The sequence below is a fragment of the Artemia franciscana genome, chromosome 21 (genome assembly GCF_032884065.1).
Source record: "Artemia franciscana chromosome 21, ASM3288406v1, whole genome shotgun sequence".
NCBI classification, from domain to species: domain Eukaryota; kingdom Metazoa; phylum Arthropoda; class Branchiopoda; order Anostraca; family Artemiidae; genus Artemia; species Artemia franciscana.
This window is the reverse complement of record NC_088883.1, coordinates 19130909-19202997: the sequence shown is the minus strand read 5'-3', so window position 1 is coordinate 19202997 and position 72089 is coordinate 19130909. Positions and strand designations below refer to the sequence as shown.

The 72089-nt window shown below is 35.6% G+C and overlaps 2 protein-coding genes across 5 annotated transcripts in view; one reads left to right on the top strand and one right to left on the bottom strand.

Annotated features, from left to right (window-relative positions):
- LOC136040599 (uncharacterized) overlaps positions 1–37053 on the bottom strand; it is a 95923-nt gene extending 58870 nt beyond the window's left edge. The window contains exon 1 of one of the 3 annotated variants that reach the window (XM_065724858.1): positions 36953–37053. The gene's annotated coding sequence lies outside the window, so the exon portion shown is untranslated. Of the gene's footprint in view, positions 1–10618; positions 11030–36932 lie in introns of those variants that run through there. The other 2 variants (XM_065724859.1, XM_065724857.1) reach the window with 2 other exon arrangements.
- Positions 37054–41101: 4048 nt separating this feature from the next.
- On the top strand, positions 41102–66263 carry LOC136040597 (probable serine incorporator). Of its 2 annotated transcripts, none has more exons than XM_065724854.1 (4): positions 41102–41214; positions 58865–59023; positions 61970–62134; positions 66052–66263. In XM_065724854.1, exons 2-4 carry the CDS (start codon positions 58988–58990, stop codon positions 66244–66246), a joined length of 396 nt encoding a protein of 131 aa, XP_065580926.1. In that variant the 5' UTR covers positions 41102–41214; positions 58865–58987; the 3' UTR covers positions 66247–66263. The 2 variants fall into 2 exon arrangements, with proteins under 2 accessions (XP_065580926.1, XP_065580927.1); XM_065724855.1 differs by lacking the exon at positions 41102–41214 and adding an exon at positions 42354–42407.
- Positions 66264–72089: the final 5826 nt, after the last annotated feature.

Sequence of the window (72089 nt, the reverse complement as noted above, 5' to 3'; positions counted from 1 at the left end):
TGAAAAATTTTGAGAGACAGGGAGGGAACACTAAATCAAGATTTTCCACCGGACGCAAGAAAGGCCAGAATCCCAACTGGCACAGCACCGAGAAACCAAGGGTTAAATGTTTAAGTGAACAATTAAATATTATCCCAACACTTTATAAACTTGACACTTGCCGATTGTCTTGCAAATTCTAACTCGTGCGTCTACCGAGAAACTTTACCAGTTTCTAAAGTGCTCGAAAAGTGCCTAATTGTCTGTATTTTTAACCGTGGAATAAATCCATCTGACTAAATCTTTATTTACGATTCCCGGCTTTCACAGAAAACTAGGATCGTAATTGTTGTTGTTCTTACTAAATTAGCACAAAAACTCACAAATCAAGTTTAGTCACTTTAATTGAGAAACCTATATCTAGTGTTACTTATTTGTTTTGAACCTAATCACCTTTAACATAAATAAAATAAACAAGGATCGTTAAATAAACTTAGTTTAAATAAACTAGGATCGTAATTGTTCTTGTTGTTACTAAATTAGCTCAACAACTCACAAATCAAGTTTAGTCACTTTAATCGAGAAACCTGTATCAAGTGTTTCTTATTTGTTTTGAACCTATTCAGCTTTAACATAAATAAAATAAACAAGGATCGTTAAATAAACTTAGTTTAAATAAACTAGGATCGTAATTGTTCTTGTTGTTACTAAATTAGCTCAACAACTCACAAATCAAGTTTAGTCACTTTAATCGAGAAACCTGTATCAAGTGTTTCTTATTTGTTTTGAACCTATTCAGCTTTAACATAAATAAAATAAACAAGGATCGTTAAATAAACTTAGTTTAAATAAACTAGGATCGTAATTGTTCTTGTTGTTACTAAATTAGCTCAACAACTCACAATCAAGTTTAGTCACTTTAATCGAGAAACCTATATCAAGTGTTTCTTATTTGTTTTGAACCTAATCAGCTTTAACATAACTAAAATAAACAAGGATCGTTAAATAAACTTAGTTTAAATAAACTAGGATCGTAATTGTTCTTGTTCTTACTAAATTAGCTCAACAACTCACAAATCAAGTTTAGTCACTTTAATTGAGAAACCTATATCTAGTGTTACTTATTTGTTTTGAACCTAATCAGCTTTAACATAACTAAAATAAACAAGGATCGTTAAATAAACTTATTTTAAATAAACTAGGATCGTAATTGTTGTAGTTCTTACTAAATTAGCACAACTCACAAATCAAGTTTAGTCACTTTAATCGCCCGACACGATAAAAGAGTACTTGACCGATTTCTTCGAGTCTTCTTCTCTTGGTGAGACCCTTAAATTGCTTTTTTTAAAGATTTTTCCGAATGAAGTCCCATCGAAGCGCGTAGGAGCCAATGCTGCATTAAACTGTGCTTCGGACATTATTTCTTCGCTTGTAAAGTGCGATTCCCAGAACATAAAGCTTCCGGACTTTGTTATCAAATGTCCCAGCAAAGTGCCAAGGTGAATTCTGGCCTTGAACAGCTGCGTGATATTGCGTCCAAGGTTACAGAGGGACAGTCTAAGCTTGTAGCCCCTACTCAAAATAGGAAAAAACCGTCCTACGCTGTCGTTGTAAGAAACCCACCCCCGGAGCTCAGCGACCCTATCCTTCGCATGAAGAAGCTCGGAACATTGGATGGTCATGACGGAATCATAGGTCTAAAATCTAAGCCACATAGCAAAAGCTGGGTTGTGATGGTACGCGATAAGCGCTCAGCCGACTCGCTTGCTGAAGCTGTTACTAGCTCTATCCCTAACGTTGGAGCCAGAGTGATTGATAAAAAGCCTTTAGCTGTGGTCTGGGATATACCCCATAATTATTCAAGAGCTGATTTGGAGGCCTCAGTGGAAGGACTTATTAGTGCTAGTCAAATCGGCGACTCTCGTACTTTTCGCCTCGAGTTCGTCGATAAAACCGCTCTGAACGCGGTTCTGGAGTCGGGAATCCGTATTGGGTATGAAATTTTTCGCGCTAAGCCCTTTCAATCCAATCCGCGTCGATGCTTTCGCTGTCAAAGTACTGATCACCTGATTGGAGCTTATCCCAGCTCACCAGCACATCCCAAGTGTTCCAGATGTTCTGGCCCTCATGTGAATTCCAAGGAAAACCCTTGCCAAGCCTCACCAAAATGTGCAAATTGCACTATGGAACACGTAAGTTTTAGCCTGAAATGCAAAGTTCTCCGATCGGCTCTAAACAACGCTAATAAATGAATGCTCAAACTCCGTTTAGCTTTGTTTCCCTTAATATTAATGGTACAAAAGACAAGGATCTACTGATAAGTGAGCTACTTGAAAATGATATTGTGTTTCTACAGGAGCACCTTCTCTCTAAAGTGAATGTTGATATCCTAAAGCGTTCTCGCACCCATTATACCTTCTTGAGAGCCGCCCAAAAAAACCGTGGAAGACCATCAGGAGGTCTGGCCATCTATTTCAGACACAAGACTCAGCCGATATTATTGCAAAGCGACGCTAACATCTTAGCGATAAAATGTGGTGATACCGCATTTATAAACATTTATTTCCCCTGTAATAAAAAGACTGTGCAGTCATTGTCTAGTTTTTAACAAGCATGTAATCGCCTACGAACACTACTTAGCGACCTTTCAAAACAAAATACCAAATGGGTTCTCGCCGGCGACATGAACACTGACTTATTATCTAATTCCGACCGATCTGAAATCTTTCTCGATTCACTACCTGGAGGATTCCATCTTGCTGATAAAGATCTCCTATTTACTTATATTCACAATCGTGGTGGTCTTACTTCCAACCTTGATCATGTAATTGTGTCAGATTCAACTCTACTTTCATCAATAGTTCATGTGGAAGACTCTAAAATCGACGACAATCATTTACCAATCACGTGCCAACTATCTTGCTCCATGGCGACCTCTGTGCAACGCAACTCTCCCAAGGGGTTCTCAAAGTTAAATTGGGAAAATACCAATGTTCCACTTTAGGTATTGACATTGTCCCAGTTATTATCATCTATTAAAGTGCCTTTCCACTTATTGCAAACATCTGTATCTACAACTTCAACTCGGATAGATGTCAACTCGTATTATCAGCAAATAGTGTTCTGTCTAAAGTCTGCCACTAAAACAGCTGTACCCTCCGAGTGCGTGCGAACGGGTACTCGCAATCCCTTTTGGAAAGTTGATCCTAAAGTGAAGATAGCTAAACAAAAAGCTAAGTTCTGGCTCCGTATGTGGATAGCCTGTAATCGTCCTTCTTCTGGTTCAGTACATCAAATAAAACAGAAAACCAAACGAGAGTACAAATATTCCCTGCGTAGAGCGAGACTGAATGCCTGGGATGGTCCTTGTGACAAGAAATCCTCGGATCGTGTTATAAACAGTGTTAAGTGTTCACGTCCAATTAATTCGTCTCTTCGGCTATGTGACTTCGTTTCTCATTATAAAAATATTTTGCTTTCGTTTAATATTAATCTCCAAAATCATTTTACAAAGCTTGTCAACTCAATCCTCCCAATTCGTATCAACCAATCTCAAGTGTTGTCGGTGGAATCTGGTGTTATACTCCGAGCTCTTATGCAAGTGAATAAGTCTGAGTCTCTCGATAGTGATGGTCTTTGCTTCAAGTTTTTTGCTTATGATTGTCCTGAACTGCTGAAGCATTTGCAATTATTGTTTCAGGTGTGTTTGGCACAGTCCGTTGTGCCAGATAGTTTTTTGTCCGGCTGTATATCTCCCATAGTCAAGAGGGGTAAGGACCCCAGTGCTTGCTCTAATTATCGTCCTATCACTGTGTCTTGTTTTGTTAGTAAGCTATTTGAATATGTACTGCTACCGGCCATTAACTCCAAGTGCAATTTTACACCCTTCCAGCTTGGTTTTAGAAAAGGTATGTGCTGTTTTCAAGCTCACCATATTGTGGGTCGGCTAATGAAACAAGCTGTTGCTCAAAAAAGTCCCCTGTATTGTTTGACTGTTGACATATCTAGTGCTTTTGATAATGTAATTCATTCAAATGCTTAGTTTTCTCTAGCAGCCTCGGGTGTTAACCTTTCTATTGTTTCCGTGCTTAAGTATTGGTATGCTAATTCTTCAGTTAGGGTGAAGTGGAATGGTACGGTAGGGGAGTATATTCCTGTTAAAAAAGGCGTTAGGCAAGGTGCCGTGTTATCCCCGAGCATTTTTAAATGTGTTTTAGCTTCGTGTCTCCAACGTCTTCAACCGTCAATTTTTTACAATGATAATTTAGGCATTAGTCACGTTGCATATGCTGATGATGTTCTGCTTCTTAGCTGGACAAAAAATAGTCTAATTACCAACTTCTACCGGCTTTCAGCCGCACTATCCACAGTAGGCCTTTCAGTTAATGCCTCCAAATGTGAGTTTTTGTGTTTTGGGAGTCCTCCACCAGCATCACCTCTTTGCTTGGGTTCTTCAACTATACCATGTTCAACAAGTATTAAATGGTTGGGTCTCTCTTTTTCGAAGTTTTTTCGTCTACTTGCTCCGCTATTACGTCCAGCGTGCTGAAAAGTATGCGGGTTGGACACGCGAAAATTTCACCAAATCGTGGTCGGTATAACCGAAATGGACTATGCCGTCTTTATTCTAGTTTTTGTGCCCCTGCTGTTTTTTATCTTTCTGGTTTTGCTTTCCTCCTTCGCAAGAAGGATACAAAGAAAATACGCTCAGGATATTTTAAGTATTGCAAGTATTTGCTGCGTCTGCCTCGGTGGTATCGGAATCATACAGTCGTCTCTAAATTTGACATCGTTGATGCGCCCTCGCGACTGAAACATTTATCTAAAGATATATGTCTTAAAACTCGGCAAATGATCGGTGTTTTTGACCCTCTTTGACCATTTTTTGAATGGAGGTAATTTATTTATGTTGTATGTTGTTATGCTGCTATGTTATTTATGTTGTTATGTTTTTTGTCTTGTTTTTTTCTTTTTGTGTGTGTTTACTCCACAGTTTAATGTACTTTGTGGGTTATAAATAAATTATTATTATTATTATTATTATTATTTGTTTTGAACCTAATCAGCTTTAACATTGTAACACTCTATATACCGACAATAACAAACAATTCACAATAATTACACAAACAAACAGGATAAAGACCTAACCAAAAAGTACGGGAACTTACTAGAGTGGAAGCTTGCTTTAGCGTCGACAAAGAAATAAAATAGAAGAATAACCAACGCCATCCAGCCTTTGGCGTTTCTTGGACTTTTGGTACTACCGCATTACCAGTACACGCTCGACAAGTTTGCTGAATATCTATGAAAACCGGTTTCAAGACCAGAAAGACAAATTACGGGTGACAGAATGCATTGGACTGATATAATTTGGGCTATATATTTGCACTTTAGAGGGAGGGAGGTAAGATTAGGTTACTTTACCCCTCTCATAAATGTGCAAATATATAGCCCAAATCAAATTATTTTATTGACTTAAGTTTTATATTTTCCTCATGTTTTAGTATATTTCATTATGATCAATCAATCAATCATTTTATTAATACTAAAACACTATTACAAACGTAAAAGTTATTCGGCCCAAGAAGCTTTGCTTGTTATGGGCCATACAACACAGTAATAGAACGCCAAAGATTATTATCTTAATAATAGAGCACTATGATTAACCTAACTTTACTTCTCGATGGTTTACTGGACATAACGGAAGTACCAAATTTTTTTTTTTCAACTTTTTAACAGCGTTTTAATCAGAGACTAAGATAAGTCACTTGTTATATACATGTTATATATTATGTTATATTATGTTATATTATGTTATATTCTTATTTCACTGGAAATATGGCAAGAAATACTAAACGCTAGATATAGCCCGTGATTTTTTTTTGTCGACGCTAGCTTTTCCACTGTTACCCATACTCTTTGGACATATCAGTGTCAAACAGAAACACAGATGCTGTTACGCGGTTCGAAAACCCATTACAAATACCAACGCTAGTCATGCTGGTAACTAAGTTAAATTTCAGAAATGTCACGATTTATAATACACCCTCAGGTTAAAATTGACTCAAAAGCCCCGACTCAGCAAAAAAGAATAAAATATTACTATAGACTATTTGCGCAAACAAAAGCTGGGTAAACATTGTTGTATGGTTTTAGTCATCAACGTTCCAGACATACCTCTATCTCATCCAATGTTAGTATTACACAACATACCTGAAAAAACACACAAATAACTAATTAACACGGTTTTATAAATAAGTGAAACAATGACTTTAAATATCTTATCCTTGGTGGTTTTCAACTTGTGCATAAATGATGTGTTCAATTACAGGCCCGTTAATTGGAGGGAGGCGCAATCCCCTTCCATAATTTTACACTTTTCTCTAGTTAACTTGTATTCTACGGCGTTTCTTCTTGATTTTGAGCCCTTAACTTTTACATTTTGAGAGAAAGAGGGGTTTATTAATATAAATAAACAAAACAAAACAAGCAAATGGCCCGAAGCAAAGCTTGTTAGGGCTTACAACCCCAATGCACATACAAATAAAAACAATACGAAAAAGGAGAGGAAAATAAAAAAAGAAAATAGAAGGAAAAGATAAAAAGAAAAAAAAATAGAAGGAAAAGATAAAAAGAAAAAAGAAAACAATTCAATTACCCTGCATTTCGATCAATGTGGGATTACACTTCAAAAAAGACAAAAACAAAAAGAAACTAAAACCACTTGACCAGTATCGCGTAAAACAAAAAAAAACATCTCCACTTAAGGTCCACTCAACTATCAAAACCATTAATATTAAGTCAAAATAGCTTTAATTCCCGCCGAAATTCATGAAAATTATCCATATTTCATAAAGTTGTGGGTAGGCTAAACAATTCCATGCGTGGGGTCCTAGATGTCGTATAGAAAATTCTACGGAAAAATCTACGGAGAATCTACGGAAAAATCTACGGAAAACAGCCAGCGTACGACGAAATATATAGGAAAATGTATATGAATATCATCTCCTAATTCAAACATACTTTTAAAACATATGGGTAAACAATTTTGAAAATATTTATATACAAACAGGCTTCGATAAAAATTGATAAGTCCTGCTAAAGGCAAGATTTTGCAATCTTTTATACCGAGTCTTTAAAACCAACACCGCAAACACTCGAAACGCTTTATTCTGCAATAAATAAAAAACTAGTTTTTTTAACTGAAAGTAAGGAGCGACATTAAAACTTAAAACGAACAGAAATTACTCGGTATATGAAATGGGTTGTCCCCTCCGCAATCCCTCGCTCTTTACGCTAAAGCTTTTAATTGTTTTAAAAAGTAGAATTGTGGCAAAGAGTCAAACTTTAGCGTAAAGAGTCGCTTTTGAGTCGGAGTTTTAGTAAATTTTTGCTAAATGGAGTCGGAGTTATGGAAATACATAAAGGCTGGAGTTATGGAAATACATAAGGGCTGGAGTCCAGGGCTGGAAATACATAATATAGGGCTGGAGTGAAGTCATAGCGGCTGGAGTTACGGAAACACATAAGGTTTGGAGTGAAGTCATAAGGGCTGGAGTTATGGAAATGCATAAGGGCTGGAGTCGAGGACTGGAAATACATAAGATGGAAATACATAAGGGCCATACATATTAGCGTCTTTTCCCTTATGTTATATGCACTTACTAATTATGTAAAATAAAATTTAATTTTACACAAGGAATCTCCTAGCTTCGAAGTTTCTTTGTGATATAAGGAGCTCTGAAGTTTTATAAGAAGCTTAGGCGGGAATTTTGGATTGGTAAATTCAGAAAATTCTGGCAGGACATCACAGCAAAGGGCGTATCCAGGGTTTTTGTTCGGGGCGGGGTATAAAAAACGCATATAAACTTTGTTTATAGGCATTTTTGTTACTTTCTTTTGAGTCGAACAAATATTTGGGAGGGGGATCAAACCTAGTACCCCCCTCCCGGATATGGCCTTAATCTAAGCCTATAGAAATGGTAAAGGAAAAATTTTGCGGTGTTCATTAATAGTTCAATACTAATGAAAGATTTAGGCTACATGAATGCAAAAACAAAATGCGAAATGTTCAGTTAGATGATGATTCATTGAGATAAAGCCCCATCACAGAGCTAAACCAATGGTGGGTTTAAAGGGAGCCCACACATTATTATTAATGTTATACATATTATTAATATACATATTATACATAATGTATACATAATAATATGCCATTTCTAATAATAAAGCAGCTATTTCTAATAATAGAGGTTTTTCTCAGTGGGCGAGGGAGGCTATAGAAATTAAAAAACATATATTTGCTAATCTTTCAATAAATAGAGACACAGGGAATTTAAATATTGACCCAATTTATGATTTTCTTTTGAAAAATGAACCAATAATCAATAAGGGAAATAAAATTTTACACAGTCACCAGGGGACAAGATTACCTACTAGGCCAAAAAGAGTTGCTTCAATACTACCTTACAAGAGGATTATTTCGCAACAGAATAGATAACTAAGTTTTAATTTTCATAATTTTTCCTCAGTTGCTCTTTGATTCTCATTGAAGTAACTCGAATAGCTTCTTTTCCCTACGTGGATAAGTAGCGACAATTGTATTTATTATTATTGGTGGTGGTTTTATTTGTTTTTAGTTTTCTTTTTATCTTGTGCTGAGGACGCCTTGTTTGGATACAGGCGAAATATCCGCGTTGTTTTAGTCTTTCCTCTCTACTGGCCGTCGTCTCGTTTGAGGTTTTTTTTTTGTAGAGTTAGTTTTATCTCTCTTTGTTGTTTATTGTCATATCTGGCCAGTTCGGCTTAAGAACTTTCAGTGGAAAAGAGGGATTTTTCCGCGGAGGTGGAGCCAGATTTCCTGACATTATTTAACAAACGAAGAGAAATAAAATATAAAAAAAACAAGTTTTTTTCGACTGAAAGAGAGGAACAACAGTAAAACTTAAAACAAACAGAAATTATTACATATATGAGGGGGATTACTCCTACTCAACACCTCTCTCTTTACCCGAAAGTTTTAATCTTGTCCCAGTTCTTTAAGAATGACTCGTGAAACACAAGGTTCGTATAATCAGAACAATAAGAAGCTTTTTTAAGAAGTACTAAAAAACTTTATCTTAAAGAGCAAAGTGTTGAGGAGGAGCGACCCCCTCATATACGTAATAATTTCTGTTCGTTCTGAGTTTTACTGTTGCTCCTTACTTTCAGTTGAAAAAACTTGTTTTTATTATTATTTAATAATGGTAAAAATCCTAGACAGCTTGCAAAATAATTTATACATTTAGCTGCAGTGTTGCCAGATATAGCACAAAGTACTATTTAAGCACTATTTTATAATACAAAGCACTGTAGTACATGCTCGGTGTTGCTAAAATAGTGCTAAAATAGCAGGAAAATGCTATTTCAGCGCTATTACAGTAAATTTTTAGAGTTTAGTACCGAAAATCGCTGTGTAGCACGGAATTTGGGGTAATTGGAGCACTTTAGGAACTGACCAGGGTGGCAACCCTGCTTAGTAATAGTAAAACTTAACACTGTGCATACATCCACCTGAAGAGTTAGTAACTAGACTTTTGAAAGAAAAAAACTACGGCAAACAAACGCTTTAATCTGCAATGCACAATTTCCGGATAAGCACATTAGATCGATCACAGAAACAACAAACATGGTTTTAATTTAATTATGAGATAATATCTCATTAGAACTACCACAGTTCTAGAATTTTCAACACACTTTTTTTTTAGTTGGTGGCTTGAGTTATTTTAAAAATTAATCGTTTAACTTACCCAGTAACTCGAATTGCTAATCTTTCAATAAAGAATAGCATTCTACTTCTATTCCTTGTCCACTTGCTACTGTACTAAATTTGGTAAAATTCTAGTTAATTGACTTCTTGGTTTCTCAGAAAGGGTTTAGGTTAGGAAAATGAAACTTTCAGGGATGAATCTACAGACTAAAGTATGTCCCGGGAAGGTATTTTGAAGCAACTATCTCCACTCCTTCTCCCTCTAGAAGGCCCTGACCTTCGATAACCTTTAAAAATATGTGTGTTATAAAAGTGAAATCTTGCAAAAAAGATCTTCTGCTTAATTGAAGTACAACAAAATTGTTTTCAGCTTCATAACTTTGCTCAATTCCATTTTATAAGGTTTTAAAGATATGCAAACACATTTCCTAAATTTTGAAAAAAAACATTGATATGGCTCAAAATTCTACTCAAATAACAGGAATTGCATTTTCAGAACTAAATGCAGAGAAAAACTGAAAATTAAATGAAAATCAACTGAAAATTAAGGTAAAATGTTGTTTTGTCACAATTTCAATAGGTCATGTAGAAATTGTGACAATGTAGGCACATTTCAGGGCCCTCTCGAGGGAGAAGGAGTAGAGGTGGGTACTTTAAAATACCTTCCTGGGACACACTTTAGCCTGTAGACCCATCCCTGAAATTTTCATTTTCTTAACCTAAACCCTTTCCGAGATAGCAACAAGTCAATTAAGTAGAATTTTACCCTAATTTTTTTTTAGCTAAGGAAAATTTGCCTGGAAAGCTATTGTCTACCCTTAGCAGGTTTTTCTGGAAAGGGGTTGTTCACCTTACTATGAAATTACTTTCGAATATTTTGAATGAACTTACCTCTACATATATAAATCAGGCTGTCAACAGAGAGTTCTGGTGCTTCAAGAAGTACACTTTTATGCTTTATTGTCAATGTTTTCAAACATTTAAAAATATATACTGCAAACATTTGGGTATTGAGGGAGGGGGAAGTACCCTATTCCAAGCGTGACCAGGCATGCTCAGAGTTACTTAGGAGATAATCAAAGAAGAAGTTACTTTCAATTTGAACAAATCCATCGGGTTCACTAACACTGGTCATATTCAAACTGGACTTAAACTTGATTAGATACACGAGTTTCAACTATAAAACCCTTTAGGTGAAAATACAGACGTCTACTTAAACATATAAAAAAATCGCCATCGGACCCTTAAGATATTCGCAACGTAACATGTTGGCAATACTACTTCTCTCAGCGGGTTAAGTGACCTTCTCATGTACGACTGGTTTGCAAGTGGAAATATTAACGATGGTATATACACATAGGCTACTATGCTCTACCGAAAATACCTGTCCAGTTATTTTTTAATGACACAAATTCAACTAAATATAATGGCTAACTAAAACGCAATAAAAGGGCCCACGTAAAAAGGCAACACAAATAGTTCAAAACTGTATTTTCATGTATAATTTCATACCGTATATTTGGCAAAGACCCGGTTAATTCGGAAAAATTAAAAAAATAAGGTATTATTAACTTACGAACGGGTGATCGGATGTTAATAAAATCTGACATTTAGATGGATTAAATAAATAAAACTAGTTTTTCTAATAGAAAGTAAGGAGCGACATTAAAACTTCAAACGAACAGAAATTACTCCGTATATGAAATGGGTTGTCCCCTCCGCAACCCCTCGCTCTTTACGCTAAAGCTTTTAATTGCTTTAAAAAGTAGAATTGTGGCAAAGAATCAAACTCTAGCGTAAAGAGCGAAGGATTGCGAAGGGGACAGCCCATTTCATATATGGAGTAATTTCTGTTCGTTTTAAGTTTTAATGTCGCTCCTTACTTTCAGTTAAAAAAACTAAGTTTTTTTTTATTTAATTTCTGAACGTTTTTGAATTAATGCATGTTTGATTTTGGCTCTCCGCACATAAATTATTAAAATGAAATTTGTATATTAATTCTTTTTTTTGGCTAAATGGCTTTCTCTTAGTTTCGATCAGACAATTTTGAGAAACAAGGGGTGGGGAAGGAGGCCTAGTTGCCCTCCAATTTCTCGGTTACTTAAAAGGCAACTAGAACTTTTAATTTTTAACGAACGTTTTTATTAGTAAAAAAATATGCGTAACTTAAGATTTAACTTACGTAACAAACTTTTATGTTCTTATATTTTTATTATGTATACGAGGGGGTTTGTACCCTCGTTAATACCTCGCTCTTTACAATAAATCGTAAGTTTTGTCCCAATTCTTTAAGAATGATCCCTGAATCAAAAAGCCCGTAGAATAAATAGTTGAAATTACTAAAAATACTTTAGCATAAAGAGCGAGGTATTTATCTCTTCACGAGGAGAGACATAGTTATTATGGTTTTCGACTACGTGGAACAAAATGGCTATCTCAAAATTTTGATCCATTGCCTTTGGGAAAAAATTAGCGTGGGAGGGGGCCTAGGTGCCCTCCGATTTTTTTGGTCACTTAAAAGGGGCACTAGAACTTTTCATTTCAGTTAGAATGAGCCCTCTTGTGACACTCTAGGACCACTTGGTCGATCCGATGACCCATGGGGGAAAAAAGCAAAAAAAAAACAAATAAGCACGCACCCGTGACTTGTCTTCTGACAAAAAATACGAAATTCCACATTTTTGTAGATAGGAGCTTGAAATTTTTGCCATAGGGTTCTCTGATACGCTGAATGTGATGGTGTGATTTTCGTTAAGATTCTATGACTTTTAGGGGATGTTTCCCCCTATTTTCCAAAATAAGGCAAACTTTTTCAGGCTCGTAAATTTTGATGACAAAGACCAAATTTAAAGAAACTTATATATTTAGAATTAGCATGAAAATTCGATTCTTTTGATGTATCTTTTAGCATCAAAATTCCATTTTTTAGAGTTCCGTTTACTATTGAGCCGGGTCGCTCCTTACTACAGTTCGTTACCACGAACTGTTTGATATCGTGTCTCAGAGCTCTTATTTTAAATTCCAACCGTATCCGGTGACATTGCGCGGAATTAGAGGGGGGAACCTAAAATCTTGAAAAAGGCTTAGAGTGGAGGGATCGGGATGAAACTCTGTGGAAAAATAAGCACAAAGTCCTAGATACGTAATTGACATAACCGGAACGGATCCGCTCTCTTTGGGGGAGTTGGGGGGGAGAGTTAATTCCGAAAAATTAGAAAAAATGAGGCATTTTTAACTTACGAAGGGGTGATCGGATCTTAATGAATTTCATATTTAGAAGTAGGCCTACCTCGTAACTCAGATTTCTTATTTTAAATACCGACCGGATCAAATGTCATTGGGAGGAGTTGGGGGGGGGGACCGAAAATCTTGGAAAACACTTAAGAGTGGAGAGATCAAGATGAAACTTGGTGGGAAGAATAGGCACAAGTCCAAGATACGTGACTGACATAACCAGACCAAATTCGCTCTCTTTGGTGGAGTTGGAGGGGGGTAACTCGGAAAAATTAGAAAAATGAGGCATTTTAACTTACGAACAGGCAATCAGATCTTAATAAAATTTGATATTCAGAAGGATGTTATGCTTCAGAGCACTTTTAAATTCCGACTAGATCTGATGACAATGGGGGGGGGGGAATTAGAGGGGGAAACCGGAAATCTTGGAAAACAAGAAAATTGAGGTATCTTTATCTTACGAATGGGTGATCGGATCGTAATGAGACTTGATATATAGAAAGACCTTATGTCTCAGATGCTCCATTTTCAACTCGAATCGGATCTGGGGACACAGGAGGTTGGAGGGGGGAAACAGAAATCTTGGAAACCGGAAATCTTGGAAAGCGCTTAGGGTGGATAGATCGGGATGAAACTTGATGGGAAGAATAAGCACAAGATCAAGATACGTGATTGACAATTATTGGAATGGATCCGCTCTCTTTGGGGGAGCTAGGGGGGATTTTCAGTGCTTTGGCGAGTTCGGTGATTCTGGACGTGCTAGGACGATGAAAATCGGTAGGCATGTAAGGGACTTAAAAAAACTGACTTAATAAAAGTCGTTTCCCCAATTCGACCATCTGCGTGGCTGGAGGGAGAGGAAAAATAAAAATGAGTATTTTTAACTTACGAACGGGTGATCGGATCTTAATGAGGTTTGAAATTTAGAAGAACCTCGTGTCATAGGGCTCTTATTTTAAATCCCGACCATATCTGGTGATATTGGGGGGGAGTTGGCGGAAGAAATGGAAAAACTTTGAAAACGCTTAGAATGAAGAGATCGGAATGAAACTTGGTTGGAAGAATAAGCTCAAGTCTTAGATACGTGATTTATATAGCCGGACTGAATCCTCTCTTTTTGGGGGAGTAGGGGGGGAGTTAATTCGGAAAAAATAAGAAAAATTGAAGCTTTTTTAACTTACGTACGGGTGACGGAATCTTAAGAAAATTTTATATTTAGAAGGAACTCATGTCTCAGAGCTATTATCTTAAATCCCGCCCAGATCTGATAATATTGGGGGGGGAGTTGGAGAGGGAGACCGGAAATCTTGGAAAGCGCTTAGGGTGGATAGATCGGGATGAAACTTGGTGGGTAGAATAAGCATATGTTGTAGATACGTGATTGACGTAACCGGACTTGATCCGCTCTCTTTGAGGGAGTTATGGGGAGGTCCAGTGCTTTGGCAAGTTCGGTGCTTCTGGACGTGCTATGACGAATTGGCAGGCGTGTCAGGGACCTGCACAAATTGATTTGATAACAGTTGTTTTCCCCGATTCGACCATCTGGGGGGGGCTGAAGGGAGAGTAAAAATTAGAAAAAACGAAGTATTTTTAACCTACGAGTGGGTGATCGGATCTTAATGGATTCTGATATTTAGTAGGACCTCGTGTCTCAGAGCTCTTATTTTAAATCCCGACCGGTATTAAATCCCTGAATTTCTTTTTGAATCAATCTATTGATTCTTAGTATTTTTCTAGAGCTCATGCCATATGAGATCTTGGCTCTTCCGACCTCATCACAAGTTTCATATGAGCTCTCAGGTTTTTTTCTTTTTTTTCGTCGAGCCTGTATTTTTCTTTATTTCTTCTTCCGATATAGTTTTTAGTATTCCTTATATAATTTTTCAAACATTTTGGTCCTTATCAAGACGCTACTTCAAAGGTAGTATTAGATTCATGTTTCAAGAAGAGGAAAACAATAGACTTACTGAATTAAATAAAAAAAAAAACAAGTTTTTTTTAAAGTAAAAGTAAGGAGAAACATTAAAACTTAAAACGAACAGAAATCACTTCGGATATGAAAGAGGCTGCTCCCTCCTCAACGCCCCACTCTTTACGCTAAAGTTTGACACTTTGTCTCAACTCCACTTTTTGAGGAGGGTTGAGGAGGGAGCAGCCCCTTTCGTATACGAAGTAATTTCTGTTCGTTTTAAGTTTTAATGTCGCTCCTTACTTTCAGCTAAAAAAACTTGTTTTTTTATTTAATTTTTGAGCGTTTTTTAATTAATGCATGTTTTGATTATTTCTCTCCGCAGATGAATAATTAAAACAAAATTTTCATTTTTTTTTTGCAAAATGTCTTTCTCATAGTTTTGATCAAATAATTTAAAAAAAAGGAACGGGGGAGGAGGCCTAGTTGCTCCCTCAATTTTTTGGTTACTTAAAAAGGCAACTAGAACTTTTAATTTTTTACGAACGTTTTTATTATTAAAAGACATATATAACTTACGAATTAGCTTACGCAACGAACTTCTGTATTTTTATGTTTTTATTACGTATATGAAGGGGTTTACTCCCTTGTCAGTACCTCGCTCTTTACACTAAAGCTTAAATTTTGTCCCAATTATTTAAGAATGACCGCTGAATCACAAAGCCCGTAGAATGAATAATTGAAATTACTAAAAATACTATAACGTAAAGAGCGAGATATAGTCAGGGTGTGAACCCCTCATATGCGTAATAATTTCTGTTCGTTTTAAATTTTAATGCTGTTCCTTACTTTTAGTTGAAAAAACTTCTTCATATTTATTTTTTCATTGTTTTCTTTTTAATAATGCTAGAAAATCCTGCGCTCCCTTCATGGAAATTTTCTTCTTCCATATGTACACTTCCCAATAACCATTACAATATATAAGCACTGATCAAAGTTTGTAACTTGTAGCCCCTGCCACGGGGACTGTGGGGGAGTAAATCGTCCCCAAAGACATAGTTATAAGGTTTTTAGGCTATGCTGAATAAAATGGCTATCTCAGAATTTTGATCCGGTCACTTTGGAAAATAATTGGCACGGGAGGGGCGGATGTGCCCTCCAATTTTTTTGGTCACTTCAAAAGGGCACTAGAACTTTTCATTTCCATTGCAATGAGCTCTCTCGCAACATTCTAGGACCACTGGGTCGATACGATCACCCCTAAAAAAAAAAAAAAAAAAAAAAAAAAAAAAAAAAAAAAAAAAAAAAAAAAAAAAAACACGCACCCGTTATCTGCCTTCTGGCAAAAAAATTCAAAATTCCACATTTTTGTAGATAGGAGCTTAAAACTTCTACAGTAGGGTTCTGTGATACGCTGAATGTGATGATGTGATTTTCGTTAAGATTCTATGACTTTTAGGGGGTGTTTCCCCTATTCTCGGAAATAAGGCAGTTTCTCATGCTCGTAACTTTTGATAGGTAAGACTAAACTTGATGTAACTTATATATTTAAAATCAGCATTAAAATGCAATTCTTTTGATGTAGCTAGTGATATCAAAATTCCGTTTTTAGAGTTTTGGTTACTATTGAGCCAGGTCGCACCTTACTACAGTTCGTTACCACGAACTGTTTGATTATTTACCAATATCTGCTAAATTCAATTTGACTTTTATTTACATAATAAACAAACCTATAAACTATTACAGGTATAAATCACTACGCAAGGGAAAAAACGCCGTTCCCGGTTCTAAGTGTTTACCCCATTCCCCATGGAAAATAATGCTTTCTAAATTTGAGAATTTTATTTGAGTTTCATTTTTTTTCTGTAGGGAGAAGGAAAACAATAAGCTTTGTTCTAAAATTCTATTTAAAAAAAAACTTTATTGTAAAACTTGTTGTTTTTAATTTAATTACCTACAGAGAGTATTTGTTAATGGGAATCATACGGAACATGTTTTTTAAAGAAAAGTAAAAAGCCTCATTGAACAAACAAAATTCAACTGAAAGTAAGGAGCAACATCAAACCTTAAAACGAACAGAAATTATTACATAAATGAAAGGTTGTCTCTTCCTCAAGACCTTGCTCTTTACGATAAACTCTTTTTTATAGAACTTTCTTATTAATTTTTGCTCGTTTTGAGGTTGGATCGGTTATTTATCGTAATTTCTGTTCGTTTTGGATTTAATTCATTTACTGGCAATGCTTTGTGGTAGTTCTACGCTTGGAAAAATATTTAAACCAATTTCTACTCATTTTTGACTTAACTAGGCTCAGTACTATTCTTTGAGAAACTTGTTTCGTGAATTTTTTTTTATTAATTTCTGTTTATTTTATATTGACAGAATTTTCCATAGAAAAAATACTTCTTATCTTTTTTTTCTATTAGGCTACATAGCTTTTACTTTTAAGATTATTTGACTTTTTTCTCCTTATTTTTGGTTTAATGAGGCTCTTTACTTTTCTTTTAGAAAAACTTGTTCCATGTGCTCCCAATTAAAAAACACTATCTGTAAGATATTAAATGAAAAAAAAAAAAAAACAATAAGTTTTTCAACAACAGCATCAAACCTCAAAACGAACTGAAATTATTACGTATATGAAAAGGGTTGCCTAATCCTCAAGACTTTGCTCTTACCCTAACTTTGCTCTAAAAAAAACTAAAGTTTTTTTTATTGAATTTTAAAACAAAGCTTATTGTTCTAATTGTTTCAGGAATCGTTCTTGTTCATTTATCGTTCAATTATTGTTCATGTTGTTTCAGGAATCGTTCTTAAAGAATTAGGACAAGAAGTCATAACTATAGCGTAGAGAGAGAGGTCTTTTGGATGGCCAACTCCTTTCATATACGTAATAACTTCTGTTCGTCTTAAGTTTTGATGTTGCTCCTTACTTTCAGTTGATTTTTTTTTAAATTAATTTCTGATCGTTGCTAAATAATCCTGGGAAATACATCCGGCTCTCTCTCTCCGTCAAAAATTCCGGTACTTGTGTATTATGCGCCACTCACTCGAGCCTATGATGCATAAAACTCAAGAACAAACCTTCATCACTATAGAAATAAACTTGGGTAATATATTTGCAAAATAGGGGGGGGGGGGGTAAGTATAGCGGGTATGCATGCAAAATGTGTAAGATGCAATTATTCTACATATTATGAAGTTATACTTGTTTTCTGACTTCAAGCAGTCCAAATACTTTACCCTCCTTATGCGCAAATATATAGTGAAAATCATATATTTCTCATCTGTTCGGTCCCATATCTTTGTCTTGTCTTGAGATAAGCTGAAAGAAACTAACAAAGAAACAGGTCTGTTCGGTCTTACACAGCGTAAACTTGAGTGAGTGGTGTATAATACACAATTCCCAAAATTTGTTCCCCTACGGAAAAAAAACTCAAATAAAATTCTCGAATTTGGAAAGCCTTATTTACCACGGGGGGAGGAGGAGTTTACCGGAAAGATACTTTCCACGGGGGTATTTTCTGAGGAGGGGGGTTAATGCATGTCACCCTATTCCATTACCCTGGCTTGGCACTATGCAATGTTAAACTTTATGCACGATCCATATGTGAACAATGGCCTTTTGAGGGGACATTTTACCGAATAAAATTACTTAATGATCAGGCAAGCACGGTCAGGATTTGTCGGAGGGAGAAGAACGAGGGGCAAAGACACAATAGCTATGGCCGCAGATAATAAGTTTTCCTTGGCTCAGAGACTTATGACTGTATATTTCAAACTTGTTGAGAACAGCAATATTTCTGGCCTATTTCTTGGTCACTTAGCACCCTTTCTCCTTACCCAAAAATAGTTGGCCCCCTTGACAATCACGTATTTGGGGCGCCCTAAGCCCCAATTTAAAGAAATCTGGCCCTATTTCCAGTCTTTTGTTCGAAAAAAAAACATCCTTTTCATTTTTTGTGCTTATGGGTTCCCTTTGTTTTAGGAGTAATTCTTAAAGAATTGGGACAAAGAGTCGAACCTTAACGTAAAGACCGAAGTATTGAGAAGCAGCAGCCCCCCCCCCCTATACGGAATAATTTCAGTTCGTTTTCAGGTTTAATATTGCTCATCACTTTCAGTTCAAAAAAAAATTGTTTTTTATTTCATTTCTGATCGTGTTTCAAATCACACCGGAAATCTCTCCTCCATTGAACAGTTTTCCTGAATCCCACCCACAATGAGAAGTTAATATTTCACGGAAAATCCCCCATGGAGAATCTCTCCGCGAAAAAATCAGCTGGACAATTGCCCCCAGTACACTTCCCCGAAACATCTCCACATGTAAAATAGAGACGCCAAAAAAAGTAAGACAAATAAAAAGAATTTCGCATAGGAATTCTGGCAAATTCTTCCCGTGTAAAATTTCCCCTGCAGACTTGTCCCAAAGAAACCCCCCTCCTCTGATAAATATTTGTATACTTCCCAATAACAAATACTATACGTGAACAATGGGCAAATTTACTAACTTACATCCCTATCCCCAAGGACTGTAGGGGTCATGTCATCCCAAGAGGTATAGTGATTAGAATTTTCAACTATTCTGAATAAAATGGCTTTCTCGAAACTTTGATAGGATGACTTTGGGAAAGAAAGGGGCGTTGGAGGAGGGCTGATTGCCATCCAAAACTTTAGATCACTTAAATTGGGCACTAAAACTATCAATTTCCGTTCGAGTAAGCACTCTTCCGATCTTCTAGGGCCATTGATTAGATACGATCATCTCTGGAGGGAAAAAGATATAAACATACATCTATAACCTATCTACAGTTTGCAGATGGGAGCTTGAAACCTCTAAAGTAGGATTCTCTTATACCTGATGGTGCGATTTTTGTTAAGATTTCTTGATTTTTGGGGATGTTTCCACCTCTTTCTGGAAATCAGGCAAACTTTTCAGGCTCGTAGATTTGATGGGTAACAATAAAGTTTATGAATTTCATATATTTGGAACCAGCAAAAAAGCCATTTTCATATGTATCTATTGTTGTCAGAAGTCCGTTTTTTAGAGTTTTGGTTCTATTGGGCCGAGTCGCTCCTTACTTACAGTTCGATACCACAAACAGTTTGATTAGCAAAACATGTTTTTCAAATATTGTTCGTTTTTAAATAGTATGTGTCAAAAGTCCTTAAAAATCAAACAAAGCATTGGAAGATATGGGGAAACTCACGAAAGCACTGAGATTATTTCAAGACCCCATGTAAACGGCTGGTTAAATTTTAGCTAGATTTAGTTCAATTGTTTCCCATAGTCGTAGTTTTTACTTAAATAAATTTTCAATGTAGTATTAAATGAATAACTTTAGAAGAAACTTTCGCATTTAAAGTTGTGATGAAACTTTTTCAAAATTTTACCCGTCAAACACGTTAAGACAATTAAAAATATTAAAGCATATAATTTAGGATTACTACGACCTAGTATTTAGTTTGGATTTTTTTCACAAGAGACAAAGGAGAGGGAGGGGTGTAGGTAAATATTTCACAGTTCATATCATTAACTTACCAATAAAGTGAACATACCACTTGATGCCTTTTTTGTTTTCTTTACGAATATAATAATCGCTTCTACTGCAAATTCAAATTTAAGTACTTTTTGAGCTCTGAAAAATAATGAATTTTCAATTAAAGTATAAGTTATCGCTCGTTTTTGACAAAATAATACTAAGTTTTCTCAGCGTCGTTTTCAACAAGATAAAACTACATTTTCTCCGTGCCAAAATTATTCATAGTTAGGTTAGATAGGGGTAGGTCAAAAAGTGCTTAAATTTGAGTTTATGATAAAAGCGATTATTATATTCGTAAAGAGCATAAAAAAGGCATCGAGTGGTATGTTTGCTTTATTGGTAAGTCAATTATATGAACTATGAAATATTTACCGGGGTGCAATCAACAGCCAGTTATGTCTGTAAAGAGAATCAGTACTTGAGTATTATTCAGAACACTCAATAAGTGAAGTTAGATTCCCTCGCGAAACAAACTACGATGCAGGTACATTTTAACTAAATATTTTATATATAGAGATAGTTAGGTTAGGTTAAGTTAGGTATTTAATATAATACACCCCACCCCGCCCACTAATTTACAAATATATAGCCCTAACTTTTGATAAAGCTAATGAGATAAAACAAAATATGATGAAATAATACTTAATAAAAAAAAATTTGTAAAATTACAACTTAGAATTATATACCAAGAACGCAGAAATGTCGTTAAGAATCGCGTTAAAAAGGAGGTCTTCCTTCTGCCTTTACTGCCACCCGCCACATGTACTCTACTAAGCATGATTGTAAATGATGGCAGGATGTACCTCGGCGCCGTTTATTACGCCACTTTACTGAACCCCACGCTCTCTCTACTTTTTGGGTAAAGGCACCGGTTTCAAATCTTCATTTCAAAATCCATGTTCAGACAGTATCTTCTATCACTATGCGCAGCAAACTAAATTGAGTTCTGTCTTTGTGGCTATGAAACCTGATTTTTGCATCGTAGTTTGTTTCACGAAAGAACCTAACTTCACTTATTGAGTGTGTTCTGAATAATACACAAGTACCAGAGAATCCTATTCAGGCACTGTATTCAGGAATGAATCCTATATACCAAAGGAAGGGATTTGAAGCGTCTCCATCCTCTCTGACCCCCTCCTAAGGAGACTGATCTTAGATGACCATTTACAATCTTTGGGTAATACACACTATAGGCCTAGAATTGGAGCTGTTGAGTAGGAAAGATGTTATGAAAACAATTCTGACTTCATAATATGCACAATGTTCGTACTTAACACATTTTCAATGCGATTCTATTGCACTTTACCCCCCCCCCTAATGTGCAAATATATAGCAAAAATTACATAATTCCCATGTGTTTTTCTGTTTCTTGATTTCACCAGTGTAATTCAATTTACGGGTATAATGGTTGAAACAAGAGTAACGTATGACAAAATGCATGGGACAAAGTATATTGTTTTAAAAATTTTTCACATTTATACTAAAGTTTAGGGAAAAAACCTTGATAATGCATAAAAACCAAGTGAAATGCAAAAATCTACATTTTCAAAATACAGGGCCAATGAAAGAAAACACTCAAAATAAAAAATTAAGGTAAAATATTTTTTATGAAACTTTTGATGGGTTATCTGTTATCTTTGCCATCTCTCAAGCCGTAGAGATAAGGAAAGGGTAGAGATATTAGCTAGAAATTTAAACCTTTCCAGACTATATTTTAGGCCATGAATTCATTGCTGAAAGTTTCCTTGGTAAACGTATTGACTTACCAATAAAGTGAATATACCACTCGATGCCTTTTTTTATGCTCTTTACGAATATAATAATCACTTCTATCGAAAATTCAAACTTAAGCACTTTTTGACCTAACCTAACCTTATTATAGAAAATTTTGGCACTGAGAAAATTTAGTATTATTTTGTCGAAAACGGCACTGAAAAAAACGTATGGTAAAATTCTAGTTAATTGACTTTTTGCTATCTCAGAAAGGGTTTAGGTTAGGAAAATGAAACTTTCTGGGATGAATCTACAGACTAGAGTATGTCCCAGGAAGGTATTTTGAAGCAAATACCTCCACTCCTTCTCCCTTTTGAGGGCCCTGCTACATGACAGGTCTATACCTATTGAAATTTTGACAAAACAACATTCTACCTTAATTTTCAGTTACTAGTTGCTTTTTCTCTGCCTTTAGTTCTGAAAAGGAAATTCCTGTTATTTGAGTAGAATTTTTAGCCATATCAATGTTTTTTTTTGGTAAAATTCTAGTTAATTGACTTTTTGCTATCTCAGAAAGGGTTTAGGTTAGAAAAATGAAACTTTCAGACTAAAGCATGTCCTGAGAAGGTATTTTGAAGTACACACCTCCACTCCTTCTCCATCTAGAGGGCCCTGACCTTTGATGACCTTTAAAAATATGTGTGTTATAAAAGTGAAACCTTGCAAAATAGATCTTCTGCTTAATTGAAGTACAACAAAATTGTTTTCAGCTTCATAACTTTGCTCAATTCCATTTTATAAAGTTTTAAAGATATGGAAATACATTTCCTAAATTTTGAAAAAAAAGGTAAAATTCTAGTTATTGACTTCTAGAGGGATAAGGAGTGGAGGTAGTTGCTTCAAAATACCTTCCCGGGACATACTTTAGTCTGTATATTCATCCCTGAAAGTTTCATTTTCCTAACATAAACCCTTTCTGAGATAGCAAAAAGTCAATTAACTAGAATTTTACCAAACGTATTATTATTTATTATTTTCTCGAAAACAACGATAACTCGTACTTTAATTGAAAATTCGTCATTTTTAAGAGCCAAAAAAGTGCTTAAATTTGCGATAGAAGGGATTATTATATTCGTAAAGAGCGTAAAATAGGCATCGAGTGGCAAGTTCACTTTATTGGTAAGTCAATAATATGAACTGTAATACTTTTACCGTTTCCTACACATAAATCAACTACTTTCCAAGTCAACAAGAAGCCCCCAACCTAAAATTCTACAAAATACTTTACTAGAATTAAAATAAACTCTTACAAAAATTACCCAATAAAACAATTACGTCATTCCGAAGAGAGCAAAAAAACCTATAGATCATTATCCTTACTACTACTTGTCAAATACCCATAGGGCTACTGGTAGTTCTATTATGAAAAGCACCGAACTTTTGAGTAAAACAGACGCCGGAAATGAAGAGGGGTATTAGCAACATTTGGCTGTACTAGTAGGGGAGGGCTTACCAATATCAACACCGGTTTTTTGTATGTTTTTCGCCTATTCGATTAGGACTGAAGCTTAACTGGCATTTATTGGTAGCCTTTTCAAACATTGGGAAATTCGCAAGTGGCCAAAAAAGTAAGAAAAACGAGGAAAATAAAAAAGAGCGCTATCTCTATGTGAATTTAAGGCTATTTTTAACGTAATATTTCTTTTCTGAACAAAGTACCGAGAGATCACCCTGAAGCTTAACGTGTATTTATTGGTAGCCTATTTGAACATTGGAAAATCCAAAAGTGGCCAAAAAAGTAAGAAAACCGAGGAAAAGAAAAAAAAGTGCTATCTCTATATGAATTTCAGGCTATTTTTAGTGTAATATTCCTTTTCTGAACAAAGTACCGAGAGATCACCCTGAAGCTTAACATGCATTTATTGGTGGCCTATTCAAATATTGGGCAATCCACAAGTGGCCAAAAAAGTAAGAAAAACGAGGAAAATAAAAAAGAGCGCTATCTCTATATGAATTTAAGGCTATTTTTAGCGTAACATTTCTTTTCTGAACAAAGTACCGAGAGGTCACCCTGAAGCTTAACGTGTATTTATTGGTAGCTGGCACGTACGCAGGGGGGGGGCTTCGGGCCCGCCCGTCCCCGAAATTTTGTGAAATGTTTAATTTCCCAATGGTTTTTTGGGATTGCTGGCAAAAGTAGGACATTTATTAAGAATCTAGATAAATGTGTGAAGCATTTTTGGGGGGATTTTACAGCATGCAATTATTCGGTCAAGTCACTGCCCAATTATTAACCCATTTTCTGTCTAAATTTTTACCTTCTTTGAAGTAATTAGCAATTGTACAGTTATTTTTTTTTTAAGAGAGTTTACTTTCCACAGCAAAATCGAATTATCCTTGGTATTAGTGCGTTTATCCCCCCCCCTTTTCAGGATAAAGCACAGCTTTTACTGGATCAATTTTGGAAACTATCATTAGTTTCCATTAAATCTACGTTTTTGCAATTGAAGAACTACCCCCTAAAGCACCCATATTGCACTGTTAACCCTAAAATTTCCCTTTCAGTGGGATATAATAGATTAATCACTGGTTCTAAATCGCTATGAACATAACCTGAGCCTAAAACGTACTTTTGATGCTTCAGTCTTCTTCTCCCCATCCGCTACAATGCTACAGATTAAAGTTAATCTGTATTTTCCGATATACGTACTTTTTGCATTACTGAATATAAAAAGTACTACTTTATATCTGCTGTTTCGAAGGTTTTGCCCCCCCTCCGAAAAAAAATTCCTGCGTACGTGCCTGATTGGTAGCCTATTCAAACATTGGGAAATCCACAAGTGGCCAAAAAAGTAAGAAAACCGAGGAAAAGACAAAAAAAGTGTTATCTCTGTGTGAATTTCAGGCTATTTTTAGTGTAATATTCCTTTTCTGAACAAAGTACCGAGAGATCACCCTGAAGCCTAACATGCACTTATTGGTAGCCTATTTTAAATATTGGGCAATCCACAAGTGGCCAAAAAGTAAGAAAACCGAGGAAAAGAAAAAAGAGCGCTATCTCTATATGAATTTAAGGCTATTTTTAATGTAATATGCCTTTTCTGAACAAAGTACCAAGAGGTCACCCACTTTCCGCCACAAGCTTTAAATTTCGGACCGCTAGCTCCGCCATACATGGCAGAGTCTCCAAAGCTCTTGGCACAGTTTTGCCATACTTGGCACATGTTGCGAACTGTTCGTGATTTCTATAAGTTGGAGACCCTTCACAAAGTACTATAGTAAGAAAAGACTAATAATGTTCGATTTAAAACTAAACACTTTTTTGAAATATGAAAGGTGTTGATTTGATAGCCGTTTCCCACTCACCCATCCCCTAAAACCTAGATAGGCTTTAAGATATTAAAAAAAAATTCATCATATTTGGAACGAATATTAGTCGAAATCAGGGTATATATATCAAAGTTCATATTATTGACTTACCAATAAAGTGAACATACAACTCGATGCCTTTTTTTATACTCTTTACGAATATAATAATCGCTTCTATTGCAAATTCATATCTAAGCACTTTTTTAGCTCTTAAAAACGACGAATTTTCATTTAAAGTATGGGTTATCGGTCGTATTCGACAGAATAATACTACGTTTTCTCAGCGCCAAAATTATTTATAATAAGTTTAGATTAGGTCAACAAAATGCTTAAATTTTAATTTATAATAGAAACGATTACTATATTCGTAAAGAGCATAAAAAGGGATCGAGTGGTATGTTCACTTTATTAGTAAATCAATAATATGAATTGTGATATATTTACCGAAAGTGGAATCAAATTATTATTTTTGCTATGATAGGGTTTAGCTCAGAAAAGGAATCTCGCACCAAGATTATCAAATTTAGAATGAGGGAGATTGGTTGTGAACTAGAGTCAAACAACCCCTATACATAAGGCTGATCTGTACTATTAAGAACGGGAATTCTATCTTTCCATTCACCTCTGGAGATTTTTCTGGGAGTTGTAGTGATTTAAATACAGCCCCACCAGCTAGACGCGCCAAAGAGGTTTTAATAAAAATGAAATTGACTCTTCTTTTGTAAATAATTAGGTACTCTAGGGGGGTAGAATGCATGGCTTAACTCCCTTTCTCGATAATGACGGCTAGGCCATGGCTAGACCCACAGCTTAGATACCAAAATATAGTTATGAAAACTCGATTTATTTTTGGACATAGTGTGCGGTAGCGATACTAGCGGCTGGAGACAGGAAACAGGTATTGATATCTAATTGGTAACAGGAAGCTGGTATTGGTATCTAAGCTGTGTATGCAACAAAACAAAATTGCGTTCCCACCTATGGTGTTGTAATAGGATCTACGCATCGGGGCGCGGGCTTGAAGGAGGTGCCAAGTTCAGAGCTCTGTATCAAAAGCTTCTCATGGGCAAGATAGGAGTTTTCATAACTGTATATTGGTATCTAAGCTGTGGTTAGACCACAAACTGAAGGAATTTAATTAAAGGCTTAAACAGTAGCTTGCGTCACTTAAGAGGGAGAACTGAAAAAAGTATGTCTATACAAGCCTCCCGTCTCTTCTTGACCAATGAAAAAGAGTGGATCTTTTATTACGTTCATTTAATGACAAAAGAAAATCAAATGAATGTAGAGAACGATATTAAAACTTCAAACAAAAAGAATGTTTCCGTACATGAGGGCGACTACCCCTTCTTCAACCACCTACTCTACACTACAGTCGTTCTTAGAGAACGTTCTTACAGAAAGTCAAAATCTAATGTAAAGACAAAGAGGTGAAGGAGGGAGGAGTCACTAGCAAATAAAATGAATGTAGAGAACGACATTAAAACTTAAACAAAAAGATTTTTTCCGTATATGAGGGTGACTCCCCCTTCCTCAACAACCTACTCTTTACACTACAGTTGCATAGTACTTTAAAACTACTTTTTATTCCAATTAAACGGCGCTTGTGTTTGAGCAGTCGTTCTTAGAGAACATTCTAAAAGAAAGTCAAAATTTAATGTAAAGACCAAGAGGTTAAGGAGGGGGCAGTCACTCTAATATATAGAATAATTTCTGTTCTGTTTTAAGGTTGAATGTCCTTCTGCTCTCATTTGAAGAAACTTGTCTTTTATACAATCAGTAAAGTAAATCAGTTAAGTAAATAAGTTTAATTTATTAAAATTGAATTATACCTCCTCGCCATGAGGAGAACTTTCGTCCCTTCAGACCTCATACAGCACGCTTCAAAAGTAAAACGTTTCTCATATTGAAGATAGTGCCTTTTGGTCTCGTACACATGTTGAACTTCATCGTATAGTTTCATCAACTTTGTACCTTTTCTGGGGGAGTTGATTTTCTGTTCCTCAAATTATGAAAATTTTTTATGTGCTCAGCTTTTAATGATTGACTTGAATATTATTGCATTTTGCATATACAGAAACCTCATGAATAATAAATTTTGTAACTGTGAATGGTGTAATCGAAACTTTTTAAGAGTTTCGAATCCTATTGACAAGGGTTGCTCTTTCCTTACAGTTTCTTAATGCGATCTGTTTGACCCCAAGCTCTATTTAATGTGAATAGAGCGTCACAACTCCTTCCTTAATGTCCCATTCTTTACATTCGAGTTTAAGATTCATGAAACAATGGTTCGGGAATTATATTCACCCCCTCACAAAGTGTAACCGTAGAATGTTTATTAGGGGTTTGAAAATAAAACATTATTTGTAGGGTCATCATCTCCTCTGTTTTCCATCCCTGTATATTACCTTTTTGAAACATCAAGTTTTTGGTTAATGCATGACTTTTTAGGAAAGAATATGTCGAAGTACGATATTATTTCCTCCACAACTGGGATGCTCAATACGCTTTTTCGATAATTTTGGCTATCTTAGAATTTACCATCAAAAGAAATTTGCCTCTCTTTGAACAAAACCGTAGTTTGAAGCCACAAAATGGCAGAAAACACCACATTCCCGCGATGTAATCATTTTGGCTACAAAGAGAGCACTAGAACTTTTACTTTCCGTTTGAAATAATCCTCTCCCGATTTTCTAGGACCATTGCTTCAATGCAATCATACAAAAAAAACTAACACAGATGAACACATATCAGTGTGCTTATTCTATTGGACAAAAAAAAATAAAAATAAATAAAAAATAAAAAAAAAAGCAAAATTCCAAATACTTGTAGAATAGGGTCCTCTGACATGTCAAATTTGAAGGTGTGATATTCATTAAGGTTATTTATAGGGTCACCATTTCCTCAGTTTTAAATGTGGATTTTTTCAATAAACCAGTTTTACAGAGATGTCCCCCAATGGACGCCGTATGGTGACAAAACCCCTCCCGGAAGCAAGAAGACGTTAAGCATTGTATATAAAGAGGAAATGATTAACATTTAATGTTGGTAACAACAACGCTCGTGATAGCCCTTACCCCCCCCCCCCAAGCAATTTTCCAGCAAAATTCATGATGCACTGCCCCTACTTTTCTACCTCTGCACCAATAGGAACGAAAGTAATCTTTATGCTAAACACAAACAAAAATACAGTAAAGGGAGGGGTGCTATCACCCACAGCAGCAATATTAAAGGAGTAGACCGAAATATTCTCACTAATCAAGGGAGATTATTGATCAAAGTCTACCAAAAATAAAATAGGAAATATTTTTCTGCGATAAAAAGAAACATATCACTCTGTAGGTAATCTTAACCCAGCATGGTTTAAATCAAGGGAGGTAAATTCCAACCCCCAACCCCTCACTCACTTCTATATTTACCAAAAGGCTCATGAAGCCTTTTACAATTGGAGTATTAAAATGCACTCTTAGAGGTCTGTACCCCCCCCCCCCTACACAATGACCTACCACTCCTCCTCCATAACAGTTGATGCACAATTATACATCACTGTAGCCTATATATAATTCTGAAACATTGTTTTTAGTCAATATATGACTTTTTAGGAACGAATGTGTCACTCTGCGGTACTACTTCCTCTGGAACTGAGAGGCTCAATATTTGCCTGAAGGCTCACAAAGCCTTTTACAATTGGAGCTATATCTATTGTTTTCCTCTATTGCGTCCTATCCTATCTATTGTATCCTCTGAAACTGAGAGGCTCAATATTTACCTGAAGGCTCACGAAGCCTTTTACAATTGGAGCTACATCTATTGTTTTCCTCTATTGTATCCTATCCTATCTATTGTATCCTCTGAAACTGAGAGGCTCAATATTTACCTGAAGGCTCACGAAGCCTTTTACAATTGGAGCTACATCTATTGTTTTCCTCTATTGTATCCTATCCTATCTATTGTATCCTCTGAAACTGAGAGGCTCAATATTTACCTGAAGGCTCACGAAGCCTTTTACAACTGGACCATTAAAATGCACACTTAAAGGTGTCTGCCCCCGCTCCATACAATGTCCACTCTGTATATTATTGGGCAAATGTCCAATTCTTCATGTATATTTAGTTTCTTTTTTACTCCACATTCTAATACTTATTGCACAGTGTTTTTATGGGTTATAATTAAAATATTAGTGTTATTAGGCTATACCCATCTATGTCACATGTATTAAGACAACTTCATGAGACATATACAACTATAACTAAATTTTATCTCTGCTTTCTTCTTAAAACAACATCTTGTTCCCGCAGTTGGCACATTATAAGGTGCATCATGGCATTATGATATGAACTGCTGTACGTTCTTGTTGCTGAGAGGCTCAGTATATGGTTTTTTAATACTTTTAGATCGACTTGCTATCTCAGCATTTTCTGTCAAAAGCAATTTAGCCCTCTTTGAAGCAAAATTGCGTTGTTTTTTTTTGCCACAATAGGCAAAAAACACCCCTTTTCCACGGTACAATCTTTTTAGCTATCTGAAGAGAGGAGTAGAGCTTTTAATTCCCACTCGAATGAGCCCTCTTTCGATTTTATAAGTTCATTGTTTCAACATAATCACCCCTGAGAGAAAATAAACAAAAACAAATAAACACACATCAGTGTACTTGTTCTGTCTTACAGGGAAAGTATAATTTTTCACACTAACAAAAGAGAAAGAAGACTCCGTGATCTGCTAACACGAATTCGTCAATTGAACAATTTAGACAAAATGAACAATTTAGAATTCCTAGACTCTCATATCTTTTTTCCATTTAATGCAGGTTTTCAGCAAAACAGGCCGGTGCTCCTTGGGATCTAAGCACAGGATAGATGTTTACTGATATTTGGGATGCTGTCCCACCCACTTGTTTTTAATGCTAAAGCTCGACTGTTTCTCCCAATTCTCTAAAAACTACTCATAAAACCCAAGGAACGTTTAATTAGAACAGGAAGCATTTTTAAATATTCTAGAAACTTTAGCATAAAGAGCAAGGTAATAATCAACCCCTTCATATATGGACTGAAAAAACTTGTTCTTTTTTATTTAAGTAAAAGAATATGTGCTTAGTAAAGTCTTCTATTCTTAAACATTGCAAATAATACTCTTTTTTTATTGAGCGCCTGTGTGTTTGAGCATTAATTTTTAAAGTCATTTGGGTAAAAAAAAATCCAAATTTTGTAGATAGTAGCTTGAAACCCATACAATAGGACTCTCTGATATTTTGAATTTGATCGTGCAATTTTTATTAAGAATACTTGCCTTTGTGGGGATGTTTCCTCTTTTTCAAAAGAAAGCAAGTTATGATCACATTGTTTTGCAGATACTTCCAGCCACGCACTTGGAACAAGTCTCCAAAAAACAAATAATGACTTATGCCAACTGAATACAAAATTAACTGGATAAACAGGCCAAGACATCAAAAGAGCAACTGACAAATCAATCAGTCAATCACAACAAAAGCACTAAAATATAAACTATCCTGTAAAGCTCTGTGGCCGGGAAAAAAAAACAGGGGAGAACCAAATACATAAAATAAAAAAAAAAAAAAAAAAAATTTTCAACATGATGCATTTCCACCTTTCAGGCACTCAACACAAGAGATAAAAAACATAATTTTTAAAACACTAAAACATTAACAGACTTTAAGAAACCTCCCACCCCCACCCCAAAAAAACAACAATAAAAAACTAAAAGAATAAAGATAATAAAAGAAAAAGACAGAAGACTATCCCATGAATTAAAGATAGTTTTAAGTACAAATTTTGAAACCCAGATGCAAAAAATGCTGAACACAAGTCAAAACACCCTTTCCCACAAAATTTCTAACCCCAGTTAGTCACCCATCCCCAAGAAAAAAATACAAAACATAAATCATCAAGACATTACAAAATTTCTTAAAATTCTTTTGAAACTACCAAACAAGTAACATTCTTGAGCTGACTCAGGTAGACTATTCCAATAACCTACCAACTTTTTTGGGATTAAGCAATTTCAGCATTACCAAGGTTGCATTTTCGATAAGTTTAAACAAATAGCTTCACCACAAGTTAGTAAACTACTAGCATACCAGTACAACCTACATATGTATAGATCATGGAAAAGTATCCCTGTTTTAAATACCCTGACAAAATGACATACCCCATATTTGGTCAATAGATTCTTTGAAACTATTCAACAGTATGTACATTGCAGCCTACCACAGCATCTGACGAGCAAACAAAAATCTGCTAAAATGAAGAAGAAACCAATAGGCCCACACTGTAAGCAGTGTACCTGGCTATAGAAAGCTCATGGCCAATACATTGCTCATAGTCTACAAATTCCTTGCACCATTTTGAATTGTTTGACACTTTAATTTTAACCAATAGGCCCACACTGTAAGCAGTGTACCTGGCTATAGAAAGCTCATGGCCAATACATTACTCATAGTCTACAAATTCCTTGCACCATTTTGGATTGTTTGACACTTTAATTTTAACCAATAGGCCCACACTGTAAGCAGTGTACCTGGCTATAGAAAGCTCATGGCCAATACATTTCTCATAGTCTACAAATTCCTTGCACCATTTTGGATTGTTTGACACTTTAATTTTAACCAATAGGCCCACACTGTAAGCAGTGTGCCTGGCTATAGAAAGCTCATGGCCAATACATTGCTCATAGTCTACAGATTCCTTGCACCATTTTGGATTGTTTGACACTTTAATTTTAACCAATAGGCCCACACTGTAAGCAGTGTGCCTGGCTATAGAAAGCTCATGGCCAATACATTGCTCATAGTCTACAGATTCCTTGCACCATTTTGGATTGTTTGACACTTTAATTGACAGTGTTATTCTGAGAGAGGATTGTATTTTAATTCCTATTAGTATGTTCAAATATTATTCACACAATGGCATGTAAAAATTAAACAGCACTCCCAAATGAGTATCTGCTGGCTGAGACTAAACAAATACTAATAAATTTGTTGAATTTTCTGAACCATGCAAAAGGTATAAGACAATGCTCAAAATGAGCTACTTAATTTATCCCCAATACCTTCTTTTCTGGCAGTATCTTGAACATTATCTCTTCGAATGAAATTCAGATAGATTACTAATAACAAATGACTCAGTATTATAAATATTTAAGGGTTTTCAAGCTCACCCAACTAAGCATATTATTAGGCTAGAAAAACCATGCACTAGCACTACAACCACACCTAGACAAAAATTACATGCTAAGCTGTTCTTAAAGGGAAGATTCTTTAATTTATAGGTTTTATTAAAGCATGATATTAACTTTAGTTAAATAAAAAGGAATTATTCCCTTCCTTTCTAACCAAGTTAAAGAAAGATAAAAACTTGCTAAACTAACAAGTTTTCATCATTTCTTAGCTTGGTTAGACATGGAAGGAATCATTCCTTAGTGAAACAAAGAAATTCTACCAATCCCTTTTTAGTCAATTAAAGTTACTATCATTTCTTCAAAAAATGTAGAAGGTGAAGAATAAAATGGAACAGCCTGTTAGCTGTGGCCTGCTGCATCAATCTCAGTTGACTGCTGACATGAAGGCTTCAGTACCTGTGCCAAATTAACTAAACACTAGGAAAACAATAGGTTCTATCACTGTATTAGCTCTATGACTATCTACCTTGGTTCTACTGACCTAAGAATGACACATGGACAGATAATAGATAGACATATCTATTAACAATCAACCAACATCATTTTTATACAATCCTAACAAGGGGGGGGGGGGTTAATGCCAGGTTTGCTTCTCACTCAATTGGAGTATCTGTCTTGACTTTTTCTACAATTAGCCATGACTTGATGCCCACAACTATTCCAATGACTTTTACTGAGGAACATAAAAGCATTCTGGCTAAGGATAAACTATATTACCTTAAATCACATCTTGGAGTGAAATAAGAACTTTTGATCCTGTTGAATCACTCCTTGTGATGACAGTTGCATATGTGGTTGATTAAATTCTGGTGCATCCCAGTCAAATCTCCATGGTTTGTCACTCCACTCAGCATCTAGACAGCGTTTAAATACATTTGTTGATTCAGCAGAAACAATGTTCTCCTTGAGGTTGTTCCAGAGGCTCACAATCTGGTTTGAGAAGGAGCTGCATCTTGGTCCAGTCTTTGCATGAATTTTGCAGATTTGTTTTGGGTGTCCTCATGTTATGTGGGTTGGGTCAATATTCAGGAGCTCATTTTTTTGATTGGTAAAGAGGAGTTTATGTGCCTGGATCATATCCCCACATTTCCGCCTATTGACTAAAGAAGGGAGGTTGAGTTCCTCCAGCCTTTCATTGTAGGGCTTATTTTCCATATTGGCAATCAGCTTAGTGGCCCTATGTTGTATTTGCTCAAGCACATATGTTTGGAAAAGAATAGTTTTGCCACCTGGTATTAGCACACTTCCAGTAGAATTCAAAAGACAACCTCTTGTTCTAGAGGTACTATCTGTCCAGAACAAGTTAGAGATGATATCCTACCATAGTCCAGCTTGGATATCTCAGTAGGTATTTTGCAAAACAGAAAAAAAAACAGCAGATTTTCAATTTATCAACAGTTTTAAGAATTGCACACATTAAAAATACATCTGGGTCTGCATAGATGCCTCTAGTCTCTTTGTTAGTCAGAAAAAGGACTAATGGTTTCAGAATCATCTACTTATAAGTAAACGTTGGTCTTCATGAATCTACATATTGGTACTAATGTTTGTTCATGATTACTTAAGGTCAGTGTCCTATGAAGACAGTACCTAACCTTCTATAAATATTTTGATTAAAATGTCTTTCAGAAGCAATTGACAGTAGGTTCTCAATCATGGATGTGATTTACATAGTTGCAACACTTGCCTTTGATTGAATGCACCCAAGGTTGAACCTGTCTATGGCTTTGATAGTTTGTTCTAATTTTAAGTCCCCATTTTCCAAATTGGAAAGTATTTGCCAAGTTTAGACTAATGCTTAAATGTGTCTGTGATTAGGCTCTACTGTTTTACTATCAGCACACTTAAAATTGCTAGCAGTCTATATGATAATATTAACCTAATCACATAAGCTTTCAATGGTAAAAGAAATCACTTTTTAAGTGGTATAACAGACATTTATAGAAATATTATAGTGATCTAACTGCTGAGGTGGTGATTAACCCTCTGACTACTGGGCATCCTACCCTGAGGTTATAAACAAAATTTTGTGTATTGTCTTTTTCTTTGATTGGATATAGCAGTTGGTGATGAAAATATAATAACAAAAAGATTATACAAAACCAACCAATCAGCAAATTTTAGTATTTAGCCAAAAGCTTTAAACAGAAATTCAGGAGGTGGGGGTATTCAATTGTTGAAGCAGTGGTTACTGTATCTGAAAGCAGAAATTGAAGGTTACAGTTTGTAAGGAAAAATACACTTCTGAAGGAAATAAACTAAACATGTAGCCTAGAAAGAGTGCTAATAGATTCTTTATTTTAAACTCTTTCCTAATATCATGTGTTTTTTTCAAAACACTTGGCCCCCTACTCCCTATTGGTCCTAAACATAGCCCTAGCAACATCTTTCATTATGAATTGAATCTACTGATACATCATAGGCTTTTGTATAAAAATGGTCTCTCTATTATTGACTTGATGAAATTTAGTTTTCCCGAGTATTAGTAATTGAATTTTGTGTCAATCTTGACACAATAAATAAATAAACTAAACACAAGATTGGCTAAAAAAAAACAATGTCCACAAAGATTGGTATTAGATGAACCAGGGAAAAATTCTTGTTTAGCTGCTTTTCACTATCTTGGAATAGGGTTACATTAGGAAAATAAAACTTTCAGTAGTGAATCCAGGGCCAAAACAATACTCTGAAAAGGTATTTCCAAGCTTCCATGCTAACCCTCTGATGTCTAAGTCTTAAAAATTTGTCTACTTTACAGGTCAATGGGCTACCTATTGAAACTCTCTTTTTCTCTGGTTTTAGTTCTGGAAATGCAATTCTAATTGTTTGAGTAGAATTTTAGGCTATATCAGTGTTTTTTTTTTCTAAAAAAAAAAATTGTTGATTTTTGAAACTTCATAAATTTTTATTGAGCAAAGTTGTGAAGCTCAAAACATTTTTGTTCCGCTTTATTTAAGCAGAAAATCTATTTTGCAAGGTTTCACTTCTAGAACACTAACACTTATAAGGGGCTTCAAAGGTCAAGACCCTTTAGAAGGAGGAGTGGTGGCAGGTACTTAAAAATAACTTCCCTGGACATATTTTTAGTGTGTAGAATCACCCCTAAAAGTTTCAGTTCCCGAACCTAACCCTTCCAAGATAGCAAAAAGTAGATAAGCCAGAATCTACAGCTTCTAGGGCTTGTTTCTACTCAACATTTGGTTCAAAATGCCAATCTAGAGCAAAACTTTGTTATACAGCATAGATCTCTATCTGGCCCATCAGAGGGGGGGGGCTACCATACAACCATAACTATTTTTGGTAAAATTCTAGTTAATTGACTTCTTGCTATCTCAGAAAGGGTTTAGGTTAGGAAAATGAAACTGTCAGGGATGAATCTACAGACTAATTTATGTCCTGGGAATGTATTTTGAAGCAACTACCTCTACTCCTTCTCCCTCTAGAGGGCCCCGTCCTTTGATGACCTTTAAAAATATGTGTGTTATAAAAGTGAAACCTTGCAGAATAGATCTTCTGCTTAATTGAAGAACAACAAATTATTTTCAGCTTCATAATTTTGCTCAATTCCATTTTATAAGGTTTTAAAGATAGCCTATGCAAATACATTTCCTAAATTTTGAAGAAAAAAAACATTGATATGGCTCAAAATTCCAATTCAAATAACAGGAATTACATTTTCAGAACTAAAGGCAGAGAAAAAGTAACTATTAACTGAAAATTAAAGTAAAATGTTGTTTTGTCAAAATTTCAATAGGTACAGACCTGTCATGTAGGCAAATTCCAGGGCCCTCTAAGGCACGGGGGCATTTAGGGCCCTTCTCCTTCTAGAGGGAGAAGGAGTGGAGGTGGGTACTTTAAAATACCTTCCCAGGCAATACTTTAGCCTGTAGACTCATCCCTGAAAGTTTTATTATTCCTAACCCAAACCCTTTCCGGAATAGCAACTAGAAATTTACCCTATTTTTCATTGTTCTAGGGGTATATATACAGGATTATTAATGTAAAGGCAAGTGAAAGCATTATTAATTTTGACAGATTGATGAATAGCCTAGAGGAGCCAGGATAAATGTATGTTTCTAGTTTTCCAGTTATATTTCTGCCCAATAGTAAATCTAAGAAATGACATGGTCATTTTTCAAGCATAATGGAATTACAGACAAAATATGTTGACTAGGCTACCTACAGTTTTCTCCAATGTCGGCTATGCCTACAATAATAGCACATCCAAATTACTGGAGAACTTACTGTTTTATGCAAAAACTTACAACTTATCTCCGTTATTCTGGTTCAGATCATTCTATAGTTTTTAATAATCAATTTGTTTCTCAACCAGTTATTCCCGTTAGAGAAAAATTCAAATAAATTTAATTTGTAATTATTGCGTAAATTTGAATGCCAGTTCAATAAATATATTGGCGAAAAATGTATATCAGCGGTAAATTAGCGAAAAACTCGGGGCCGCCAGAACTTTTTTGGCAATTTTGACACGACTCTTGCGACCATGAAAAATCCAAGTGTTCACAGCATAAGGATCTTTACGCATATCTTTCTTATTGCCACATTTACCTACTGAAATTTTTCTATTTTAAAGTTTATAAAGTGAATCTTGTCTTCTTGCGTTTAAGCTCTGTTTAAGTGTGGAGCAGGAAACCAATTTTCACATTGGCCCAGTATTCATTTCATGGAAATACATTTAGTGAATTAAGGATCTGCAAGACTAGAGATAATGAAATAATAATATCTATTATTTGGTTTTAACTTGTTCCTTCATCTATTGACTGATTCTGCTCAGGCATGTATAAAAGAAAACTTTGAGGGTGAGCCTTGCTAACCAAAGGCAATTGGTTTAACATGCATCGAACAATGTGTAACTTTAATTTGAATAATAGCTTTGACTTAGAGTCTTCAAGTTTGAAAAATAACTGTACTAAATAGTCAACCGACCTGACTTGCAACAAGTCAATAGCCCCTCAGGTCTTTAAAACCAAAAACTTATATCCAAGGCGAATAATAAAGGAAGCTGTTCAGATAAAGACAAATAGATTCAAATATAGGAAATATTGCCGTTAAAACAAACACCTAATGGCAAAATTACACTAACTGGAAAAAAAAATTAATACAAAAGCCAAAATAGATTTTTTTTTTTTTTAAGCTTTTAACAATAACAGTTGCTAACAATATAGATTTCTAACAGACCAGATTGTTTTGAGTGTAAATACAAATACATTATTGCTCCCTTTAATATCTTTTATTTGTGCATTAAGTTTTTATGTTAATTATCTTTAACCCCTTAGTTACGTTACAATCTTAAAATCAATAAATGAAATCAGTAATAAACTTTATCCTTCTTCTAAAATACTCAGGAGCTGAATCATGTGCTTAATTTTTTTTAGAGGTGACCTTGCCATCCAGACACTATAATAGCTACCAAAAATCAATTATTCTCCTAATTTTTGGTTACCATAAATGTTACTCTTCAATATCTGGTGGAAATTGAAAACTGAGTCAGGAGTACAACTTAGGTTCTTAAATTCCTTTCTCTGAAGGAAAAATAAAAATAATTTCACTTGCAGCGGTGGTCAAAATAGCAAAAATCATATCAGAATGTGCAGGGTTCATGGATGTCAATGAGTTTTTAGAAAAACAAAAAAATTTCACTAAATTGAATGAAACATTTACTTTAAAACTAAAGAAAATGACTTTGCAGCCAAATAAAAAGAAAGTGCTTTACAATTATTGGAGTCAGAAAAGAGATACAGAGACAAGTAACATAGACACTCTAACCGAATATTTCAAAATTAGAGTTGACGAAACAAGTCAATCAGAAAGGCTTAAAACAGAGATAGTTACGTTTAATACCTCAACGAGTATTCGTAAATACGCGGACATGATTTGCGAAACTGTATACTTGCAATTGGTTGAAAGCGAATCTGATGAGACTATACAAAGGAATAGCTAGGCCTACATATATTTACACGGGGGTTACAAACAAAAACCAGAATATCTCAGGGAAGCAATTACTGCGGTATATAAAGTAACCCAAATTGATGAAACTATGAAAAAATTGACCAGATATCCATAAATATCAATAGAAACACGGATAATATGAACAGTGGAAACAAGAATAAACGTGTAAGATTTGGGGAGGCAACTCAACAAGCTAGGCCGCGCAAAAATGGCCCAGGCAAATCTTCTAGATAGAATAATAGGGCAAACATCGCTAGTAAAAAAAACATATGAGGACACCCGTAGGCCCAGATGGAAATCACAAATTACCAATCAGGATAGACAATATAGAAAAAAAAAAATCAATTTTGAATGAATACTGTGGCAAGTATTCCTACTGTGGCAAGCCAGGCCACCGTGTGACAAAATGTCACATAAGGATCTAAAATGAAATTTAATACCTAACAGAGCAAACCAGTTTCGACGACACGGTAAAAGCAACTTAAAAAGCCACACCTAGTTTTTTAAACTGAAAGTAAGGAGCGACATTAAAACTTAAAACGAACAGAAATTACTCCGTATATGAAATGGGTTGTTCCCTCCGCAATCCCTCGCTCTATACGCTAAAACTTTTAATTGTTTTAAAAAGCAGAATTATGGCAAAGAGTCAAAATTTAGCGTAAAGAGCGAGGGATTGCGGAGGGGACAACCCATTTCATATACGGAGAAATTTCTGTTCGTTTTAAAGTCGCTCCTTACTTTCAGTTTAAAAAACTAGTTTTTTTATTTAATCAGCGTAAAGGGTAATAAGATTTGAAAGAAGGGTGGGTAGTTCGTTAATATAGAAGTTGAAAAGTGTTGGCCCAAGAATAGTGCCCTGGGGCACTCCACTTAATACAGTTGTGGGAGGAGAGAAATGAGGAGTTCCTTGTCAATCAAAAACTCTGACACTCTGTGATCTTTCAGAAAGGAATCCCATAATCCACTGTACAACACCTTCGTTGACACCTGCAGCCCTCAATTTGATTATGAGGAATTCATGACAAACTTTGTCGAATGCTTTGGACAAATCAAAAAGAATCATGTCGACAGGAAAACCCTTATCGAGCAGTGTAGTCACTAATTCATATCTTTGGATGAGGTTAGTGTCCACAGATCTATCAGATCTGAATCCATGTTGTGATGTGGAAAGAATATTATTGACCTCAAGATGTTCAATTAGAGCTTTATTAATAAATCTCACAAGCACCTTAACAACTGCAGAGGTGATGCTATTAGGACGGTAATTTTCTGCTGAGTCTCTTCGTCCCTTTTTATGGATCGGGGTTATATAAGATGTTTTCCAATCATGCGGTAGGTCCCCATTTTGAAGAGATAGCCGGAGCCGCATACACAGGGGGTAACTGAGACCTCTTCGACACTCCTTAAGAAGACGTGGATGAACACCATTTGTTTCCTTTGACTTATTTACATCAAGCTTCTCAAGGCTATTGACAACCATTACTTCACTTACTGACAGATCAGGCATAGGGAAAAGCACTTCACATGGTGTGAGATCTGGTGAGGAGGTACCTAAATTTTGGGTAAAGGCAGAAGAAAATTGTGCATTTAGAATGTCAGCCTTATCTATTGGAAATGAGTGTAGTACACTGTGGTCAACAAGGTCAGGAATAGTATGATGATTTGGGTTTTTAGAAGAGACATGTCTCCTGAAAGATTTTGGGTTTAACTTGATCTCAGAAGCAAATTTTTCCTCGTTAGCAGATTTCAGTTTTTTTTTAACAGAATCTGTTACACGATCCCGTGCTGCCTTATAAATTGACAGGGTCTCCTGGTTCCTCTTCTTCATATACCGTTTCCAAGCTCTAGATTTCTGGTTAATCAGCTTCTTAACTTCCTTAGTGATGAAGGGAAGTGTTTTGGGCTGTTTCCTAAAAATAACCTTGAAATGTTTCTTTTCAAGAGCAAGAAGATTTTTTTTTTTAATTTAACCGCGACTCATTGATGTCACTTGTGATGAGCATTGGCCAGTTTGCAAATGAAAGTTCTTGCTGTATTGCCTCATAATCAGTGAAAATCTGAAGACGAAATTTAGGTTGAGGACGACTATTTTGGTACAACACAGACAGAACAACTAGGTGGTCACTACTAGCAATTGGCGGTAAATAATCATTACGAATTAGGGAATCAGTATCACGCAATATGACGAGGTCTAACAGCGAGGTATTCTGATCAGCTCTATAGCGTGTAGGCTTATCAATAGTCTGATGAAGAAAATTATTTGATAGGCAAGATAAAAAAGGTGAGTCTCTACTATTAGATGAAAAATGTCCAGTTCCTTCAACCCACTCAATTGCAGTTCAACCCACTCATTGCTAGTAAAACTTTTTGGTGAAATCAAGGATAAATGTACAGATGGCATTCCTAAAAGAAAAAAGACTTTATTCGAAGAAGGTATTGAATCCATACTAGGATTTTGTCAGGACAGGAAGAAAACGGACAGATGATTGAATTTGTTTTTAAAAAATAGCGAAAGGAATCTCGGAATATTATTAACATTAAAATCAGTAATTTGGCTAAGGTTTGGCGTTGTTCTGATTAAATTATCCCTTAGAATAGTTGTGTGTAATTTGTTGTTAGTAAAAACTAAGGTAGGAGGCTAGGACTAGGTAGGACAACAAATCAAGGAATGAGGGATAACCCCAGCCCAAAATATGACATGGCCAAAGGTCAAAAAGGAGTATCAGATGGAAATCAAAACGAACTGTATATACTAGGGCATCTGACTAATGGTGGACATGGGTGATATAGTCCAAAGCAAACTGGAAAGGTCCCCAAAGCAGCAAAAGGATATATGTCAATGAAGCTCAGTGTTCTGCTAAAGGCAAGTAGTATTAAAGAGGCCCACAGTAAGGTGATGAACAGATCAGGACCAAGAGGTTCCATAGTGATTCAAGTAAAAAATGAATTGTATGCACAAAAAATATTGAATCAAAATTTTAAGAGAGTTGTGAATTTAGCAGTATTGAAAGGTCCATTTAAAATTTTTCAGGGATGTCAACTGTGCCCACATCCCCCAGGAAAAGTACTGCAATCTAGCCAATTCATTCATTGTTTATATGTAGTATGTATTGTTGAGAAAGGTAGGTTAGACCTTTACTCTCTAAAAATACAAAAAACATTTATGTGAACACTTCAGAAAATGTTCAACAGAATCAATGTAGGCTATGTGAATATGGACTGTCAAATCAACTGAATTGATTTAGTTTCACACTCTCCTTAATATTATCTGAAAGGCTCACATGAATGGCAAAGAACCAAATAAATTGGTCTGCCAAATTTATCTATTGTTGTTTTTTTTTTCTACCAATGCATTTTGTATAAAAGGATTTGTCATATGAACTTAAAAAGAGCTAATTTGATTGGAAATTGAAAGTTAAAGTGTTTTTTTTTTCAAGAAAAGTGATTGAAAGGTAATCAGACTCCCTCCCACTATGATCAATTCTTCAGCCCTATCCAATCAAAATTTTCAGATAGCCATTTTCTTCAGTAAAGTTGAAATTTCCAGTAGCTATGTTTTCTGTGATGTAAACCCCACCCACCACAACCCTTGGAGTAAGGGCTATAAGTTTTGCTATTAACCCATTGTTTACATGCAACATTTATTATTGAGAAAGATAATTTTATATTATTTTCCCAAAATGTTTAGATTTAGATTTTTAGAGAAAGGAATCTTAGAAAATTATTAACATAATAATCAGTAATTTGGCTAAGGTTTGCTGTTTTTTTGATTAAATTATCTCTTAGAATAGTTGTGTATAATTTGTTGCTAGTAAAAACTAAGATAGTAGGCTAGGACAAGGTAGGACAACATATCAAGGAATGAGGGATAACCCCAGCCCAAAATCTGACATGGCCAAAGGTCAAAAAGGAGTATCAGATAGAAATCAAAACAAACTGTATATACTAGGGCATCTGACTAAAGGTGGAAGTAGGTAATATACTTCAAAGCAAATTGGTAAGGTCCCTGAAGCAGTAAAAGGATATGTGGCAAATAAGTTCAGTATTCTGTTAAAGGCAAATGGTATAAAAGAGGGCTATGGTGAGGTGATGAACAGATCAGGACCAGGAGTTTCCGTAGTGATTCATGTAGAAAATGAATTGTATGCACAAAAGATTCTTGAGGTGAAAGGAATAAAGTACAATGAAGATTTGATTATATTTGAAAAGGGTGACAAAGATACAATGTTTAGAAACAAAATCTAAAAAAGGAATAGATGTAATGTTACAAGCTATGAAGAAAGAAAGCAAGAACTACTTGAAAATGAATATGTATCAGAGATACACCTAAGGAGCAAACCAAGTGAGGAGAGAAACACTTTTGGTGTTGGTACCACAAGTATTGGAGTGTGGGGTATCAGAAAATGTGTATTTCAGTATCTGCCATAACCAGTACAGTGCTTTAGATATCAGAGGTTTGGACATCATGTCTAGAATGTAGAGGAAAAGAGAGATGCATGATTTGTGCAGGAGCTTATAGCAACAAGGACTACAAGCAGTGGAGACTTGAGCACAACAAAATGTGTAAAATGTGGTAAGAACCATACACAAACTCAAAAGAATGCCTAATAAGACAAGAAAGGGCTCTTATACTTAAACAAGAGCTAAGAGTTCATATGTCACTTGTTACAAGGTTGGAAGAGCCAAGAGCTCATGTGGCATGAGCTCTTGCAAAATTTTAATAATCTATAGATTGCTTTAAAAGGAAAATAAGAGGCTTAATGTCACTCAGGATTAAAAATAAGAGCTCTGAGTCATGAGGTCCTTCTAAATGTCAAAATCCATTAAGATCTGATCACCAACTTGTAAGTTAAAAAATACCTGAATTTTCCAAATTTTTCCTCTCCCTTCAGCCCCCCAGATGGTCCAATCAGGGAAAACGACTTTATTAAGTCAATTTGTGCAGGTCCCTGACACACCTACCAATTTTCATCATCCTAGAACATCTAGAAGCACCAAACTTGCAAAAGCACTGAATCCCACCCCTTAACTCCCCCAAAGAGATCAGATCCAGTCCAGTTACATCAATCATGAATCTATAACATTTAGAAGTGTTTTTCAAGATTCTCAGTTCCACTTCCCAGCTCCCCCCAATGTCAACAGATCTGGTTGAGATTTGAAATAAGAGCTCTGAGACATGAATTCCTTCTAAATATCAAATTTCATTGAGATCCAGTCACCTGTTCTTAAGTTAAAAATACCTCAGTTTTTCTAATTTTTCCAAATTAACAACCTGCAGGTACCCCAAAGAGAACATTCCAATTATGTCAATCATGTATCTATAACTTGTACTTATTCTTCCCATCAAGTTTCATCTCAATCTGTCCACTTTAAGCATTGTCCAAGATTTCTGGTTTGAAAGATTTCCAGTTTCCCCCTCCTCCTCCCCTTAATGTCACTGGATCCGGTTGGGATTTAAAATGAGAGTTCTAAAGCACAAGATCCTTCTAAATATCAAATTTCATTAAGATCTGATCACCCATTGGTAGATTACAAATACCTAATTTTTCCAAATTACTCCCCCCTCCCAATTCCACCAAAGAGAGCCAATACCGTCTGGTTATGTCAGTCAGTTATCTTGGACTTGTGCTTATTCTTCACACCAAGTTCCATCCTTGTCTTCTCTCTGCTTTAAGTATTTTCCAAGATTTCCACTCCCCTCCACCAATGACACTGAATCTGGTTGGGATTTAAAATAAGAGATGAGTTACAAGGTCCTTCTAAATATGAAATTTCATAAAGATCTGGATCATTTCTTTGTAAGTTAAAAATATCTCATTTGTCAATGTTTTAGAATTTACCCTTCCCCCTGCCTCAACTCCCCCAAAGAGAGCAGATCCATTCCGATTATGTCAATCACATATCTAGGACTTGTGCTTATTTTTCCCACCAAGTTTCATCCCAACCCCTCCACTCTAAATATTTTCCAAAATTTTAGGTTGCCCCCAAACTCCCCCAAATGTCACCAGATCTGGTTGGGATTTAAAATAAGAGCTCTGAGACACAATTTCCTTCCAAATATCAAATTTTATTAAGATCAGATTACTCCTTTGTAAGTTGAATTACCAAACTAAGTAATGAATTGTAATTTGTAATGAATTGATTACTAAGTAATTTGTAATGAATTGATTACCAAACTAAGTAATATTGTTACAAGCCTAATTATGGTCATTCCAACAACCAGACTAAACAAAAAGAAGTTGAAAGAAATAAAAAAAAGATTCAAGAAATAAAAGAAGAAACTGAAGAGAATAGTGAAGAACATGTCTCAGATGAGGCCATGGAAAATCAAGACTTCAACTCAAAAAGAAAGATAAGTTCAGAGTCCCCACCCACCATGCTTAAAAAAATGAAATCAAAAAGATCATGAGGATTATTCAGAGGAGATTTTAATCTTCATCACACTCTGTGGAATGATAGCCACACTGAAGATGGTAAAGCTAAAGAATTAATAGAGATACTGATCAAACAGATTGTGGCAATGAACTGTAGTAAGGAGTGACCTGGCCCAATAGCAAACAAAACCCTAAAAAACAGAATTTTGATGCTAATGGATAAATTGAAAGAGTCAGATCTTTATAATGATTTTAAATATATAAGTTTAATCAAATTTAGTCTTATCCATCAAAAGTTAAGAGCCTGAGAAAATTTGCCTTATTTTGAAAAATATGGGGAAACACCCCTAAAACTTATAGAATCTTAACAAAAATCACACTATCACATTCAGCATATCAGAGAACCCTACTGCAGAAGTTTCAAGCTCCTATCTACAAAAATGTGGAATTTTGTATTTTTTGCCAGAACACTAATCATGGGTATGCATCTACATGTTTTCTTTTTTTTCCCAAGAGTGATTGTATTGACCCAGTCGTCCTAGAATGTTGCAAGAGGGCTCATTCTAACATAAATTAAAAGTTCTAGTGCTCCTTTTAAGTGACCAAAAATTGGAGGGCAACTAGGCCCCCTCCCATGCTAAATTTTTTTGGCACTTGGTATTAACCAAGTGACATATAGCAATCACAAAATTCTGTTGGTCTTTTGGTCCTGGTTTTGCTACTTTAGGCACTTCGAGTTAAGCTAAAACGATGAAATTTGGCAGGCTTATCAGGGACCAGACCAGATTAAATTAAAAATATTCTTTTTCCCGATTTGACTATCTGGGGGGAGTGGGGGGCCCATTAATTCATAAAAAATTGAAAAATTTAAGTATTTTTAACTTATGAACGGTTTATAAGATCTTAATGAAATTTGATGTTTGGAAGTATATCGTGTCTCAGAGCTGTTATTTTAAATCCTGACCGGATCTGTTGACATTGGGGTGTGGGGAGGGGGGTTGGGGTTGGGAGGGGAAACCTAAAATCTTTGAAAACACTTACAGTGGAGGGATTGGGATGAAACTTGGTGGGAAAAATAACCACAAGTCCTAGATACATGATTGACGTAACCAGAATGGATCCGCTCTCTTTGGGGTATTTGGGGGGGGGGGGGTAATTCTGAAAAATTAGAAAAAAATGAGGAATTTTTAACTTACCAATTGGTGATTGGATCTCAATGAAATTAGATATTAAGAAGGATATCGTGTCTCAGAGCTCTTATTTTAAATCCCGACCGGATCTGGTGACATTGGGGGGGGGGGGAGTTGGGAGGGGTAAACCTAAAACTTGGAAAAGACTTAGAGTGGGGGGATTGGGATGAAACTTGGTGGGAAAAGAAGCACAAGTCCTAGATACATGATTGACATAACTGGAACGGATCTGCTCTCTTTGGGGTAGTTGGGGGGGGGGGGGTTAATTCTGAAAAATTAGAAAAAATGAGGTATTTTCAATTTACAAATGGGTGATCGGATCTCAATGAAATTTGATATTTAGAAGGATATTGTGTCTCCAAGTTCTTATTTTAAGTCCTGACCGGATCTGGTGACATTGGGGGGAATTTGGGGTGGGAGAACCTAAAATGATGGAAAACGCTTAGATTGGAGGGATTGGGATGAAACTTGGTGGGAAGAATAAGCAGAAGTCTTAGATATGTGATTTACATAATTCGAACGGATCTGTTCTTCTGGGGGGGGGGTTAATTCTGAAAATTTTTTAACTTACAACGAAGTGATTGGACCTTCATGAAGCTTCATATTTGGAAGGACCTCGTGACTCAGATCTCTTATTTTAAATCTCAACCGGATCCAGCGTAATTGGGGGTGGGGGGCAATTGGGGGGAACTGGAAATCTTAGAAAATACTTAAAGCGGTGAGATCAGAGTGGAACTGGATGGGAAGAATAAAAACCTGTCTAAGACACATGACTGACATAACCGGACCGAATCTGCTCTCTTTGGTGGAGTTGGGGGGGGGGTAATTTTGAAAATTGAGGTATTTGTAACTTATGAAAGGGGACCAGATCTTAATGAAATCTGATATTTAGAAGGATTTTGCGCTTTAAAGCTCTAATTTTAAATTCTGACCAGATCCTTTGACATTAGGGGGAGTTGGAGGGGAAAACTGGAATTCTTGGAAAACGTGAAAATTGGGGTATTTTTATCTTACGAATAGGTGATCGGATCTTAATGAAATTTGATATTTAGAAGCAATTCATGTCTCAGAGCTCTTTTTTCAAATCCTGACCAGATCTTGAGACATTTGGGGGAGTTGAAGGGGGAAATCTTGGAAAACACTTAGAGTGGTGGAATCGGGATGAAGCTTGGTGGATAGAATAAGCAAATATCCTTGATACGTGATTGACAGAACCCTACTGGATTCGCTCTCTTTGGGGGAGTTGGGGGGGAGGGGCATAGTGATTTGGCGAGTTTGGTGCTTCTGGACGTGCTAAGACAGTGGAAATTGGTAAGCGTGTCAGGGAGCTGCACAAATTGACCTGATAAAGTCGTTTTCCCAGATTCGACCATCTGGGGGGGGGGCTAAAGGGAGAGGAAAAATTAGAAAAAATTAGTTATTTTATAACATACGAGTGGGTGATCGGATCCTAATGAATTTTGATATCTAGAAGGACATCATGACTCAGAGCTCTTATTTTAAATCCTGACCGGTATTAACCCTCTTATTTTCCTTTTAAATCAATCTATTGATTCATAAAATTTTGCTAGAGCTCATACCATATGATCTCTTGGCTCTTAGCTCCTCTTGCCTTGTCACAAGTGCCATATGAGCTCTTAGCTCTTGCTTCCCAAAGTCAACAGACCAAAATTTTAACTTAGCCATTTTGTTCAGCATATTCAAAAAACCTGATAACAAGGCCATTGGGGACAGCTTACCCCCTCAAAGTCCAAGGAGGAGGGGCTGCAATTTACAAAATCTGACCAGTGTTTACATTTAGTAATGGTTATTGGGAAGTGTACAGACGTTTTGAGGGGGAGTTTTTGGGTTATGAGGAGGAGGGTCGAGGGGAGGGTTTTACATGAGAGGATCTTTTCATGAAGGAATTTGTCATGGGAGAAGATAATTTCCATGAAGGGGGTGCAGGATATTCTAGCCCTATTTAAAACAAAAACAAAAATAAAGATAAATATGGAAAAGTTTTTTCAACTGCAAGTAAGGAGCAGCATTAAAACTTAAAACAAACAGAAATTGTTACACATGTGTAGGGTTCATCTCCTCCTAAATACCTTGCTTTTTATGCCAAAGTATTTTTAGTAATTTCAACTATTTATTCTATGACCTTTGTGATTCAGGGGTTATTCTTTGAGAATCTGGAAAAAATATAAGTTTCAGTGTAAAGAGTGAGGTATTAACGAGGGGGAAAACCCCCTCATACTATGTAATAAAAATATACAAATATAGAAGTTTATTACATAAGTAATGTATATTTTCTACTAATTAAAACGTTTGTAAAAAATTAAAAATTCTATTTGCCTTTTTAAGTAACCAAAAGATTGGAGGGCAACTAGGCCTCCTCCCCCAACCTTTCTTTTCTCAAAATCTTGTGATCAAAACTAAGAGAAAGCCATTTAGCCAAAAAAAAAAAAAAAAAAAAAAAAAAAAAAAAAAAAAAAAAAAAAAAAAAAAAAAAAAAATGCAAATTTCATTATAATTATTTTGTAGACAACCAAAATAGAAAATGTATTAATTCAAAAACGTTCAGAAATAAAACGAAAAAAAAAGTTTTTTAACTGAAAGTAAGGAGCAACATCAAAACATAAAACAAGAAATTACACTGTATATTAAAGGGACTTTTCCCTCCTCAATGCCCCTGTCTTTATGCTAAAGTTTTTTACAGTTTTAAAAAGTAAATTTGAGAGAAAGAGTTAAACTTTAGTATAAAGAGTGGGGCGTTGAGGAGGGAAAAGCCCCTTTAATATATGGTGTAATTTCTGTTTGTTTTAAGTTTTAATGTTGCTCCTTACTTTTAGTTAAAAACTTGTTTTTTTTATTTTAACTTTTGATCCAGAAGAGTAGATAGCGCTTGCTGCACCAAAAAACCTTGCAACTAGACTAAATAAGACAAATGGGGAAACAACAACATTAGACTTGACTATTATATCTTCTGAGCTAGCAGGTGACATGACTGTCGATTCAAAAGATGATTTTGACTCTTACCACTTCATCATTTTCACTGACTTGGAGTTTGAACCACAGCCCTCTGCCTCTGAAACAAGAAAAAATGGCCATTCTTTGACAAGAGAATTGCTAAATGGAAAGAAGAAATATCAAAACTTAACTTTTCCAACCTAAAGACACTACCTACTGAAGAGGCTATTAAAGAAGTCTCAGAAAAGATGATAGAAGCTGGGAAAAAAATCTAGCTTTAAAAGGTAGCCAAGGAATGAAAAAGAAGATTTATAATTCTACCGTAGGATGGACAGCCAAATGTGAAGCAATTAAAAAAAGAGACAAGACCTAAGAAATCAACTGAAAAAAGAGGGAAGCTGGGAAATAAGAATATTTCTGTGAGCAGATTAAAAGCTAAGATAAACAAAGTGACAGCCCAGCTCAGACTGACTGTCGAAGAGGAGAGATACAAAGCTTGGACTTGGGTAATTCATGAAAAATTCAGAGGAAACATTCCTGCCAGATGCTTGTGGATGAATTTTAAGAAATACATAAAAAGAAAAACCTATGTATGTGAACCAAAGATTCTAGATTCTAGAAAAAGAGTTACGACAGCATAAAAAAGACATAGACAAGGCATTAATTTCAAATAGTTCCAACAACTCCTTTGATTCTACTTTAGGTTGGCATAAATTTAAAAATCTGTCCCACATGATGCTTTTTGAAAGATCTTCACTCATCAGTAATGATTTGGGGTAAGACAGGTGGTTCGGGAATCAATCGAAATAAGTCTCAAAATAAATACTAATATTTCTTTGAACAGGGACTTAGGGGAATACTCACTAAATTCTTTATACTGAAATTTAATCAAAAATGATCTAACAAAAAAATTTACTAAACCGACTTATAATAGTATTGAACCAGCTACAAAAAGGCCTTTGAGACAGGCTGCTAAAAATGCAAGATTGGCTCTGAGAAACTGCATTTAATCACTTTGTTCTCTTTAGTTTGAATGAATTTATATTCTTACTTTATTCTTTTTGTCAGTCCTGGTTGAACTTCGTTAAAGTAAGGATGCTAGGGCTGGTTTTAAAAAGTTTTTAAAATACATTATTAGTTTTAATTCTCACAATTTAATGTAAGTTCATTTATATATACATATTCTCTCTCTCGTTCTCATATTGTGCTGAAGACGGCCCTTGGACATAGGGCCGAAATATTCACAGAACTGATTTCCACTGTCTTGAAAAGATTTTCCCTATTGTTACTACTTTGTATTTGTTTATTTTTTTTACCGCATTTTTTTTCAAGATTGCTAACACATTCCTTGACTTCATTTATCCTAGTGGTAATGTCTTGCTTCAGCTCTTCTACTGCCTCTTAACTATATCTGCAGTAGCCAAAGCACTAGAGACTTTAGATGTTATCAAGTTTGAAATTTTGGCCAATGGTGGGGAGGGGTCTGCTGGAGTACCAAAGTGCTTACAAATCAAGCAGTACCACTGCATATCTCCAATGGTAGATATTTTTGAGAAAAGTTCATATTTGGAGCTGGGCATTTTTAAGCACTTAATGCATAGCCATTTTTCACAACCATCACAGAAGAATGCCTTTGAATCTGGTTCAAGTTTGTATTTACAGCCAGCACAGAAATCTTGGGACTCTTTCGGGCTGAATAGCTTCTGTTTGCTATCCTGTTTAGGTGGTATCCTTTTTTATGTAGCCATTATCTCACAAAATCTCATGGTAGAGAACCTGTGGGACATGCTGATACTCAAATCACCTATCCTCAGCAGCTTAAGGATTAAAATCCTGCTAGTACCAATATGGCTCTTCTTGTCTGATATCACTCTTCTGCACAGACTATCTCTAAAAACCCACAAAAACTGCTCAGTAAATTTACTCAATGGCTGCTTCTGCTATCCATGCAATTTAAGGATTAAATTTAGTCAGTACCAATACAACCTCTTGATTATTTGATATTGCTAGCTTCTGTAGAGACTATCACTGAAAATATGCGAAAAAAACTAAACAAAATAACACCTGAGCTAACATAATCAATGGTGTAATATATAAACACTTGCTATATAGCAACTATGTAAACACGTTACACAAAATATAAGAAAAGAAAGGGGTTACAATTGTGTTTACAGTCCAGTTACACATCTTCCAACTAGGAGAGTGCAACAATAGATGCAATTTAAACCCACTCAGTAGTCATGACCATAGATAGGCATGATCAAGGGGACAATTCAGTGCTTATTAATTAAAGAAAACACACTCAAGAATTACACTTAGGTTAGATCTCAGAAAACTGGTTTCATAGGCACAAAGACAACTGATGTGTGATAGAATGCACTGGACTTGCATAATTTGTGCTATAAATATGCAAATTGGGGGGTGGGGGTTGTAGGTTAGGGGTGCTGTCAAAATACTTTACCCCAACCCCCCTATATATATATATATATATATATATATATATATATATATATATATATATATATATATATATATATATATATATATATATATACATATATATATATATATATATATATATATATATATATATATATATATATATATATATATATATATATATATATATATATATAATTTTCTGATTCCATATTTAAATCTTTGCTGAAAAGCTTCTTAGAGTGACCTTGTGTTTGTCTTTCTTTAGGTAAATGAGTAAAGAGCTTATTTTCGGATTGGTCAACATAATTAAATGTCATCAGCATTGCAGTGCGCCCAAGTTAGAAGGGTAAAGATGGGAGTCTTAGGGTAGATGGTGTTTCATAATATGGCTTCTTGTCATATCCAGAGATGTATTTGGTGGCCCTCATTTCAGCACCTTCATCCAGCTGTATAGGTTATCACTTTTGTAAAAAGGACCAGCAAGACAGGTTCAAAAGTCAAGAGCTCGTTTTTGCTCACGATTGCCTTATACAGATTCAAGAAGATTCCATGTCATCAGCTAGTTATCAATTACTTGAGATATAGTTTTTAAACAACTTTTGATTCATGTTTTTAAACTATTTCTGAGGTAATAGCCTTATGCATGAACTTTATAACTTTAAACTCATTCACGATTCGGCAAATAGCAGTGACATCAATTGGGGAGGGGGCGGTTTGTCCCCCGGCCCTGTGATACCACAGTGGGTTAATACTCTGGCTCCTGGGCGCAGGGATCGATCCCCGCTATGGCAAGTCTGGGCGACAAGTTTGCTACTTGTAACAGTAAAAAATACCAAGCTACTGAAACATCAGTTCAACGCCCTATGCGCCAGTAACGGCTTTAAAGAGTCGTTATTTTATCTTTTTACCCCCCCTCCCTTTATTTTGAAAACTACTATTTTTAGAGAATATTTTCATGAAAAAATGACTTTTTTTGCTGAGTAATTAATAAAAAGACAAATGACAAACCATAAGGATTTGAAAAGTAGGTTAATCATTCTTTTAAAAAAGTCAAGGTATGAATTTGCTATGGAGACAGTTTGTGCAGGATGTTTGAGGAACTTTAGAAGGTTATCTATAGTGACTACTACTACTACTACTAATAACTCACTGCAGCACCAAGCCGCCTGAGGCCAACAGAGCTACGCACGCTCCTCCTCCAACCTAATCTAATTAAAGCCTCCCTCTTTACACCCTCCCAGGAAGTTCCCATTTCCTTTAAATCTTTATTTATGACATCCTCCCAACGCAGACAAGGACGACCTGCTTTCCGTGTAGCCCCAGACGGTTGGCCAAAAAGGACAATCTTCGGTAATCTGTCATCCTTCATCCGTAGAACGTGGCCTAGCCATCTCAACCTTTCTTTCATTATAGCCCCAGAAAGCAGCATTGAACCCCACTTTTCGTACAACCTACTGTTTGAAATACGGTCAGTCAGCCGGGTACCCAGAACAATCCGTAGGCAATTTCTCTGGAAAACATCTAGTAAATTTTCATCTGCTTTTCGGAGTGCCCATGCTTCAGAGCCATATTTGACCACTGTCATCACTGTAGCTTCCAATATTCTAATCTTGGTTTGTAGGCTTATCTTTCTATTCTTCCAAACTTTTTTTAACTGTGAAAAAACACCCTGAGCTTTAGCTATTCTACTTTTAACATCTTCACTGCTCCCACCATCTTTACTTATAATACAACCAAGGTAGCTGAAGCTCCCAACCTGATCAATCTTTTCGTTACCTAATGTCACTTGTTCATCTTCACTTATTCCTAGCCTTAGTGACTTAGTCTTCTTAACATTAATTTTCAAGCCTATTTTAGCACCCTGAACTCGTAAAACCTCTAAAAATTCATTCAATTTGCTCACACTTTCATCTAATATGCTTAAATCATCAGCATAATCTAAGTCCAGGAGCGTTCTTCCTCCCCATTTGATTCCATGTTCTCCAATTGCCTTTCCTGTGCTCCTTAAGACGAAGTCCATCAAAATGATCCATATAAAGGGGGATAGAACACAACCCTGTTTAGCTCCTGATTTAATACAAAACCAGTTGCTAACCTCATTTCTTACCTTAACCGCAGCAGTATTATTTTTGTACATAGCGCAAATCACTTTAATGTATTTTTCTGGTATACCATATAATGATAAGACCTTTGTTAACGCTGTACTATCAACAGAATCGAAAGCTTGCTTATAATCGATAAAACTAAGGGCCAAAGGTGTTTGACAACGAAGGGACTTCTCAATTATTAACCTAATAGTGAAAACATGGTCGACACATCCTTAAACTTTTCTAAAACCGCATTGTTCTTCCCTTAAAACTTTGTCTACAGCATGTCTCAGTCTAAAAAGTATCATATCACTCAGTAATTTGCTACCTACAGAGACCAGACTAATGCCTCGATAATTACAACACTCACTCTTGTCATCTTTCTTATACAGTGGTTTAATTAAGGTTTTCCTAAAATCATTGGGTACTTTCCCTTTTTCAACAATCATGTTCATAATCTTCAGGAGCTTATTCCTAACCTCAGAGCCACCATATTTAAGAGCCACCACCATTTTTAATCCTTCTAGTACTGTCGCTAATTCTTCCTCACTAAACAAATCTTCCTTCACATCCAAGGTATCACAAACATTTTCATTTTCATCTATATCTTTTCCTGCAACTGTATCTCGGTTTAGCACATTCTCAAAATGTTCCACCCATCTTTCTTTAACTTTTTCCTTATCACTAATTATGGCCCCATTTCTATCTTTAACTGGGACTAGTCCGGATTGGCTACTCCCTTTCAATTTATTAACATGCCAGTATAATATTTTACTATTATGCCGTCTAGCCGTATCTTCCAGATCCTCAGCAATTTTATCCATCGCCTCCATTTCACATCTCCTTAGTTCATATTTTAATGCTTTCTCCACTTTCTTTACATTCCTTTTCATATCTTTTCATACGGCCTATCACTCAGATAATTCTTATACAAACCCCTTCTACTCTCTATTAAACCTAAAGCTTTTTCACTAATATTCCTAGTTGCTGTCTTAGCACTCTTCCCTAGGACACCATCAGCAACTTCACAAATTGTTTTTCTGAAATTATTTCATCCATCTTCCACATTGTCAAATTTTATACCCTCAAGTTTAGTACTCAACTGTTCCTGGAATTTTTTTCTCAAATTTTCATCCTGAAGTCTACCAACATCATAACTTTCCGGGAGGGAGTCACCCTTCCGAAATTTCAGCTTTAAATTAACCTTAGTTACTACTAGATGGTGATCTTTATTTTTAACATCAATAATAGCACTCCTATACACCCTAGAATCTTGTATTGATCCTGCTAGTCTTCTGTTTGCAATAACATAATCAATAAGGTTTGCTGTCTTACCATCACGTGAATACCATGTCAACTTATGGGCCATTTTGTGACCAAACACTGTATTGGTTATAACTAGGTTGTTATACCTACAAAATTGCAAAAGCCTATAGCCATTACTTTTTCTTTTCCTACACCAAATTTACCTAGGCTAGGATACCATCTATCCCTATTTCTACCAACCTGGGCATTAAAATCTCCTAGCAAAAACAACATATTTCTACCTGGTACCCTGTCAATTTGCTCCTGTAACTGTAAGTAAAATTCATCTGAGTCACTAGTATCTCCATCAGTTGGTTCAATGGGGGCATATACTACTATAACTGATACCCTAAACTTTTTAGTCATAAAATTAGCAATTGGTATTCTATTATTAATACCTTCCCAGCCTAAACAAGACTTAGCAGCTTTCTTATTCATCATGAGCCCTACTCCCAGTCTATGTACCCCATCCTTCCTGCCTGAGTAAACAAATTCTATGTCACCTAATTTCATGCTTCCTAGCCCTGGGATATGAGTTTCTGAAACTCCTAATAAATCCAGTTCAAACCGTCTGAATTCGTCAGTTAAAATGTCGATGCGATAGTCATTTTTTAACGTCGTAACATTCCAAGTTCCAATGTTCATGCTCTTTAAATCTTTGGAATTATTTTGGCCTCAAGAAAAGCAGTGATCCCGGATACCAGTGCAGGATGGGGACCAACATATCTTCTCAAGTCTACACCGAAGCGCTTAAGCCGGCTTAGAACCGGACAGCAAGAAGTTCCTGGGACCTCCAGTAGGTTGGAGGCTTTGTGCAATCCTGAGCCCATCTTGGTCACAGCATGGTTTTCAGCACTTGACGATGCTCTTCTGTCAACAAGAGTCGAAATCCTGCACAGACAGTCCCAAGCCTATTACCTCCGACTCATTATATATTCATGCCTACAAATATTATGCTACTACGGGGAGGCAGCCCATAGTAGATAAATTAGCCCGGAAGAGGTTTTTCAGCCCGGAAACGCCCATCAAAACAAACCAAGCCCAGAAAATTATCCAATAATCGGAATTGCTGTGTTGTTTACTAGGCTATAATTTCCTCGAGGGGCGCCACTCCTCAAGTGGGAAAAAATTGACCGCAAGTTTCCCAGTCTTGCAGGTACCCCGAAAGGGTCGAGGCAGCCCTTTACAGAGGCCGTTGTCCATAAATCTGGATCTTACGCCCTGCCGCAGTTGTCCTCCTATAGAGGATCCTTCCACGATGGTGTTCTGCTTCACCTTGCAATTTAACCCATTACTGGGAGAAGTTTTGTAACTCATCTGACGTGTGAACACGGCAGTTGGCCCTGCTGAGTGTATATTTGAGGGGCCTTCTTCCTCCTCCACCTTTAATTATGACCCCGAGGGGAGGGTTTCCCCGTTTCTATTATGGGCCCCACTGGGATAAGGTCCTACTTGGTCTAAGCCTCCTATGGAGCTACTCTACCTATCTGTAGGGCTTTCCATTGGAGAGGAACAGGGGATAATGTCTGATTATCTTTCATAGTATAGTGGTGCTAAGGATTGCTGTGAACAAAATGAATTATGACACATCCTGATATACTAAAAGGGAGGAGCCTGCCCATGCCTGTACGCAATAAAGGTCCTGCCTATTGGTAAAAGTTTGGAACTTGTGTTGTGCTGGCATTGATTCAAAGGGCACATGTCCGAATTTGAATTGCCTATGCAGAGTTGAGAATGTTGTGAGACTTGAAGACTTATTATCAGGAGATCTAATAGCCTATTTTGGCATCTAGCTTGGAGAAGTACTTAGCACCCACATGCTTTTGGACAGCTTCCTCATAAGTTGGCATAGGATGATGAAATCTCTTTGCAGCTTTGTTGAGATTTTTTGGGTTTACATAGATTTTCAAGGTTCTATCCAGTTTATTGAAAACCACAGCTGAGCTACCCTAACCAGTTTGAGGGGTTACCTTCTAAATGACTCCTGGGCTCTCCATGGAATCTAGTTTTTCCTTGAGCTTGAGACTTCAAAGGAATATGTCTCATGGGCTGAACGGACAGTTTGTCACCATCCTTGAGTGTACCTACTCACATCTTATAAGAAGAACCTATGGAAGAGATTCTTTGATTATTTCCTTAGGATTTAAAGAGGGAAGCCATATCACATGTACCTAGTATTTAAAAAGACTTTAACAGTGAGGGCAGAAATGAGCACAGTTAAAAATAAAGGCTATCCAAAGGACCTTCATTTTTGACAGCAGCTAGAGCTGTTACATGCCTCATCAATGTCAACTTGCAATTCGTCAAGTCATGCTTTGTGGTTCCATAGCTATAACTTGACAATTCTTTAATTTCAATGTTTAATTAACAAACACAAAGTATAAACAATAGGGATTTTTTTCTAAGACAGTGGAATTCAATACAGTGGATATTTCGGCCCTATGTCCAAGGATGAAAAGAGAAATCACCAATGCAACAGCACAAACACATAAAAAAAAAGAGACAGAAGGAGAAAAGGAAGACTGTTTTCCTAAATTAGTGATTAATATAGACCAGCACTTGAATGAGGCCTTAACCCTACTCATCCATGCAATCACATAGGTCAAACAGCATAGCCACACAATCAACCATAAAGAATAATCCATGGACAGGCAGTCATGTCGTCAATAAGTATAAGTCGTCATTTACCAAACAATAGAAAAAATAATAGACAAATAATTCAGAGGCAACAACCCAACACAAGGGCTCATTAGGAGAATACACTGACCTATAGGGTTCCGCCACTTTAAATTCTCTACCCAGCCAAGTGTTGTGGCTACCACAGAATATCCATGACATCCCCGTGTCAGGTATCACCCCCAAAATACATACCTATGAAAAAAAACAAAAAAAACAGCAAATCTAAAACAACCGAGTAACACCAAAACAAGCTTATCCTGTTAATATATCCCTCTTTTTAGCAACAATAGGTAAACTAAATATGATAAAATATACCAAATCACAAATATTAACACATTAAAAAAAAAAAAAATTAATGAACTAAACAATTATTCATCTTTATCATGTGGCTATTTTTAAAAAAAACCGCTCTATTAGAAACACAATTCAAAATAAATGGCGCTGCATCATCATTTGTCGAACCTCCGAAATTAGTTGAAAATTTTTTTAAGCATTTCCAGATAATTCTTTTGATATTTATTTAAATGTTCTTTATAATGAAAACTAATTTTTTTAAATTGCCAAGTTAATTTATTTTCAGAAAAACCTCTTGATATCAATTTTTGGCTTATATATATATATATATATATATATATATATATATATATATATATATATATATATATATATATATATATATATATATATATATATATATATATAAACTTTCATTAAATTGTGAGAATTAAGACTAATAATATGTTTAAAAACTTTTTAAAACAACCCTAGCATCCTTACTTCAACAAAGTTCAACCATGACTGATGAATTGCATTTAATCATTTTGTTCTGTTGTGTTTGAATGAATTTATCCTCTCACATCATTTGATTTAGCAGTCCTGATTGAACTTCGTTGAGATAAGGATGCTAGGGCTGTTTTCAAAAGTTTTTGAAAACATTATTAGTTTTAATTCTCATATTTTAATATGAATTAAGTTGCCTGAATTTGAGCTTTTTCTAAGCCAAATTTAGGTTTTCTTCAAAGTTCACCAAACTTATCAAATTTTCCAAAATTTCCCTTTTCTACTACCCTTTCCCTTTTCTACTAGTTACCAAATCTCCCTTTTCTACTGCACACCTCTTATCAAAGTCTATCTGTTTGGATTCTGATTAGGCAAGCATATAATAACATTTTGGTTTTTAGTTTCAGGTCGCTTTTTAGAAAACTGAAGTTGAGGACACAACAATAGAAGCAAAAAAAGGGGGCTAGCAATTGATACTCCAGGAAGCCAAATAAGAAGAAAAGCAACACATATCAATTGGCTAAATGGGGGCTGTACTCGGAATATTTAGTGCAGCACAGGTTAGTTGAGTCTTATTTTGTTTTCTTACATAGCTATTTTCTTTGAGAAAAACTTTTTTTTTCAACTTTAGCATAGAGTAGGCATCTGCAGATAAAACTTGAACTGACTTAATTGTGACTGAATTGAAATTATTGCTCACCAAGGGTTGAAGATTATGTATCGTCACCTTGAAAAATTCACATCCAGAATTGTAAGTATTGGGAGTTTGGATGTTAGAATTTTACGAACAAAATTAAAAAATAAAAACACAAAGAATTTGGCTCAAGCCTTGCCATGGCTGACTTATTAGTCTGACACGACAAAACTTTTTGTCCCTTAGAGCCAGTCTTTATTTGGGATTTTCTGCAAATTAAAGAAATATTTTCAAGAAACAGGTTTTTCAAAAGGAAAGGAAAGTCATCAATGAATAAATGTAAACCAAAAGGAACAGAAATTAAAAATACTGAAAGTTTACAGTTATAAAAGAGAAAATAGGTAAAATATTATTTCTTTTAGTAAAGCACATAATTGTAAAGTGTATACAGTGAAAATTATTCAGAATTTACTAATTCTAAATAATCAATAGAAAGCTTATTTTCAATTGTCAAAAGTAGATATTCTCTTAGAACCACCTATAAAAACTCTGAAACATAAAAATCTGACATCACTAAATCAAAAACTGATGATAAAAAGTATAAGTAAGATAGTGTCGGTAATTGGACAGTAACTAGTTTATTCCTTGCATTTCTTGCCGCGCAAATACAAACATTTTTAGGTTGGTAGGCTTTCTGTCAATTTAGACTAGCACACATTTGAAATTGTAGTTGTTCAATTAGCTTGTGAGAAATAGGGGAATAAATTAACGAATCCTATAGTCGCAGGCTCCTTATTTTATTGAGTAAATATAGATGTTTGATGTACCTCTGGCACATCATGTGACTTTTTTGGCTATTTTTAAATCTAATTATTTCTCTATATGCTTATTTTGAGATTGTGTTTTCAGGCACTGTGTTTGAAGCTTGTTTTGAACAGGGCTGATTCCGTGTTCCGTGTTCAACCTCCGTGTTCAGTCATTCCGTGTTCAATCATTCCGTGTTCAACCTCCGTGTTCAATCATTCCGTGTTCAACCTCCGTGTTCAATCATTCCGTGTTCAACCTCTGTGTTCAATCATTCCGTGTTCAACCTCCGTGTTCAATCATTCCGTGTCCAACCTCCGTGTTCAATCATTCCGTGTTCAACCTCTGTGTTCAATTATTCCGTGTTCAACCTCCGTGTTCAATTATTCCGTGTTCAACCTCCATGCTCAATCATTCCGTGTTCAACCTCCGTGTTCAATCATTCCGTGTTCAACCTCCGTGTTCAATCATTCCGTGTTCAACCTCAGTGTTCAATTATTCCGTGTTCAACCTCTGTGTTCAATCATTCTGTAATCAACCTCCGTGTTCAATCATTCCGTGTTCAACCTCCGTGTTCAATCATTCCGTGTTCAATTATTCCGTGTTCAACCTCCGTGTTCAACCTCCGTGTTCAATCATTCCGTGTTCAACCTCCGTGTTCAATTATTCCGTGTTCAACCTCCGTGTTCAATTATTCTGTGTTCAACCTCCGTGTTCAATTATTCCGTGTTCAACCTCCGTGTTCAATCATTCTGTGTTCAACCTCTGTGTTCAATCATTCCGTGTTCAACCTAGAAAAACTTTAAAGTGTATCTTACGGATTCTAAGGGTGTTGAATACGGGTTCTTAAAAATTGTAATGCATGATTGAACAAGGGTCCTGGGGACACATTCGCTGTGTTGAACATGACACTCTAAATGATAATATGGAATAGCCCGTCTTGAACTCTATGTTGGATGTGGGCGGCCTGAAAACAAGGCTTTGGTTTCAGGATTTAATTTATTTCTTTTTTAAAATAACAGCAATTTTCAAACTTTTGTATTTGGAGTTTTAGCTACAGAAGTTCATGGTCTGTAGAGGATGCATAATTGCATAAAAGTCCAAAAGACTAACATATCATAGAACAAAAAAGAAACGTAGTTAAGCAAGGAAAGAAGGATATATAAGGAAGAAATTTTCCCTTGGCAGAAAAAGGAGAGAAAAATATCTGATATAAGTTCCAAATATACTTTTTTTTAAAGAATGCAACCAATGGGTTAAAAAAAACTAGCAGGATCGTAGCCTCTCTTTAGCTCACTAGAAAAGTTTTAAATATTTTTTTTGCTCAATGAGTTCATTCTGGCTAACATTTGAGACATGCTAATGGGACACAAAAAAATAGAGTACAAATGTTTAGTAAATCACAAGTAGAGAAGTTTTGTTAAGAGCCCAGCTTTGGTGTTGAACTGAAAGCTCATTTGGTATCTAGCAGATACAAAAACCCCACTTTCAATGATTGCAGTGATTCGGACTTGAAACCAAAAGTAATGCAGAAAGAAAAATTACATAGGGACTTGGCCTGAACTTAGCCTTGAGAGAATTTCTTCAAAAAAAAACTTTTGCAGTCTTGTTTATTCACTGTCTCATTGCGAAACATAAGCCACACAAAACACTTATTGTGAAACACAAAACACAACAAACACAACCTATCATGCCCTGTTCTCTCATATAGTATCTCTATCGCAAACATTACTAGTCTTTCTTTAACACAGCTTAGAGACCAATATACAGTTATGAAAACTCGATTTATTTTTGGGACATAGTGCGCGGTAGCGATGCTAGCGGCTGGAGAGAGGAAACTGGCACGTATTCAACAAAACTTCAAGCTTCTCATTGGCAAGATAGGAGTTTTCATAACTTTATTCCCGCCTACTGTGCTGTAGTACGATCTACGCGTCGGAGCGCGGGATTAGAGGAGGCGCCAAGTTCAGAGCTCTGTACCTAAAGCTTCTCATGGGCAAGAAAGGAGTTTTCATAACTGTATTGGTATCTAAGCTGTGTTCTTTAATAAGTTTTGTTTCCATACTAGCTTGCCTGTTGTTGTGGCAGTACTGCTGTGGGATTGTGCTGTTCTGCTTGTCCATCATGCAAAAACTCCACATCAGCAAGAATCATGTACGCCATTATGTTGATGACTGTTACTATTGTGTCATGCATCATGCTAAGTCCAGGTCTTCAGGAATCACTGAAAAAGGTATGGTATTGTTTATTCTTTACAAATTGTCCATTCTTTTAGATAATAGTGATAAAGATTGAATATAGAGAACTTCCAATGAAACATTTAGACCAGCATTTTCCAAAAAAACTTTTTGAAAAGAATTAAAAATTTTACAATGACTGTCCTCAGAAAAATAAACATAATGCAAAAAACAAATCAAGCTTTAAAAATATTGATATTATTTTGTATCTTAAATTTGAAGTGGATTATTAAAAACAGCAGTATTAATTTTTCTTTAATTTTTAAAGACTTATAACAAAGGTAGGGACAGGGAGAGTCCTTACGCTCCTGCCCCCTCTTCCATTATTGATCTACATAGCCAATATCTAAAATACATTCGGTGATGACGCTGGTAAAAAAAACCCACTTTGTCCGCCCAAGAAAAGCTCTATTCTTTGGATTCAATTTTGTATCCCAAATGTGGAAACGCCCTAAGAATTTTTTCATTGCCCCGACATTTTCCGTAATAATAATCCGTAATAATAATTTCCGTAAATGCTTACTTTTATGATTACATTCGGTGATGACGCTGGTAAAAAAAAACCACTTTGTCCGCCCAAGAAAAGCTCTATTCTTTGGATTCAATTTTGTATCCCAAATGTGGAAACGCCCTAAGAATTTTTTCATTGCCCCGACATTTTCCGTAATAATAATCCGTAATAATAATTTCCGTAAATGCTTACTTTTATGATTACATTCGGTGATGACGCTGGTAAAAAAAACCCACCTTGTCCGCCCAAGAAAAGCTCTATTCTTTGGATTCAATTTTGTATCCCAAATGTGGAAACGCCCTAAGAATTTTTTCATTGCCCCGACATTTTCCGTAATAATAATCCGTAATAATAATTTCCGTAAATGCTTACTTTTATGATTACATTCGGTGATGACGCTGGTAAAAAAAAACCCACTTTGTCCGCCCAAGAAAAGCTCTATTCTTTGGATTCAATTTTGTATCCCAAATGTGGAAACGCCCTAAGAATTTTTTCATTGCCCCGACATTTTCCGTAATAATAATCCGTAATAATAATTTCCGTAAATGCTTACTTTTATGATTACATTCGGTGATGACGCTGGTAAAAAAACCCCACTTTGTCCGCCCAAGAAAAGCTCTATTCTTTGGATTCAATTTTGTATCCCAAATGTGGAACCGCCCTAAGAATTTTTTCATTGCCTCGACTTTTTCCGTAATAATGTTTCAGTCTTTTTTTAAGAACTGTAAGTGTTTTGACTTTTTACAAATAAGATTAATTCTTTAAGAATTATATTTCCTTGGAGAATTATATCTTGACTTCAAAACACAACATGATTGTTTTTTTTTAAATTCCTTTTCTATGTTCTATTTTTACTAAGTCAGAGATTCACATTAAAACATTCTAAAATATTGACGCGAAAGTTGTTAATAATTCAGCATGCAAGGTTAAATGATATACTTTCGCAAGGCACTGACATTTTTAAAAGAAAAAAAGTAACAACCCCCCCCCCCCCACTTAAGCAACTACTCTTGGAATCGATCAATTTTTCACTGATTTGTTTTATCTATTTTACAAATTTCTGTTTCAATCATATATTTTAGTTGTCGAGGGAATAAAAGTCTATTTTTGTTTGCTGAGTGTAAGTTATCTAGTTAAACAAAAATTTTTTAATTTGGCAAAAATGTAATAAACATATAAACATTAAAATCAGTCGGCTATTGGCTTTTTAGGGTCCTAAGAAGTTAATGTGAAGAATTAAGAACATGAAGTCATTTGCAAGCAAATTACCATTTTAAAAATTGCATTGCAATTGCAATGTTAGCAGGTTTAGAATAGGAAACAAGTTTTATTTCCTGAACCAAAGCAGGACAAAATTTTGCAGCAGTGTGAAACTGCTGTGGTATTGTTGTTTTTCAGCTTCTTCTGTCTATGAACATGCTGAAACATCACTGGTCGTTCACGCAAAACAATCGCTGAGACCACTATACTGAAAACACAAAACTTTTAAAAAATGAAGCAATTTTTATATGGTAAAAATGTCACAAAATAACCCGTGGAAAATGGCAGACTAATTTATAATGCTTTTGAATAATAGTCTGATGAGTTTTATAATAATGCCGAAATCCTATTTGTCTAGGTGTACAAAGGAGTAACAATCTACCTCTTCAATCAATTTTACAATAGCGCTTTACTGAAACACAACAGATATAGTCAGCTGAATTGTGATTGGTGATGCCAATTTTGGGCCATAATGTAATCAGTTTTTGAATAATAGTCTGATGAGTTTGGTAATAATGCTGAAATCCTATTAGTCTAGGTATACAAAGGAGTAAAAATCTACCTCTTCAATCAATTTTACAATAGCGCTTTACTGAAACGCAACAGATGTAGTCAGCTGAATTCTGATTAGTGATGCCAATTTTGGGCCATAATGTAATCAGTTTTTGAATAATAGTCTGATGAGTTTGGTAATAATGCTGAAATCCTATTTGTCTAGGTGTACAAAGGAGTAACAATCTACCTCTTCAATCAATTTTACAATAGCACTTGACTGAAACGCAGCAGATAGAGTCAGCTGAATTCTGATTAGTGATGCCAATTTAGGCCATAATGTAATCAGTTTTTGGATAATAAGTCTGATGAGTTTTGTAATAATGCCGGAATCCTTTTTGTCTAGGTGTACTAAGGCGTAAAAATCTACCTCTTCAATCAATTTTACAATAGCGCTTTACTGAAGCGCAACAGATATAGTCAGCTGAATTCTGATTAGTGATGCCAATTTAGGCCATAATGTAATCAGTTTTTGGATAATAAGTCTGATGAGTTTTGTCGTAATGCCGAAATCCTATTTTTCTAGGTATACAAAGGAGTAAAAATCTACCTCTTCAATCAATTTTACAATAGCGCTTTACCGAAACGCAACAGATATAGTCAGCTGAATTTTGATTAGTGATGCCAATTTTGGGCCATAATGTAATCGGTTTTTGAATAATAGTCTGATTAGTTTTGTAACAATGCCGAAATCCTATTCGTCTAGGTATGCAAAGGAGTAAAAATCTACCTCTTCAATCAATTTTACAATAGCGCTTTACTGAAGCGCAGCAGATATAGTGAGCTGAATTCTGATTAGTGATGCCAATTTTGGGCCATAATGTAATCAGCTTTTGAATAATAGTCTGATGAGTTTTGTAATGATGCCAAAATCCTATTTTTCTAGGTATGCAAAGGAGTAAAAATCTACCTCTTCAATCAATTTTACAATAGCGCTTTACTGAAGCGCAGCAGATATAGTGAGCTGAATTCTGATTAGTGATGCCAATTTAGGCCATAATGTAATCAGTTTTTGGATAATAAGTCTGATGAGTTTTGTAATAATGCCGGAATCCTTTTTGTCTAGGTGTACTAAGGAGTAAAAATCTACCTCTTCAATCAATTTTACAGTAGCGCTTTACTGAAGCGCAACAGATATAGTCAGCTGAATTCTGATTAGTGATGCCAATTTAGGCCATAATGTAATCAGTTTTTGGATAATAAGTCTGATGAGTTTTGTCGTAATGCCGAAATCCTATTTGTCTACCTCTTCAATCAATTTTACAATAGCGCTTTACCGAAACGCAACAGATATAGTCAGTTGAATTGTGATTAGTGATGCCAATTTTGGGCCATAATGTAATCAGCGTTTGAATAATAGTCTGATGAGTTTTATAATAATGCCGAAATCCTATTTGTCTAGGTGAACAAAGGAGTAAAATTAAGTGAAAATATCATACATCAAGATAGAAACAACTCCAGATGTCGAACTACTCCCGTTACTGCTATATAGTGTAGTTCTTTTTGTATTCAGTATGCAACTGAATTATTTTTACCGTTTATGTTTGTATTTTTATCTGTGTTAAAATATATTTTAATTCTTTTTTTGAGGTACCATTTTGCCAAGGTGGAAGTGGGAACAGTTTGGTTCCTGGGGGAATCACATTGGATTGCGAAGAAGCTGTGGGCTATTTAGCTGTTTACAGGATGTGTTTTGCAGCAACTATCTTTTTTGTTTTTATGGCATTGATGATGCTGGGCGTTAAAAGCTCAAGAGACTTTCGGGCTGGCATTCAAAATGGGTAAGGTTTTTGTCTTAGATTGCTATGATTTTGCATGTAAATTTCTAATTTACGATTTTTTTTATTTATTTATAAAGTTGTTTTTATTATTCATTTTTATCTGTTTTCAGTCGTTCAAAGTATTTTAAATTGCCTCGAAGTATATTTAATTGTTCTAAATACCGTTCAAGACATTAATCTTTTTATATAAGACTAGCTGTTGGGGGTGCTTCGTGCCCCCCAAGTCCCCCCCGCGCGTAAGTCGTTATGCGCCATTGTAGTTGTGTCCCTGTGCCCCACCTGTGAAAATAGATGGATATATATATATATATTTTTAACTACGTAAAACTTGCGAATATACAACATTCTTCGCTGTCCCATTGTCTGTCCATATAAATAGATTGTCAGATTTACCGACTCTTGAACATGCAACATATAATTGTCCATGAGAAAACAATCCGTATTCAGATCTATACCGCATTTTTCTAACGATTGCCATTGAGCTTTGTTGATGGTGATTACTAATCGAACATTCCCTGTGTCCCCGTCGTCATTTATATATCCCCCTGTGCCCCCGGTGTCCCCGTTGTAGTTGTTTCCGTGTGTCCTGGTCGTCATTTGTGTCCCGGTATCCCAGTCTGTAATTTCTGTTTGACTGTCCCGGTCGTCATTTATATTCCCTGTGTCTCGGTCGTCATTTGTGTCCCGGTGTCCCGGTCTGTAGTGTCATCTTATAATTGCATTTACAAAGCCTTATATACTTATAATGACGTCACTTGCAAACCCACAAACAAGCAAACATGCATATATACAGCTTATTTTTATATATATAGATATAGTTTTTTTTTAGTTTTTTCTTTTCTTGGTTTTTTCCTTTTTTAGTTTTTCTTTTTTTTAGTTTCTTCTTTTTATTGATTTGTTTTCTTTTTTAGTTTTTCCTTTTTTTAGTTTTTTCTTTTTTAGTTTTTTCTTTTTTTTTAATTTTTATTTTTTAGTTTTTTTTTGTTTTTTAGTTTTTTCTTTTTTAGTTTTTTTTTTAGTTTTGTAGCTTTTTTAGCTTTTTTTTTTTAGTCTTACCTTTTTTATTTCATTTTTTAGTTTTTTACCTTTTTCTTCTTTTTTAGTTTTCATTTTCTTCTTTATCTTTCAAATATTATATGCAAACCCTCAAACATACAAAAAAACAAACATGCTTTAATTTTGTTTCTTTTTAGTTTTTTCTATTTTTTAGTTTTGTAGTTTTTTTAGCCTTTTTTTCTTTTTAGTGTTTTTCCTTTTTTTATTTTTTTTAGTTTTTTTTTCTTTTTAGGTTTTTCTTTTTTTTAAGACGTCATATGCAAACCCGAAAACATCCAAAAAACAAACATGCTTTAATTTTTTTTTTAAATCTTTTTCAAAGTTTTTCAATTTGTCAATATTCATTCTAAAATTGACACTGAAAAATCTTTACTTGCCAAGCATGCTAAAGCTCAACAATTTATAATAAACCTCAAGAGGTGGGTATCTGTTTTAAGGTTGTCGAATTACTTTAATCTATTGTCAAAATATATTGAAATATTTGTGCAATTCCCAGTATATATATATATATATATATATATATATATATATATATATATATATATATATATATATATATATATATATATATATATATATATATATATATATATATATATACTAGCTGTTGAGGTGGCGCTTCCACCCCAACACCTAGTTGGTGGGGGCGCTTTGCGCCTCCCCCCAAGCCCCCCCCCCCGCGCGCGTAAGTCGTTACGCGCCATATTAGTTACGCGCCATTGTAGCTATGTCCCTGTGTACCACCTATGAATATAGATTGATTTATATATGTGTTTTGAACTACGTAAAACTTGCGAATATACAACATTCTTGGCTTTCCCATTGTCTGTGCATATACAAAGCCTTATGTACTAATAATGACGTCATATGCCAACCCTCTTTTTACAAACAAACAAACATGCATACACACAACTCGTTTTTATATAGATAGATAGATTAGCTGCGTAAAACTTGCGAATATACAACATTCTTCGCTGTCCAATTGTCGCTGCATATAAATAGATTGTCAGGTTTATCAGGTTTACCGACCCTCGAACATGCAACGTACAATTGTCCATGGGAGAAACAATCAGTATTAAGATATATACCGCATTTTTCTAATGATTGACCTTGAGCTTTGTTGATGGTGATTGCAAATGCTAATCGAATTGGGAATTGCAATCTTTTAAATTGAAAAGGCAGATCCGTTGGAATCATGGGAATGCGAGGAATAAGAACAGCCTCACCCTCAAAAGGCCCTGTCAAGATTGTGGCCTCTATTACGTTTTCCATTGTTTTTTTTACGGCAAGTCGCGTGCCATTGCAAAGCTTTGGTGGGTTGATATTTCTTAACAGTATTATTGGTACGCCTATTTTTAGTTGTAGCACATGTGGTGGAAAACCTGAAAGATCCACGGAATTTAAAAATTCAGATGGATAATTAACCGCCTCATTTGGTTCCAAAACTGTGTCGACTGAATTGTAAAGGACTGCCTGGTCTTGAATCTTGGTCAAAACAATATTGTTGATTTCGTGGACGTCTATATTTTTGGGTGCAAGAATCGCTCTTTCACTTAGCCATTTATTATTTTTATAATTGTTTAGAATATTCGGAAATACTTTTTCAATCAATTCATTTTTGGACGTCACTAAATTACAGAATTCAGCAGGTAGTTGTATACGTCCTGAAATTGAGTCTACTGGGAGCTTTCCGTTTCCAATTGCCAGCAATTGATCTGAAAATGTTTGACCAGATTCATCGTTTTGCAATCGGACACGCATATTTGCAGTTAATTTTAATGTTTTTACGTGTGCCCATAAATTAGAATTTTTCAGGCAAGCATTCATTTCGTCTGCAGGGGTTGATCTAGGTATTATAGGTAATGTTTGCCTGAAATCTCCCGCAAGCAATATTAATGTGCTGCCAAAGGGTTTCGAATTCCCTCGCAAATCTTTCAAACATTGATCCAGAGCCTCGAGCGATTTTTTGTGTGCCATTGTGCACTCGTCCCAAATAATAAGTTTGCATTGCTGCAATACTTTACCCATCCCAGATGATTTGGAAATATTGCACGTGGGAGTTTCTTTAGAATGCAAATTCAGAGGCAATTTCAAAGCGGAATGAGCAGTTCTTCCACCAGGCAGCAACGTTGCGGCTATTCCGGACGACGCAATTGCCAACGCTATATCATTTTTTGATCGAATTGATGCCAGAATCAGTTTTATCACAAACGTTTTACCAGTACCTCCTGGCGCATCCAAAAAGAAAATTTCTCCAACGTTGTTATCGACACAATGCATTATCGTATCATAAATGTCTTTTTGTTACGACGTTAACTTGGAAATGTTATTTTGTACATACGACAATAGATCACTCGTACTGTAACTTTGTTCACGATCCAATTCTACACATGTCGAAACAGCAGCGGTACGATTAGGTGAAGGCATATCCAAATCCTGAAGAGGTTTGTTTGCCATACATACGCACAAATCTTCTATAATAACTAAAGTGTAGTTATAAATTTCTGATGCAAAATCAAAAGTCATATCTGACGTCTCTAACCGTTTTCGATGAAATATATCTTCGGACATTTTTTATTTATATTTTTCCCATAACTCTGTAGGAGCTGATGGAGAGCAAGTTGTTAGTATGATGCCAAACAATGCACGAATTTGACTTGGAGTTGACGTTTCGCACGCGTCATTGATGCAGTTATCCCAGTGTTGGTCATTCTCCAATAAATTCAGAGCTTGGCATGCACTACGGTAAGTGTCATGTATAGTACCGTTTACCGTTCTCAAATACTCAAAGGACGTCGGACCGGGTACATTCACCAAAAGCAGGCGTAGAAAGAAGCATTCATGTTGATTGAAGTGAACGGTGTAGAGTCTTCCTATCCTGGTATCTTTGAAGATGGTAGGTTGGCCGGCGACTGACTTACCCTGTTTTCGACGTTCAAATACTTTATTTTTAGTATTCCACGTGTAATACGAAGGCACTTCAGTATACAGCAGTTTTTTTGCAAAAGAATCATTTTTGCATAGCGAAAAGAAAGCAGTTAACTTTGTATCCGGTGGATTCAGGGCTCTTTGTTGCACGTTGGATTCCGAAAAACAAATACGTTGACCATTCTGTAAATGTACCGCTAAGTGAACTACAGCTGGACTACGTTCATGTATCGGAAATGAAAGAATTCGCCAAACAGTTTCATTACTGCTTATGTATCTTCCAGCCTGATATTGTACGATTTCGTCGATATTTTTGATTTCGGACTGAAAGCCAAAAACTGCCATGTCACTGCCTTTGTTGACGTATTTACATATGTATTTGATTGCCTTTACGTAGTTACAGTATTCAACGTTTATGTGTGCATTTAATGTTTTTGATAATAATGGGGAATATGGAACAACCCACTGGTTATCTACTTTGATGGTGGTACCGTTACGCCTCTTTATTATTGCTGTTTTACCGCCATCTTCAGTAGATCTTCTTCTATATTGTGGGTAACCATCATTGCCAGTAATTGTGTTGAATACTAAAAGTCGAGGATATTGCTTCTTGCACCTTCCTTTGGCCATGCGTGGTGAATTTTCGTTCAGTGCACCGCAAGGTCCATGTATCATATTTTTTACAACAATATCATATAACCCCTTATCGACATTTTCATCAGGTATTTCAGCGGAAATCACATCATCAATTTCGTTAGAAGTAATTTTATCATGTAGCCAGATTAGTATATGTGCATGTGGCAAATCTCGTTTTTCCATTCCACTGAGTACATCCAGCATCGCACTGACCCAAACACTTCAAGTTTTACTATGTAGTTTATCAGTAATTTTAACTTTTGCCAGGAGACACGGGCCGTCATGTCTATGAACCGCCGATTGTCCTTGAAGTAAAAGCTGCTGTATCTCGTCCCAAGATTGATTACATGTAAATGTAATAAATAAATCTGGACGACCATAGAGACGAACATACGCAATAGCATCTTGAGCATATTCATGCATATGACGGGGACTGCCAGCATATGACGAAGGTAAAATCGTTAGTCTTCCAACGTTTGTGGTATTACCGTCGTTTACAACTGCATCTCGCAAATGAATGCATTGTTCAGAGCGGATCTTGGTCTGATTCAGACGGATAAATAGCAAATGTTCTGATTCAATTTTTGCATACATATCAACGACATATTGGTGAAACAATTGACGGCATTTTATCTATATATATAAATAAAATATAATTGTCTTCATCCTGCCGAATCATTAGTCTATAGGAATAATAATGCATTGCACTGCTTTTCTTATTCATTTCTTTGTTAGTGGCTGGATTCATCAATTTAATATTAAAGTGATAGCCGTCGGCTCCATCCCAAAAAATGATAGGATATTGTAGGGCATCGTAGCATCGATGAGTTTCAGCAATTCTTTCCAACGGAGCGTTTCGCTTATGAAGAATAATATCTCGAGGTAAAAACTGATCACCGACCACAACGATTGCCACTTCGTCGATAGTTGGAGCATTGTAACTACGCACATGTTGGCCAGGAGGCGTTTTGTCAGCGGAAATAATAATTTTATGCGTATCAGTAGGCATCAAATCGATGGCTGTTTTGAACAGACGCACTAAATTATTATTTTCGTGGAAAAGATGTTGCAATTGGGAAACGATTATCCTTTCAACGTTGGGAGAAATTTCGCAATGTGTATTCAATTCAGAATTTCTATCACTGATGAAGTACAATTGTAAAAATTTATGATTCTCGCCTGAGAATGGTAGAAGGGACCCTGCTCTATGATAAATTTGCCCTTTTA

What these genes read in the sequence shown, in the direction of transcription:
- LOC136040597 (XM_065724854.1), top strand. Translation starts at nt 58,988, where the DNA reads ATGGGGGCTGTACTCGGAATATTTAGTGCAGCACAG. An exon ending in GAATATTTAGTGCAGCACAG is followed by an intron (nt 59,024 to 61,969) that starts GTTAGTTGAGTC and finishes TTTCCATACTAG; the next exon opens with CTTGCCTGTTGTTGTGGCAG. An exon ending in TTCAGGAATCACTGAAAAAG is followed by an intron (nt 62,135 to 66,051) that starts GTATGGTATTGT and finishes TCTTTTTTTGAG; the next exon opens with GTACCATTTTGCCAAGGTGG.